Source organism: Euprymna scolopes, chromosome 14 (assembly GCF_053919585.1).
Source record: "Euprymna scolopes isolate OS-2025 chromosome 14, ASM5391958v1, whole genome shotgun sequence".
In the NCBI taxonomy this organism is placed as follows: Eukaryota; Metazoa; Mollusca; class Cephalopoda; order Sepiida; family Sepiolidae; genus Euprymna; species Euprymna scolopes.
In genome coordinates, this window is record NC_136495.1 from 35,623,793 (window position 1) to 35,695,881 (window position 72,089).

Genomic DNA, 72,089 nt, shown 5'->3' on the forward strand with positions numbered 1-72,089 from the left:
TGTAGTTCCAAGTAAATTAACAGGTAAACTCTTTGATATACTTACACATCAGGCAAAAATAGGTACGCACACTAAAAATAAAGAAAAAAGTATCAAATAGAATTTTAATTTAAAATAAAAATCAACTTTATTGTATTTTGCCAATCCGCCATGGATAAAAGTGGAGATCTTGTAAAGCAGGGGGAGGTAAGCCAGTGTGTCATTTCACCAAATAATGAACACCGGATCATCAGCAAAAAAACAAAAACTGATTTTTATCTTTAATAAAATTGTACTCGATAATTTTTCCTATTTTTTTTTTTTTTTTTTTTTTTTTTGTGAAGATATTTATTTTTGCATGATACATAAATATATCAAAGTATTTTTGTTTGAAATGTGATTTTTCACTTGTGCCCCATACTGTATAAGCACCAAAATATATTATGCTCTTACAAATGCAGTTGAGCACTCTGTCTTTATTTCTTCATATATATCATACTATATATATATATATATATATATATATATATATATATTAAAATTGTTTGATTTTGTTGTTGTTCCTTCTTATGAAACGGATTTTTAATTTAATTAAAATTTGATTTTTAAATTTTAAATTATCAATCACATTACTTAATATATATATATATATATATATATATATATATATATATATAAAGAATGAAAAGGAAAACCTAAAATAAATAAATGATATTTACATGATTATCATTTATCTATTTTAAGTTTTCATAAATGGTAATCATATAAATACCATTTATTTATTTTAGGTCTTATATATATATATAAAAAAAAATTGAATTGCATGTATTTAGGCACCATTTTTAAATTTAAACATTGTTAAAAAATAACAGAAAGCTTTATCCCTTTAGGAGAAAGTAACTCCCATAATAATATTAAAGCTAATAGCTACATTGATTTTACAACTATGACCATATTTTGCTGCTTCACCATGCATCTTGTAAATTCTACCTCAATTTACCAACATCTACACAAACATAACTGTCCCCACCTCTGGTTTAAGACATAACTGTTCCCTTCTGGTTTAAGATAAATCCTAGTTAATAACACTAAAAGAATACATTTTGAAAGCAATTTTAAAAAATGTTTAAATATTCAAATCTATCTACATCAAAACTCAACAACCTATAATTAATCATATTCCTTATGAAACTAGTGAAAATATTTTAAAATGCTTAATGTAATACAATTTTATCCTGTAACACTAATTCTAACATCACGGAATTTAAAAAGATGATGCCTCTCTTGGAACAGTGTGAAAACGTTCTCCTGGTGTCTAAGTAATTTCAAACATCCGTTTCACAGCTACCTTTTAAAATTATCTTCTTTTCTCCAGCTTTTTTTTTCTTTTTCATTTGCTTTTTCGCTTGATAATGATTCAATGAAGAATCGAAAACCTTTGTGATATTTTATTTTTTGTTTATTTTAACACAAAAAAGATCATAAGAAAAATTTTAAAAGTAAAAAAAAAAGTTATAATTTAGCAGAGGCTTTCTGTCATTTTTAACAATATTTACTTAATGTAATTTGTAGACAATCTCTTGAAAAAATAAACCAAATTGGAGAATTGCAATAAGAAATCTAAAAAAATGCTCAATATATGCAAATATAAAATTATGCAGAGCTGATGTGCACCCTTACTATATTGTTATATTTGAGGGGTTTTGTTGTTGTTGTTGTTGTTGTTGAATAATACATTCTACATAAAAATAGATTCAAATGATTGAAAAAAAAAATTTTAGATGTTGGTCTATCATATGTCTTAGTGAGTAAAACTTTAGAAATTGAAAAAAAAAACAAACAAAAAAACAGAATTATCTATTAAAAAAAAAAAAAAAAAGTTTTTAGAAAATTGTTTAATAATGGATCAATTAGACTTTGAGGGTCCCAGAAAATAAGCAAAATAAAAAAAGACAATTTAGGGTCTTTCTTTCTGTTGACCTATGCTGGAAACGAAGCTTCAATTATATTGTTTTTCATTGATTTTTTTAATATAGGGGCATATTTATTTTGAGAAATAAAAGGGCAATATTTATTTTTTGGGCACGTTTTTAACAAAAAGAAAAACAAAAAAAATGAATCATCCCTTTCTGTCAGAACTGAAGGTTTTTGTGCTTTAAGAGAATCAAATAATTTGAAAAAGAGAATTTAAGACGTTTAAAGCATACACAAGCTGAAAAACAAAAGATTTGTTTGTTTATTTAGCAGAAAACGCTATCACTAATTTCCCCCACTCTTTATCTGTGCCTAAACCTAAACATAGATTCAATGAGCAAAGCTTCTTTCTTAGAACTGCACGCCTATGGAATTGTCTTCCGTTTTTCTGCTTTCCAGCTGACTACAATATGGTTGTCTTCAAGTCTAATGTAAACAAGTTTTTGATGAGCCGTTCCATATAAGTTAACAAATTTACCGAATCTCCATTACTAACGGATACTATATTGTCCAATTTCTACTGTACACTCTTTAACCCTTATTCTCGAGTGGCTTCTGGGCCTTGATAAGTGGTGATGCCGATGTAAAAAAAAAAAAAAATGCATGAAAAATAAATATTTAGTATCCTGACCCATTCTTTTTCTCAAGATAAGGTTTTGCCTTTATTAAATATCAAACTTGTGATGAAAAACAAAACAGCAGAGGTTTAATATCCATTTGTTTATAATGTATGCAACTCAGCGAGAAGAAACTAGTATAGATCCGAAGTCATCTCTACCATTTTACTCATTTACCTTGAAATCTAATTGATCCAAAAAATCTACAAATGGTGTATAAAAATTTAAAAAGAAAATATTTTCAAGGTTGGGGAATGTAATTATTTTTTCTGTTCTGTTATTGTTTTTAACACAGGGAAATATTTATTTTATATATTTGTTTAACTACTTGGCACGTTTCTTCCAAGTTAATTGTTTTGAATTTTTTCCGTATAGAAATTCACTAAAAACAATGATCTCATAACTCAAAAATTTTTAAATTTTGAATTTATATATATATATTGTATGTTGTCTGAATAATGTCAATTATTCATTTTTATGTTTTTTTTAAAAATCTTTTCTACTTTTAAGATTTTTAAAATTTATTTCTAATAAATATTTGTTTTTACAAATTCAATCGTTTCCAGTCTACATTGTATATATTTCGGAAACTAGTAGGGTCTAATTCCCTAACAAATAATCTAAGGGCAATAATTCCTGAAACTGATTGACTCGAGTTATTCCCTTTGCACATGAAAAGTTTATCTCCTCCAGGGATCAGAGAAAGATTAAAAAAAAACAAACAGAAGAAAAAAAAGCGATCTGACAACAGAGACATATGTATTTTTTTTTGTTGGACATTAGGTCCATGTGAATTCTTTCAAATCACTTATTTCTTAGTTGTTATATGTTCAATTTTCAATGTTGGTGGGTTTTTTTTTTCTACTTTATTTAATCTGGTTTATACTACACTAGTTGTATATGCCGGAATTGCACGAGATGCAATAATATTCTCTTTTTTTTCTGCACATTTTTAAATTAATAAACAATAAAATGAATAAAAGATAAAATAAAGCAAGTAGCGACGAATTTAAAACAATTTTTTTAGCAAATTTTTTTTCGCCTTTTAAAGAATTGGTTTAAAAATTTTAGATTTTTTTCAATGAAAATTCAACACACAACATATTGTTTTGTTTTTCTGAATAATTTTTTATATAAATTATAAATGAACAGATGTCAATTCACTTACACATTTGTATTTTTTTTGTTTTTTTTTAAATTTTAAAAAGAATTTATAATCCACAAAAAAAATGTCTCCTCAACATAACTCTTTTTTTTATTATTTATAAAATAAAATAGCTAATTTGAAATTGTAAACAGACAGCCATGTTTTTTTTTGTTTTGAAAATGTTTGGAGAGGAAATGGTTTTGATGATTTTTAACTGATAAAGAGTGACTATAAAGAGAGGTAATTCGTTTCTCATTAATGTTTGCAATGATGGTGTTTTTTTGTTTTGTTGGACAAGTAAATTAATATTTAAATGAAAGTGAAGTAATGATTAAGTCTTTGCGTGAAAGATGGTATAAATAAAGTTATGTGTATGCGTGACGGAAAATCTATATCCATATGCTACGCAGGAAAAATCAATGCCTTTGCCAACGTGTGTGACGATGGAAATTAAAGCGAATTACAATTTTTCTTCTTAATAACATGGACCAATACTAAATAAAAAGCAAAGGCATAATCTATTTAGGTGTAAAGTCAAAAATCCGTCTAATATCTAACAGATAAAATTAAATTAAATTTTATCTATTAGATTATAAATATTCATGCAGATACTCAACCACAAGTAATCTTACAAATATTTGATGATTCTTATGGCAGTGGTTCAAAATATTGCATATCACATCAACTGTCACAATAGAAATTATGAACCTGAGAGCTAATCGTTCAAACTCCTTGGCTTAACATTCACAGGCAACACGAATTAAAGCAAATATATTGAGGACATTGCCAAAGTTACTGCAATAATTGGGCTCCCTATACCTGTACAGTGTTCATAGGACGTGTTGAGCAAGAGTGGTGAAAGGCGGAGGTTGAGATTGACAAACTAATGATGCAACGATCATGTGCCTCTCCCCATCTTTCTCTTTGTGTTTGTCGGACCTCTTGCTTTTATTGAAAATTTCTTTCTTTGTTCCATCAGAGGTCAATATGTGTGTACAAAGTCTGCCCTGGTTTTTCTTTGTTCTCTGTTAACCTGGAATATGCCTTGCATTGGTTGAAAAAGAGTAAAGCAATGAAATTCAGCACTAAACCTCATCAGGAGTTAAAGTATAGCATAGAAATGGGATGCACTTCGATATACTAGTATTATATCATTCATAAACAATGTCTTTATTTATTCATTGAATTCCCGAAAAAAATGCAATGAGAATAATGGTGACTATGTAGAGAAATAAATTCTGAAGCATAAAAGGTCACTAGTTTTAATGGTACCACTCCTGTCTTTGTTGTTCTTAACTTTTTGAGTTAAAAAAAAAAAAGAAAGAAAGAAGGCTTTACTTTTGGAATGACCTTCGTATGACAAAGCGCACTCTGGATGCTCATGCACAGCCATCGTTCATCGCTGGCAAAAGTGCATTGAGAATGGTGTTGACTATGTAGTAAAACTAAATTCTGGTGCATAAAAGGTCGCTCGTTTTAATAGTATCACTCTCATCTTCATAGCTCTTCAACGTTTTGAGTCAAAAATAAAGAGGCTTTACTTTTTGGAATGACCCTTGTATATTATAGTATAAAATTTGTCTTTTCCCTTAAATAGCTGTTAGCCATCACTAACCAATAATGATGATGATGATTATGCAGCAGCAGCAGCAGCATGGCACAGATAAAGTAAGAGAGATAACCCATTAGTATGTAATGAAAATTGTTGCATGAAAGGAAAAAACAAGACCTTTTATAATAATAACGAAAGTGTTTATTCAATACTAGCAGGGAGACCCGGCGTTGCCCAAGATTGAATGATGATTAACGAATATTTCAAACTCCTATATTTTTATTGCCATCAAAATCCGTGAAATCGCCTGGGAGGAAGCTTCACATGCCTCCATGCAGTAACTTAGTCCAAAATATGTTATTCTACATTGCACTCTAGAGAACCTACTGTTTCTTTTATAAAATTATTTTGTATAAACTTCTTTCCAGTTAACAAAAAAAAGACATTAAGAAATTTATGTGTGGTGTTTGAGTCTACAGACAACGTCATGCAAAAAAAAAAAAAAAACACTATCAATTTACCCACAGTAGAATTTTCACAGCCCGTTGTTCTATCATTGTTGTTGAGCAATGGCATGGAAAAATGGCTTTATCAATGATAGATAAATTAAAATAATGGTTTTAATTATCGGGGAGTATTCTGCGACAAAACTTAACTAAGATCACTCCCAGATTTATATACTAAAGTTTTGTTTATTTTAAAGAAAATCTGTTGAGCCGTTTTGGAGTCTATAAGTAACGAAATCACACACACACACACACACACACACACAAAGTTGCATTTATATAATTGTAGAGATAATGTTACCTACACCGTTTTGTATAAGTAGCAGAAAGCTGGACAGTATCCGAGTGGTGAAAATGAAGAGTAGAAACTTCTTTGGGCTGTCAAAGGTATGTCATCAGTTATCTTCAGACGAAGATAGTCGATGCTGGAGCATCAAGTGTTCAGGGACAGAACATAGATAGAGAAAGGAGATCTTCCATCGTTGCTTTCCATGTTCTTTGCTGACCAACTGTGATTCCCATATGGATTGAAGTAGTTCTAAATAGCTGATTGGTCAGTGTGCAACCAAATCACCTAGCAGGGACATTTCTCTATGAGAGATAATAAGTCTTTATTTATGACTGCTACAATGCCACATCGGATAATGTACAATTGTCAGGGAAATGAACTGTGTATTAGTCGTGATATACACGTGTGCATGTGTATGGATGGAGCGCATCAGGTGTAGTTTTAGCAAACATTAGAAAGCACGAGGGTTTTAAAGAATGCATTGTTTAAGCAGCGAACGACTGATGCAGCTTGTTTAATGCTTCAGCGATTCTAAGTGCGGAAAAAATGTATTTTGCTGCACACACGCGTCTTTATTTTTTTATTTCCTTTTGTTGTTACTTTCATCACACATCAAAGCTCATTGTACATGGAATCATCGGCTGACAGGCCGCTATGCATAAACAATAAAATCCCATTACTTTCTCCTCTCCTTCCTCGTTTTTTAATCCTCCTTTCCTCTTACTTAGCTTTTGTTAAGTTACTACTACTGCATTCAAGCAAATATGCACTTCCGCAGGCTGTAATTAGATCACCTGTGACCTGTTTGGTCATTCATATATATATATATATATATATATATATATATATATATATATAAGAACCCCGGGATACGGTGGCCCTAGGATACAGGTTTTTCAGGTTACGATGTGGAATACAATGGTTTTCCGGCCCCTGATTACAGTATTTGCTCCACCTTATGGTGTTATTTATAATGTTATTTGATTATATACATATTATATACAGTATTATATACTGTACTGTATTTTGTTACTCATTTTTAATATGTACTGTATAAAAATGTGATTAGGCCATGCCATATGGCGATTTCACCTTACAATCCCAACCCCAGAATGGATTAATGCTATATCTTGAGGTTCTACTGTATACACATATATATATATATATTACTAGCAAGGCTACCTAGCATTGCCCAGCGCAAAAGTGTAACATAACATCTATCCTTTTCTCGTTCTCCCTCTTTCTTCTTTGCCCAGCCTATTCCTTTCTCTGGAAATACACACACACATGACTCAAGTCAGCATAAAGGAAATAACACTGTGAAAGAAATCAGAATTACTTCCCTTTGCATCATAACATAAAAAATCGTGTTTACTTCTTGATTAAATTATTTAAATGGCCATTTGAACACGACAGAGTGAATTTTTTTTTTTCTTCAAAGTTTTATATATTATTTTTGCAAAGTTATGGTGATTTAAAAAAAAATTTATAGGAGTTTGTTGAATATTTTTCTAGTTTTAGCAAGACATTCATATGTTTGTCATTTATATTATAGATTAAATATTTATGAAATTTCAAGATATTTTTATGAATACTTAGGAAATATAAAACTGGCCATGTTGAAATGCACAGTGCATATTCACCTAGTCATGATTGTCTCCCCTGTTGTGCCGGGCTAAGGTTGTTTGTGACGGTCAGCACTGTAATGAAAAGTCCTCATACCAACCAAAATCAGAAGCCCAGTTAATAAACAAATGATAGATATTTATTATTGTTTTTGAATTTACAACTAGTATCTGTCTACTTAATACGGCATAATCACGTTGACACACCGGTTCCTGTCAGATCGCCGAAGTTAAGCAACATTGAGCCTGGTCATTACTAAAATGGGTGACCAATTTGGGAAGTCTAGGTGCTGTATGTAGGAGGATGTCGACACCTCCCTGCAAAAAGTTGCAAAAACCTAACGTCGTCATCTTCCCTAATGGGGATATACATGCGACTGGGGACCGCTTGTGAATTTCATACTCCCATGAAACTTCCTCCTTCGAAGGAAGCCAGTTAAACCCTGAATAGGGTTGGTGCTGACTGCACACACATCTGTCTACTTAGATGAGCCTGAACTTTCTTAGTAACTCTCCCCAGAACGAATTTTCAATTCCAACTCTTCCTCTTGCTCCCTTTCTGGGGTTTTTTCACACCTACTTGACTCTGGCCTTTTCTTGGAGGTCATTGTTCAGCCGCCCAGATTCACTAAAGATAAGATCCAACTAGTCTCTGGACATTGTTTCTCTCACAAAGCTGATCCTAGTTGGACTTCCCTCAAATGAGGCACTTACTTTTTTAAATAAAGAGAATATCTCTTGGATGGTCTGATTCTGACCAGAGATATTTTCAGCTTTCTGCACCCCTCCCACCCCCCTCCATATCTTCTTCTGGTCATATGCACCAGTAAGACGTGCGTGCGGCACAACACATATTTACAACATTGTGATTTCTTAATGAGCTCCTCTTTCTTTCTTCTTTCACTCCGTCTTCCCACTCTCTCTTTTGCTCCCCCTCTCCTCCTTACCCTCTCTTTTACTTATTTATATCCATTCCTCTCACTACTTCTCTCATCATTTGACCTTTATTTATGCCATTTACCCTTCCTCCTGCTATTTAAAACATTCCTATACAAACAAAAAGGGTGCACAATGAGAAGCAAAGTAAATACATCAGAATGATTGATATATAAAAAAAATGATTTCTTTTTTGTCTCTTTTAGTGCACCATCGTACGTCAACTGTAAATTACATTTTTTTGTATTTAAAAAAGAATCCTTTTTTGCTCATGCACATTTAATTTGCTCAAAATGAAAAAAAAACAACATTCCATTGGCAATATTTCTTACAATTACTGTGTTTTTTTTAATGCTTGATTAGAATTTACATTAAATCTTGAAGTAAATTTATAAATTTATTGTTTGTTGTTGTTGTTTTTCTTTAATAAAACAAAATTAAACTTCCACATTTATCTCCCTTGCTTCGTATCTTATAAACTTGAATCTTCCAAAATATGAGGGAGGGTAGGTTTAAAAAAAAAAATGGTACTTGTACAGTTTAATCAAGACATTAAAAACTAAAAATATCGAATAAAAGGTTATATTGTACGTATCCGTTATGGAATGAAGTTCTCCCCTCCAAAATTTCACTTAATTTCATCAAGTAGTTTTTTTTTTTTTTTTTTTTTTCAACGAAAAAACAATTTGTTATGATACCGAGCAAAAGGTTCGATTTTTAGGAAGAAAAGCTAGTATTAAAGATGGGGAGGGAGTGTCGGCGCTTTAAATTGAGTTATCTCCCTGTGGTGTGTTCAAAAAATTCCAAGACGTCTACCTTCAATACGCTGTCATAAAGACGTGTTTTTCCGCTCTAAAAAAAAAAAAGAAAACTACTCGATCAAATTAAGTAAAAAAAATTTTTTCTGAGATCTTTAGTTTAAAACAGATACATACAATATAACCATTTTTTTAATATTTTCATTTTTTAATGCCTTGATTAAACTGTACAAGTGCCAAATAAATAAATAAAATAAAAATTGGCTCAGTCCATTGAACTTAATGATGTTTGAAATCTACTTTAAAAAGTTATTACTTATGCAGAATACGGAAATGCTATACTTTTAGATAGAATCTTCTAGTAAAATTCAATTTTTATGGTATCTTCTGATTATTAAATTGTTAGGTGAAAGCACAAAATAGTTATAAAGATAAAAAGCCCCCCCCACCCACCCACCTCCTCATGTTTAGAATAGGTTTCTTAATAATAGCGTTATTTCAGCACGGTCCATATTCTGCATAAGTACTAAAAAAAACAATTTGTTGGCTATATTGAAGTGGTTTGCTTTCAAAATGACTGCCAAATCTTATCTACTATTTTTGTCTGTTTCTCACAGTAGTGACAAGACAAATTAATCAATGTATTAATTTGTTGTCTGATTTTTTGTGGATTTCTTTCTTATTTTTTTCTTTTTAATTTTTTTATTATTATTATTTATTTGCAAATATTAATTCCTCTGGTGCCATCACATCCAAGGCAATATTTTTGGCAATATTCTATAACAGATACACTGTTATTATGATGTTTAAGTTGTATTAAATTTCATTTTTTTAATAAACTTTTTTTGATTTTATTATTTGTTTCTTACAAAACAAGACATACCATTCACTAACCCTATCAATAACCTAAGTACGTGTTGCAACAAATTAATATTTATTTGCAAAATCAGAAGAATTCATATTTGCAAAATAAAAAACAAAAAAATTTGAAAAATCAGAAATAAACAAATATTTGTACAATGAAAATTAAAAAAAAAAAGAAAGCTATGAAAATTAAAAAAAAAAAAACAGAAACCTATATTAAAAAAAAAAAGAAATCTATTAAAATGAAAATGAGCATATACAAAATAAAAATAAAATATAATACTTCTGCAGCTTACAGTTTTTTAAAATAAAGTTTTTATGTTAAATTCAATTTTTACGGTATTCTTTTTTATTAAATTGTTAGCTGAAAGTATAGAATAGTTAACAAAGTCACCCTTCCTATGTTAAAAATGAGTTTCCAAATGATAACATTATTATTTATATTTATATTTATATAATAATAATGTTATCATTTGGAAACCCATTTTTACAGAAATACTTAAAGAAAAAAAAAATCCACAAAAATCTGAAAATAAATTAGTGTTTGCAAAATTAAAAACAATCAAAGGAAAAATAAATCTGCAGAAATCGGACAATAAATTGATATTTGCACAGCAGATTAATTTGTCCTATCATGTGAGGAAAACTGACAAAACAAGACAATAAAATTTGTAGCCATTTTGGAAAATAACGGTTTCGATACCCAATTTGTTATTTTTCAAAATAACAAAATAATCCAAAATACTTTTAAAACTTGTATTGCTTTCAAAAAAAATAAAATAAAAATAAAAAAAGAGAAACTGATCTCAATTTTTTACTCGTGAATGTTTAAAATTGCATCAACATTCCATGACATGCCTTTTTTTTATGTTTCCTCTTTTATTTTTATATTTTTAATGTTTCACGGTTCCACAACCGGATTGCTTAAATGTCATGAAATTGAAAATGAGTTTTATGACCGAATGTACGAAATGGGCAGACTATTTTGGTGATTTCTTCCCCAAAAAATGTTAATAAAAAATTCTTTAAAAACAATTTACAAAATGTTTTTTCTTCTTATTTCTTTCTTTGATCATGTTCTTTCCAGAAATGTCATCATCATCTTTGACTTAACATCTTTTTGAAATTCATTTCCAAATTAATTTATCTCTGACCAGGCCTTTATTCCTTTTTTTTTTTTTTTCTAAACTACATAACTTTTAAAATGTAACCAATTTTCTTTGGGAATCATTTTCTTAATAGAAGTCAGATTTTATATGTCAGATCCCGTTTCCTGGTGCTAACCCAATGAATTGATGAGACTAGTGATTTTATTGAAGTACCATCCTCAGTTAAAGAGCATCATCATCATTTTGGACAGCTGAGAAAAAGCTTGGTGCTTGTAAAGATATAGTCAACAGATCGATTAAAAAAAAATGTTGTTCTAAGCAAAAACGATATTACATAATTATTATGCTGGAAAATAGTTATATATCCAAAAAATCATCAAAAAGTTATTTATAGTTAAAAGTAATGTTTATGGAAAATTGGGTAAAATCGCATTTTATTAGACATTATAAAGTAGGCTGTATATGTAAGGGACATAACTCTGAAACGAATATTTTAGATTCTAAGATTATTTGTTCATGGCGTCTAATATTTGTTGTCTATAGCAATAGACTCTTTTTTTTTTTTTTACTAAAAACACAATAGCAGTTGTTTTACTCACTGAATTTTCATAATTTTTGGATATATTACTATTTTCAGCATGACAATTAAGTATGTAATCTTGTTTTTGCTTAAAAATGATATATTTAAGATTTGTCAACTATATCTTAACAGGTACCGAAAGTATTGATGTTGGAAATTTGTCTGCATTTTAAAGAGTTTCTTTTAAAGTTTGGAATTTTACTTATCATCATCATTGAACAGATAAAAAAACGATTTGTAAAAGAGATTTATTAGTTATCATCATTGGTTTGTTCATTTTATTTATCTCTCTTGACCGTTTTTATCATTTCCTTCCATGTTTTACTTGACCTTCACTTGTGAACTAATTTCAACTAACCCAAGAGTTCTCATCAGTTCATTCAATGTGGCCATACCATCACAGTCTCCTTTTCTGCATACATCTCCTTATACTGTTCAGATGTACAGAACTAAACACTTTGATCGTACGGCCAAGTAGAAAGAATGGATGATAGATCTTAAGTTAAGATGTAGAACAGTTGAGGTAGCTGGTTCAGTTCATAGAGGAAAGCAAAGAAAAAAAATAAGAATTGATAACAGATTAGAGGGATAAATACAGACCTGACGAGAGATAGACCTATTTGAAAGTTAATTTCTGAAAGCCATCTAATGCATAATTTAAAACGGAATTCCAACCAAATATGATGATTGTATTATTTGGATTAATCGGGCAATTATTTTCATCTTGAGTGTTATCGACACAATGTTTTGGTTGATGTAACCGCTAAACTTCTTCACATGTAAAAGAACACACCAACCGAAACGTTGTAGATAACATTCAAGATGAGAATTGTCTAAATAATACAAACATTCATACCACATCTCAAAAAGTCAGAACTGCAAATATGATGGTGATGAAATGGATATTGTTTTTTGTTTTTTATTCATTTTGTTATTTGTTTTTTTTTTTTATTTTCTTCTTTGAAGATTGTAACGCTGGGTATGGGGCAGCCAAACCAACTGCTAACATTGCCCTGCTTTTTATTGAAACCAACCGAGAGCTCTTTTTAGTATCCTCGTTGTTCCCTTAAGTGCAATTGTCTGGATCTCTTTTGCATTTGGTTCACCAGGAATATTAGTTAGGTAGGACTTCAGGTTCTTCTTCATAAGCTCTGTAGCACATATAACTAGTATGATTGATATCTCCCTAAGATTCCAGTTTCTTTTCATATAAATGAGACCTTGATATTTGGTTTGTTTCTCCCTTTCAGCTTTATTCAGACCGCCATCATTAGGAACACTCATTTCAACAAAGGTTGCAACTCTCCCTGACTTATTCCATACTAGCGAGGGGTACCCGGCGTTGCCCGGATGTTTGTAGGGGTGTGTGAAAAAAAACGCGCATAGTAAAAAAACAGGTGCCCGTGAAAAAAAACGAAGCCTTGACGACGTGCAGTTGGAAAATAGTAAAGTGTGAAAAGAAAAACAGGTGCACGTTTTTGATTGACGTGACGGCGATAGCTATTCAGCAGTTACGATTTTGTGCGGGACAGTTTTTAAATAAATAAATCGGTTTGTTTGTTTTTAACTAAGTTCGGGGAAAACCAGCTCCCTGTTTATTAGGGAGAGTGTCTCGTCTCGAAATGAAAGCTACCATCTGATATGATGAAGTCGACATTGAACAAACGTTACTTAGCTCTCTAGAGACCACTGGCTTTTGGCCAGTGATTAGAGTCGAGTTTTGCTTTTTATTTATACCAAAAACCGAATGTAACGCGTGCCGATGCGGGAAATGTGGAATAATTAACGTTTGAAAGTCAATAAAATTAAATAGACAGGCGAGCTCCGTGGTTAAGTGTGAGATATTACAATTTATAGATGATATAAAAAGTTTTAAGAAGTTGCGAAGCGAGCGAGCGCTTCTCTGAAAGAAGCCTTTTGTGGACATCGAGGAAAAGCGTACATACATACATACATACATTTTCGCTTTTATATATATAGATAACTATGTCAGGTTTCACAGCAGTATTTTCAAGGTAGATGGCTGTAGGGATTACATGATCATAATGTATGGTATATAAGTCATTTCCAACTGTTCTTTCAGGTTGATGTTCCCAAGATTTGCTGCTACATTGGATGTTTAATTTTTTACAGATGGTCCAGTGGATGTACTTACATACTCCATCATGTCTTGTTGTATAGTAGCCATCCCCTAAAAGAACTTTGCAACTTGATACTAGATGACTCACACTTTCCAATTCCGTGTGGCAGAATCTACATTTGTTGTCATGAGTGAGACCTGCCATCTTCTTGAATGCATTAGTCGTGTGTATGTGTGTGGTGAAGGTGGTGATGATCCTAAAAGAAACCATCTATTATATGTTCAACTGAGTGTTGTTCGTAATCAATAAATGTGAATTACGATGTAATGTTTTAACTTCCTTGGACTATTTTCATTATTAACATAATTTCTCTTCATATAATTGTGAAAGCGAATGGAGGAATTCAAGAATGTCAGTGTTTTTTTTGTTTGGGGGGGGAGTCACTTATTCTTACAACTTTTTATATACTCCCTAGATTATAATATCTCCGATTTACGAAAGGGCGTCGTGTCTATCTTTTATTTGAGCGACATTTACACTCTATTTTCACAGTATTTCCTCCTCTCCGCGTGTTTGTTTGGATTTTCTGTATAAAAAAAATAAAACTGAATCCAGAGCAAATGCCAGGGACATCCAGAAAGCAATGAGTTTTGATCAATGCGGGGAAACCCCATCGTATCAGACAATTGCTATTCATTTGGACACTTCCCTTTTTATGGGGAGCTGGTTTTCCCCCAACATCTTGGGGAAACAAACAAATATGCAGAAACTGGCTTGCAGCCAAAGTTAAGTGCGTGATTTCATTCCCCTATGGCATAACGTTTGACCTCGTTAAATTTCCGCACCTGTCACTTAACTTTTTAATCGTTTAATTTCAAGCATTCTCACTTTGTCTGCCACTTGGCGTTGCGGTAAGTTATCACATTATCACTCTTTTTTGCCCTTGTCTCAAGGCTTTGGGTTCAAGCCTACCTGCCTACCAACATTTTTTTTTCCTATACACACATACCGACAAACACTCAGGCAATGGCGGGCACCCCACTAGTCTATTATATAAAAGGCAGTCTTCTGTGTTTGTATGTCCAGCTAAAACTTCAAAAATACATAGCAAACCCCTACAAAGTTGGTATTTCTTTAATCAGTGTAACCCTGAAAAAAAAAATTAAAAAGAAAAAAAGATTCATTCTTTAAGCGTCAAATAACCATTTGTATCATTGAATGCTATCAAGTGTTACTCTAAGTTAACAATATTCGTAAACTACTTAGATAATTATATATAACCCATTAAATGCCAACAAATAATTTCTTTTAAAAATCTATAAAATAATCTCTCATATAAATCTCACCTGTCTGTTTAAATGTATGTATGTATGTTTGTATGTCTACCTAAAACTTTCGGCAGAAGCGACTGATTTTCACGAAATCGGTATCGTTTTGAAGCTCGTCCCTTCGGACGATAAATATTGATAAATTGGCTAAAAACATTAATTCCTTCAACTGGTCGGGTTTTTTTTGCATTGCCATTTTTGCAAGTCATCGTATCGGTTGGAATTACTTTAATTTCACTGTTCCGAACTTCCGGTCGCGCCATGGAGTAGGGGTCAGATGTCAGGTTTTCTTTTACTTTCTTTTCCGTCTTCGTATCATGGGTTTGAGCCTGCCTGCCTACTAACATTTTTTTTTTTTTGGCTCAACACACCCCTCCAAACACCCGGACATTGGCGGGCACCCAGGCTAGTCTAATATATAAAAAGCTATATGTTTGTCTGTCTGTCTCCATATTTTCAAACTCTATCTCTTCCAAAACTAAAAGTCACTGAGGGATCTCAAGTGATCGGATTTTTTATGAACCGTCTTTTATGGGTCTTTAGCAGGTTAAAATACTTTTAAGGGGTCAAAAATGGGTCAAAGTTGAAAAAATCGTAATACATTTTGTACATTCATCTTAATTTGTTTTTAATTTTTAATCAGATCATGTGCGTGTCATGTTGATACCGTGGTAAAGTCATCAGTTTTGAATGCTACAGTTCCGGTTTCAATTCTAACTGATGGCGCCAAATTACTTCTTTTTTACTTAGGAAATCACAACTCTTTTAATAATATATATGAAATCTGGACAAATCAAAATATCATATTTAAGCAGTATATAATAATACCGCTTACTGTATAATTACTTTGAAGAAAGGATAAAAATTCATCTAAACTCATCAACTTCCCACTGAGAGTGGTTGGAAATCTGTTAAAATTCTATTTGTTTGATGATGTAAATATACAATTTACAATAGTAAGCCACTAACTTATTGTCAAAAGTGCAATGTGACTCTTTGTGTGAACCATAATGTGTGAATTTTATTTTGAACTAGCGGCTGCGCTGCATCGGCTAACATAATACTGAGTTGAACACAAAATTGAGTACACTCAACATCGTCTTACCATCAACGCTTACCTTGTGAACTTGGAGTATGGGAAATTCCCATATGCACAAAACAAAATCACTGAAAAAACAAAAATACCCTAACTAAGGATGTTAGAGAATGGATGGAGAAAGAGGGAGAGGTGTGTAAATTATATTATAGACACGTTTACAGGAAGTGAGGGTCAGCTGATCGGATGCGTGTGAATCACGTGATCAGGTTAGCTGAATCGAGGAGATTGGTTTTAGGCACAGAAGGTGATGGACGACTTAACAGTTGTTCCCTCCCCTTCACTGGGGGGGGGTGCTTACGTGTAGCACACAAGCCAGAGATTCACTTCCTTCTGCAGTCGACATCTGGAAGGTGAATAAAAAACTATAAAACCAATTCATCGTTTGGAGTGAATAAATCTTCATCTCAAAACAGGTACCAGTCTCCTTCCAAGACACGAGATGAATTCAGGTGGACCAACATTGACGACGCATGAAGGTATGTCTCAAAAATACATGTACCACACACACCCACAACGGCATATGAACAAATAGACTGGACCACTAGACAATCACATGACGTTCCCCCTTATTAGATTAATATACAACAAGGGTAAGGATAATGAGTAAACGTTGGATAAAATGATGATTAAAATTATTACGAACTTGCCAGGATTTGAACCTGGAATCTTCTGATCCATAGTCAGATGCGTTATCTATTGCGCCACAAGTCCTGTCCGTGTGCCAAAAGATGTTACCGCAATTGTACACAGACAGTGCTAAATTCCGTTGACATGGGCAGGTAACTTTTTCGAAAATTGTATGAAATGGCCCAAAAACCCTTATTTCGTTAAAAGCCATATATAGATGAGGACAATCTAGGGACTCACACCTTTCAGGGAAACAAAGAATTTCCAATTCAGTGCATCCGTTCGAAAGTTTTATTGGTATATATACTCACACACATAAATAAATAAACATATCGTATATACCCAGTGTCCTATTTATGGAGAGTCAATATTTCGCTTTTTAAATAAAATAAATTTCAATTTGTGTATTCTAACCGATTTTTAATCATTAGTTTCAACTCAATAGTAAAAAATTTAGATATCCTTGCACTTAATGGGTTAATTTTAATCAACGAGATTACAATAGAATTGTGGAGTCCAAATTTGCATCACATTAAAAAGGAAATATGCCATAAACTCCTCTTATGATTTTAGAAATCGATTGCCATAATTCTATTTATTATGTCAGTTTATAGATAATTTCCATTCTATTTACTACGTCAGTTTATAAATAATTTCCATTTTATTTATTATGTCAGTTTATAAATAATTTCCATTCTATTTATGTCAGTTTATAAATAATTTCCATTTTATTTATTATGTCAGTTTATAAATAATTTCCATTTTATTTATAATGTCAGTTTATAAATAATTTCCATTTTATTTATTATGTCAGTTTATAAATAATTTCCATTTTATTTATTATGTCAGTTTATAAATAATTTCCATTTTATTTATGTCAGTTTATAAATAATTTCCATTCTATTTATTATGTCAGTTTATAAATAATTTCCATTTTATTTATTATGTCAGTTTATAAATAATTTCCATTCTATTTATTATTTCAGTTTATAATTTCCATTTTATTTAGTATGTCAGTTTATAAATAATTTCCATTCTATTTATTATGTCAGTTTATAAATAATTTCCATTTTATTTATTATGTCAGTTTATAAATAATTTCCATTTTATTTATTATGTCAGTTTATAAATAATTTCCATTTTATTTAGTATGTCAGTTTATAAATAATTTCCATTCTATTTATGTCAGTTTATAAATAATTTCCATTTTATTTATTGTCAGTTTATAAATAATTTCCATTCTATTTATTATGTCAGTTTATAAATAATTTCCATTCTATTTATTATGTCAGTTTATAAATAATTTCCATTTTATTTATTATGTCAGTTTATAAATAATTTCCATTTTATTTAGTATGTCAGTTTATAAATAATTTCCATTCTATTTATGTCAGTTTATAAATAATTTCCATTCTATTTATTATGTCAGTTTATAAATAATTTCCATTCTATTTATTATGTCAGTTTATAAATAATTTCCATTCTATTATGTCAGTTTATAAATAATTTCCATTTTATTTATTATGTCAGTTTATAAATAATTTCCATTCTATTTATTATGTCAGTTTATAATTTTCATTCTATTTATTATGTTAGTTTATAAATAATTTCCATTTTATTTATGTCAGTTTATAAATAGTTTCTATTCTATTTATTATGTCAGTTTATAAATAATTTCCATTTTATTTATTATGTCAGTTTATAAATAATTTCCATTCTATTTATTATGTCAGTTTATAAATAATTTCCATTTTATTTATTATGTCAGTTTATAAATAATTTCCATTTTATGATCTTTAATTCAATATGTAATACAAACCAAATGAAGAAATTTTAATCAATTATATATTCGCCATTGTTTTCAATGACATTTTCCAATTTACCAATTAACTTCTTAATGCCCCCTCCCTAAGACAATGAAGACGATTTTGATTCCAAAAGCTTTGGATGTGCTTTTTCACTTGTTTGTTTTCAGTAGATTTTCTGCTTTGAAGCGCATTTTGTAAAGATCTAAAGAGGTGAAAATCAGTTGGGGCGGAGTTAAGGGAATCTTGTAAATAGGGTAGAACAAATCAGCTAATTTGCAAAATTTTTTTCTGTGTTACTTTTGCAGTGTATGGGTTTTCATCCACATGTGTCAATTTTTCAACAAGTTTGAATTTAGTGTTTGGTTTGAAGTACATTCTGTAAAGGTGAAAATCAGTTGGAGCAAGGTTAAGGAATATGGTGAATGAGGTAGAAGAGAGACAATTTGCACATTTTTTCTTGTGTTACTTTTGCAATGTCATAGTAGATGACAACCTTTTTCTATTAACAAGTATCGGACATTTTTTCCAGATTTTTATTCAATTTATGAGCAATTGCTCAACATACAAGTTTGCATGTAGTGTTTGGTTATGGCGTAGAAATTCATGATGGATAATGCTACAAGTATTCTACCAAACACACATTAAAATCTTTTTTTCCATCAATATCAGGTTTTGGAGTTAGGGTTAAGACAGATTTACAGGTAAGCTTTAAGATTGATGACATGAACAGAATTTCATTAAATATTGTGTATACACGATGCAAATGGGTTTATGTTGTTTTTTTTTTAAATATTGTTAAATGAGGAACCATTTGGAGTTTAAATCTATTTTAGGATTTTGCATGTAATCGGAAGAAAAACATTTTTGCAATATGTAAATATGCTAGAAAAATCAAGATTATAACAAAATGGGAGTCAATGCCATGTTTTTTGTTTTTTTTTTGCTCAAAATAAAAGTATTAAAACATGTTTTCCATATTAATAAATTTACCAAATTCATTTTAACTTCAAAACGTTTTTAATGTCAATCTTTAAAAACAGTATATATATATATATATATATATATATGATCACCTATACACTATAATCTTATTTGAATTTTTGAAGAGATTATGTCATCAATGTTAATGTTTACTGATTTACCTTTATCAGCCCAACACCTTTTACGTTAAATACTAATATAGGAAACTCATTTTTAATCACCTATTGAGCAAAAAAAGGCGAATTCCGCTGCCTGGAAAGAGGACTTGTTGTGACATAAAAATCATCTGCCTTATTTTCTCACTGAAGGAATGAGTAATTCATACGCCTGCCAACTATATCCATCTTTTCTAAGTGGCATTTGTGAAGTATTGAGTTCTTCTGCCAATTCACGAGTGCTAGGACTGGATTTATTTGCTTCCCCACTGAGAAAATTAGGCACAAGGCCGTTTTTTAATGTGGGGAGAGGGGAGGGGGGAGGGAAAAGGGGACCAGCTCCCGAGAGGTGGGAAATGGAAGCTTTTGGTATATAGTCCATTTGGTATATAGGGTTGCCCCTACATTGACCAAAAGATTGCCACAAGGACAATGGTCTTTGATTGCAGAATCTGCCGGAACAGATACTACACTTTGATCTTGGCCCGAAGGCCACAAAAGTCCTTCCCAAGGGAGAGGTGATTCACGAGTGCTTAGACAAGGATTATTCTCTACTAAGGTGTTTTAAACATCTTCATCAATGTCGTGAGAGGCACCCAGTAATAGTCTTATCTTCCAAATCTCTGAAACAAAACTTTGTAAACCAATATTTTTACTTGTCGATCTGTTATGACAGTTTGGCTATATATGCTGCATATTTTCATTATAGTCTCTGCAAGATTTTCTTGTTTAAACGTCCACAACATCACAATCAGTTGAAGCTGTTACATGTGTTCATCTTGTTGCTCTTTTCATATGCATGTAGAAGATGGATATTAACAGCAGAATTGTAAAGAAAAACCAAAGCATTCGACACGAGATGTTTTAAAAAAAGTACTCCATGTCTCCAACATGGATCCTAGTGTGTACGATTGTCAAGATACATTCTGTGTATGATAACCTAGTCCTCACGATCATCTTCCTCGTTGTGTTAGGCCAATCCATCTGCTTAGCAGAATGCATATGAGCACATGGGAAAACAAGCCGCGCATGCGTGGTCCCCCTCTGGTGCTGCATGTGAGATGATACCACACAAAAAATTGTGAAGAAATGATGACTGTGAGAAGTATGAAGGGCCAAAGTTGCCTTCACATTTTCGCCAAGTTTCAGAAAAATCTAATGGATGGGGTAAAAGTTATGAAGTAAAAAGTGTCATTTTTTACAATTTTGGAGCATTTGGGACCCCTTTTGAGCTCCGAATCCCAGTGAAAAATGGACAAACGGTGCACTTTCACGCCTTAAGACATATATATTTGAATTCAGCACCATGGAAAACCCCTATATACATGTTAAGTTTTTGAGTAATATGAAAAAAGCTCCAAAAAGGTATGAATCGGGGGACCAACATCAGCAACAGCTGGCTTGCAAGGATATGAGCAGCAGCAGCTGAAAAAAAAATGCACATATGTAAATTAGGAAGTGTGCGTGAGTGGATGAAAAAGGATAAAAAAGACACCACGAAGTCGGGAGGGGGGGGGGAGAGAGAAAGAGTGCGGTCAAAAAGGATAGATATGTAAAATCGAAGATGAGAAATGGGTGCCTGTGGCTGGCGTGTAGTGGAGCAGAAAGAAAAAGGGGAGATAGACATCTGGCCCCGCAGTGGCAGAGAAGGAGACTCTTTAAGCTGGTGTCGAGATGGGAAGAAAAAAAAACGGTAATAAATAACTTGTGTTAAAAAAGAAAGAAAAGTCAACTTCGATTTTATTTTTGTTTGTTTGTTCCTTTTCAATGGTGCCGGACGGTGTGTGTGTGTGTGTGTGTGTGTGGGGGGGGGGTCCAACAGAAGTTTGAATTGTAATGAATATTGTTTGAGCGTAATGGCCATGTTACTGCAATGAAGAATTCTCCATCTAAAACTAAAGAACACAAGTCCAATTCGTAAACAAATAATGCTTATTATTTTGGATAATCAGCATTCACTTCCTCAAGGCTGAATTGCAGATTTGCAGATCTTAACTACGGTGGTGACTTGACCTGGCACAATGAAAGAAATGGTCACGGAAGGTGAGTGCACCTTCACACCTGACCATGGGAAATAAGATAATTAAATGGATATGGTACTTATGTAGCATTGGTCACAAGTGAAAATTGCATTCCAAGTTTGATATAGATATGCATCATGCAGAAACAAGTATCCTCACCAAAAATTACGAAAAAATGATTGAGTAGAAAATTGACTGAAACTTTTTTTTATTAAAAACTAGCGGGGGTACCCGGCGTTGCCCGAGTGTTTGGTGGGGAGTTTTAAAAAATGTTATGGTAGGTAAGTAGGAAGGATCAAACCCGAGTCATGAGTAAAAGTAGGAAAATAAAGTGTGAAAAAAAAAAAAAAACCAAACATCTGCAACGTTAACAGTTCGGCCACCAAGAAAAGTCCATTCCAGTTGTTTAGGAAAAAAAAAAAAAAAAAAAAACGACTACGGTAGGTCGGCGCGAACGTGAAAATATAATGTGAATTGTCCAGCACGCTAACCACTACGCCACAGAGCACTGCAGCTTAGTTTAGTGATTTTAAATAACTTCACATGAAAGAACTACAAAGCCAAACCGGTGTTCTCTTCTCAACTGTTCCTTGTGAACGATCCCCAAACGGTGTTAAGTGGTGGCAGGGGGAGGAGGAATTTATTAGAGAGAAAATATTTTACCACTTCCATTGATCTTAACCGATTTTGGCCGTGACTTCTCAGCAGAAAAAGTATAGAAATCTAAGATTATCGAGGAATTTGAGAAATAATAAGCCTATAACACACCTCAGATATGGTTCTGCCGTTTGTGCATATTATATTTGCATGAAATATCTTGATTTTTAATCCTATTAATGTCAAAATCAGATGGGAAAAAATGAGTTCATTTTATTTATATAGAGATAAAGATAAGTCGTACTTTGTTGATCCACCATTTATATAAGTGGAAGTACTCTTTTACTTGTTTGATTCATAAACAAATAAATGTTTGTTTATTTTTTTAAAAACAAAATCTGAGTTCAATTAGTTTATTCAACCTACTTTTTCAATTTTAAATTGAGTATATTATTACCTCCCCTGTTCTCATATTAATCTTTATATTACTTAAAAAAAATTTTTTTTATTGCATTTTCACTCCAAACAAGATGCCACTTTCATGGCACATAATTTGCAGGGATACGATGTAGTTGAGCAGCAAGATGTCTGTTTACATTATAGCTAACAGAAGGGAATTTCAAAGTCTAGCAGTCCAAGGGAAGATTTATTCATTTTATTTATATTACGTAATACGATAAAATTGCAATTTATGATAAAAACGATTTTTACTTGTAATTAAACTTTTATTTCCAAAATTTTTAGTGAGGATACTTATTTCTGCATGATATGTAAACATAACAAAGAATTTTTATTTGTGACTAATACTATATAAGCACCGTGTATATGCAACTATGTATTCATGCATGTAGCCAGCCTCAAAGATAAGGTTTAAATTTTTTTTAATATTAATGAACACAAAATGATTATATCACTAATTTTATTTATTTTTATCTTCGCAGAATACACACAAACCAAATGTTATAAAATATGATATATTTATTATACATAAAAAAATCTATAAAAATAATTAAGAAAAAAAAGATTCCAAACTTTTCTCCAAATTTAAAAAAATCTCAAAGATGTCTCCTCAGCTGTACACATCTTCCTCCTCATCAGCAATCGCTTCTTTTAAGTATTTCTTTGTTAAATTAATTATGTCATCTAAAATAAAAAGAAAGAAAGAAAATAAAAGAAAACTATTAAATATATAAAATTAAAACTAATGTGTAGGCTGGATTTTAAAAGTTAGACCTAAATAGCATTTAAATTAATCAGTTCATTTTCATTTAGAATTGTTGTACCATGACTACAATTTATTTTTAAAAAGTTAACCTAATTGACACTTAAGCTCATAAGCAAATTTTTATTTGTTATTGTTAGCTTATTGGAAATTAGGTATATATTATTTAAAAAAAAAAAAATTTAGACCTAAACAGCATTTATGCTGTTTAGGTCTAAATTAAAAAAAATATATATATAGCTGTCAAGCTAGTTTTCATTTGATATTGTTGTATGTTTGTTATTGTTAGCTTATTGGAAATTAGATATATATTATTAAAAAAACATAAATGCTGTTTAGGCCAAAATTATTTTTTTAAATAATATAGCTGTCAAGCTAATTTTCATTTGATATTGTTGTATGTTTGTTATTGTTAGCTTATTGGAAATTAGGTATATATTATTAAAAAAACATATAAATGCTGTTTAGGTCTAAATTCTTTTTTAAAAATAATATAGATGTCAAGCTAATTTTCATTTGATATTGTTGTATGTTTGTTATTGTTAGCTTATTGGCAATTAGGTATATATTATTAAAAAAACATAAATGCTGTTTAGGTCTAAATTTTTTTTTTTAAATAATATAGCTGTCAAGCTAATTTTAATTTGATATTGTTATATCATGTTTATGACAAGTTGAACCTAAATAGCATGTATGGGTTATTTACATCTGATAATTTTATGATAAAAGTTAGTGTTAAGATGATTAATCGAAATTGGCAATAAAAAAGTCTGAACATTTTGGTGAATCAGAATATCAGAAAAATCTCATCCTAAAATGATTCATACTGATTCCTAAAAACGATTTTTACTGATTTCACAAACAACTCTTAAAAAATAATGTAAAACTTAATTTTCCGTTGCTGGTACTAATGATAAAATGATAAAAATTGTTTTTAACCTACCAGTAACATAAAAATTTATACATATAATTTTCTTGGCCTTCGGGTCAAGATTACTGTGTAGTATCTGTTCTGTAGTATCTTCATCTTTTTTGTCCTCGGACAGTGGAGGAGAGATCCTTCATGTCTGAGGCAATTTTTATGTTTGTCCTCTCCAGAGTGTGCCATTTTGGGGAGCTAGTTTTTCCCCACATTAAAAACTGACCTTGTGTCTCTGCCCTCGTGGGGAGGCAAGTAAATAGTAACACAAAAATCTATAGATTATAATAGCAAAAAATAAATATGATGTAAATTTATTTTGTGTAAAAAAAGACAAAAACAAGAAAAAAAAATGTGAACTTTTGGTCAGTTATTCAGCATTGGTAAAACTAACAAAAGGTGACTAAAAAGTGTGAAAAAATATTTGAACATCTTCAAAAATTTGGATTAATCTATATATCTATAAAAGTGAAATTGTGTGTGTCTGTGTCTGTACATTTCCATACCAAACTACTCTGTCAATTGCTAGTCAAGGTCGCTGGGAGGATGGTGGTATCCTTCTACCGCTCCAGAAGATATCTCACTACTGATGCAATTTTCTATCTGTATAAAAGCCAAGTACGTCCCAAGATGGAGTACTGCTGCCACATCTGGGCAGGAGCTGCTAAAAACAGCCTACCCTGCCTTGACAGAGTACAAAATAGACTTTGTGGCTTAGTGGGGGATGTCCTTTTCTCTTCCCTGCAACCTCTCTACCACAGAAGAGATTTTGCGAGCCTGTCGTTGTTTTATCGTTATTTCCATGGCAAGTGCTCGTCTGAGCTCCAATCTCTGGTCCCCCCTCGCCAATCTTTCACGATAAACACCTGTCTAGCTGAAACCACTGTCATTAATTTTCCCCACTTTTATCTGTGCCTAAATTAAAGCATAGATTCGATGAGCAAAGCTTCTTTCTTAGAAGTGAACAACTGTGGAACTCTCTTCCGTTTGCCTGTTTCCCATCTGACTACAACTTGGATATCTTCAAGTCCAACATAAACAAATTCCTGATGAACCGCCCCCTTAAGTAAAACACTTTATAAAATCTCCAATACCAACGATTACTATGATACTATCCCATTGATTACTGCACACAAAATAACCCTTATCCCCGAGTGGCTTGATAAGTGGTGACCTTCATGGGAAGAAAAAAAAAAAAAAATTTTCAGTCTACAGACTTAAAATTTGACATAAGGGGTATTGAGATTTGAGATGGATTAAATTTTTTAATTTGATTTGAGCCCAAAATAATATTAAGGGATCAAAATTGGGGTCAAAGTTTAAATATATTTGTCCTCTGCGTTCTCTACCAAATTATTCAGCCATTTTTACTCTAAACATTTGAAAGTGTATTCTGATATAGGACAAGCTTTTTAATCAGTTTTTGTCCAAAATTTTGGCTGCCAAGGGGTCAAAGTTCAAAAGATTTGAACTTTGCGGTCTCTAGCAAACTATTTAGCCAATTTTGGATCTAAACATTTGAAATTTTACATAAAGGGTATTCAGACATGCAGCAAGCTTTTTAATCAGTTTTTGGGCGAAAATTTGGCTGCCAAGAGATCAAAGTTGAAAGAATTGACCTTTGCAGACTCTATCAAACTTCTCCGCCAATTTTGGATCTAAACATTTGAAATTTTAGATGTAGGTTACCTGGACAGGAGTCAAACTTTTTAACATATATATATATATATATATATATATATATATGCACATCAAGTTATGAACAGTACATAGGGCCCGAGCAAAGCCGGGCTGAACTGCTGGTTGGGTATAAATGAATAAGTGAATATTTTCATAGTTTTACACTTTGATTTTGATTCTCCTGTTTGTTTACTGGTTATATAAAAATATTTCTAAATATATAACAGGTGGAGATAGAAAGCAATAAAATCAAAGACTAATAATGAAAATGAATCTTGATTATTAATGTTATTGAAAAAGTTTAGACAGTTCAGTTGATTGTCCATCCACTAACAAGACACAAATACACAGACTACGTGAAAGACAGTGAAAATTTGCCCGCCAACATAAAAATGTTAAGCACCTATTAAAAAAATTTATTTGAAAGAAAATTAAATGTTAATTTCTTGAAATTTATAAAACATTTATACAATTAAAAAAATCCTTTAATTTTACACAATATTCAAATATGAGTACTGACATCATAAAAACTAATGCCTTAGTAACATGTACTCTGCCTATTCCTTTTTTTGTCAACCAATCACATGTTTAGACAGCTAAATTTTGGGATTCAATTCAAGTCAATTTCTTGAATTCATCCGACGCATACTAGCATGTAAAATAAATGTTAAATTGAATATGATAATGATAAAAACAAAAATGCAGAGAAAAATAAGAAAATTAGTTTTTGCCCAGAATCCATCCTCATATTAAAAAAAAAAAAAAAAAAAAAAATCTATATGATGTACATAACCATGATGAAACAAAAAAAAAATCATATTCTGAAAATCACATAAACTCATCAAGTAGTTTTATTTTTAAATAAGAAAATCAAATTTTATGAGTATCTATGGAGTGACTATGTCGCCCACTATTTTGAAAAAATAAATGTAAAGAAACAAGCCAAGCATGTATGGTTCCCCTCTACAAGTGAAAAATTTACTTTCATCATGGCTAATACATGCAAAAATTTTTTTTTTAAATCCAAGGCGTGGTTATTGAGAAAAGTGCGAACAAACAGTACTAGGTTCAATCCCTCTTTTTTCGGGGGCACACACACACACAAAGGGAGATAACTCAACAATAATTCATACTTACAAATTCCCATTAATCACTTAAAACTGTTTTTCTTTATAAAACTAAAACTACTTGATCAATTTATGTGAATTTTGGAATATGATATTTTTGCTTCATCACAGGTAAGTATATCATACAGATTTTTTTTTTTTAATATAGGGGGAATTCTGGACAAGCACGAATAATACTCACTGGCAATAATTGTAGTAGACTTTTGTAACATGTTTCCAGAATCCCAATATTCATTGTATTGAAGTGTGCCGGTCACAAAGATGCGGTCTCTGTTTTAATAGCAAATAAAAATGCTTTGTATCATTTATGGCTTATTCTTTTTCTTGAATTTTACTTCAGAAATCAAGGGGCCCCTTCCTAGGAGCTAACACTTGATCTCTATGTGGATATTCGAATATTCCATTAAAGCTCTCCTTTATCTTACAAACACGGAGTTAGTAAAGGTTTGGTTTGGTTGTTTTATTTTATGGCATATCATACATTTTGGATTATTTAATGTCGAATCCAGTTATTTTGGAAATAGTACTCATGTTGCATCCAGTTATTTTGAAGAAGGTTTTATTCTTCAAAATCTTTGTATTTTCAATCGCTAGTCTATATTGTTTGGTTCGGTTGTTTTATAGTGGATTTTATCGTTTTTGTTCCCTACCCTGCAGAACATGAATGAGCTTTGCATTGGGAGAGGGGAAAAGGGTTACAGTATTAATATTTGCTACATTTTAAGTTAAGAAACCAGTCAGGAAGTGGGGGGGTAGAAAGAGAAAGAGAAAGGGGAAATGAGAGAAGAAAAAGGTGGGTTGTTGTTTTTGGTTTTGCAGAACATAATGAAGTTTTGCAAAAGGAAGTAGAAAAATAAAAAGCATCGATGTTAGGTGCATTTCGTCTCAGGAAGCCAATATCTTCAGACAAGGAGTTGGTAAAGAAGATGGAACATAATTTTCCTCTTCCCAATTGACCATTTAAATATGTTACAATATATGTTTTTTGTAATTTTTGGGTCTTACTGGATTCCAGGATAAGAATTCCTTTTGTATGGTGAAGTACGCAGATCGTGCTGTTACTTATCACTTGCAGAAGGTGCACCATTCCTCATAAAAGCCAGTGTGAATTAGCCATACTGAGAATATCTTATTTAGGCTGCGAATACGAAATGTAATTTTGAATATTTAGTCATATGTTACTTCTAGGGAAAAGTATCCTCATGTTAGGTTGTCCTGACAAACCCGTGTATAGGATAGTGTCTAATAGGTATTTAAGTTCTCTCTTATTCACAAAACTATAGTTAAGTGTTCAATTAAGCCAAATGTATTATCAAATTTTTTTGGAGTTTATATATTAGGTATCCATTGCTCTTTCTGCTTCTCGTAAAATTAGTTCTCTCTATCGCTCTAAACATTTTCTCACAACACTATTCTTTATCTCTACAAATCAATTAAGCCAAATGTATGCAAGCAGGAAAAATATTCCAAAGAAAGATTCTTATTTTTTACTAAAAGTAATTACTTGTCTCATATACTTGTTCAACACTTTTCTAAGGAATATTTTTCATGCTTGCACATTTCAATATCATCCATGATTTATTTTCAGGCATTGCTATTAAGGTAATCGATAATGTTGGGAGATAGCAAAAGAGAGCTAGGGTGCCCTAAAAGGATGTTTTCTCTACCAAAGTATCTATTTGTCTATGATCACCAAAGGAACTATAATTCCTCGTAAAGAACTCAGTGAATGAATATCTCAGCCAGAACAACTGCATGTCAAACGTGAACAAGTGTAGCAGTCATAAATCAAGACTTATTTTCTCCCATGGAGAAATGTCCCTGCTAGGTGATTTGGCCACACACTGACTAATCAGCTTGTCAAATGCATTAATTTCCATGAAGAACTATTTAAGCCCCTTTGGGAATTATGGTTGGCCAGCAGAGAGAACCTTGGAAGCAATGCATCCGTTCTCTCCCTCTCTTGTTCTTGTCCACTCAAACATTGACGACCTTTGCCTGAGGATAACTATACAGAGACTTTCTGGAGTCCAAAGAACTTCCTACCTTTCCTTTGAAATTTCACACAAAGATACTTAATGTGTCTGAGAGTGTTCTCACATAGGTTTTGTACTTTCTTCTATGCAATAGTTTCAACATACTTTGTTTCAGTTAATACTGAGTTTGTGTCTTTCTTCCAGACCACAACACTGGTGATAAAGAACATTAAAGAACTTTTATTTGAGAACCTTAAAAAGGATGAACATCGAGAAACCAATGATGAAATTATCCAACCTCCAAATAACAGAGTTTATCAGTACCATTTTTTTTTTAAAGGGATGACTTACTTCCCTTTATATCAAAGAGAAATATGTTAAAAAAAAAAAAAAAAAAAAAAATTTATTTAATGCTGTCTTATACATTACAAATTCACCGTGTTTAAATTTGAAAAATAATATTAGGTTGGGAAGAAAGTTTTTACAGAATTTTTAATTTGGATTTCAAATGATGCATTTTCAAATAAGTTTTCGTTATAATACCTTTACTTTATATTTCATTTGAAAAAGCGTTTTCCGTTCTATCTAATCATTTAAATTACAATATTTTAAAAAGAATTATGTTTTCTTTTCAGAACATTAAATACAAGACAGAAAAAAAAGCAAATTCGCACAATTTTCTTATTTCAATTCAAGCTAGGTTGAAACAGCTCATGAAATAAATGAACCATTTGGCCCAGAAACAACTACTGAACACACAGCAAAATGGTGGTTTAAGAAATTTTGTGGCAGCGACAAGAATCTTGAAGATGATGAGTGTAGTGGTCGGCTATTGGATGTTGACAATGATCAATTAAGAACCTTAGCTGAAGCCAATTCAGGCACAACTGTTCGCAAACTTGCTTCTGAATTAGATGTAAAATATATGATTTCCAACCACTTGAGAGAGAGATTATAAAGGCAAAAAAATTTGATAAATGGATGCCTCAAAAATTTAACGACAACCAAAAGAAACACTGTTATGAAGTGTCATCTTGCCATCTTTTATGCAACAGTTTCTCAATTGGGTTATGACTTGTGATGAAAAGTGGATTCTTCACACCAACAAGCGATGCTCAGCTCAATGGTTAGATGCCGACGAAGCTCCATGGCACTTCCCGAAGCCAGAGTTGCACCAAAAAAAGTTCATGCTGTTTGGTGGTCTCATTCATTAGTTTTTTGAATGCAAGCGGAAAAGTACTGTCACCAAATGGATTAAATTCATCAGAAAATTCAACAACACCAAGCATTAATCAACAGAAAAGGCCCAATTCTCCTCCACAACATTGCCCGACCGCACGTTGCTAAACTTACCCTGCAGAAGTTGAACGAATTGGGCTACATAACTGCCTCATCCATCATACTTTCCAGACCTCTCACCTACCTTTTTCAAACATCTCGACAACTTTCTGCATTAAAAATGAAATGCTTCAAAAACACTTGCTTTGCGTTGGCAAAAGTATGTTGATTCTGATGGTGCTTATTTTTATCAATATATTATGGTTTGTGCTGAGATATGTTCATCTGAATTTAAAAGTTTAAAACCACAAGTTTTTTCTTGTCAACCTGATATTAAAAAGATCCTTTATTTCTCCTACACTATATATATAAATATCGTTTGCCTGAGAGAGTTGGACAGAATAAGCAGAAAACCTGGGTCAGTGATAATGCGATTCTTACAAAGAGCAGATATGGGTCAAAAAGAAAGATCTCTTTCTCTTTGCTTGACATAGTAGGAACAATTTAATATAGGATGAGCAATGATGTAATTCACAGAAACACATAACATTTTCTTAGAAAATTTTTAATGATTTTCTAGGATTTGGTTGAATTTTTAAAAAATAATTTGTTGAGATAATAAAAAAAAATTCTTTCAATACAAACCCCTTTTTGATATTCGATGCTACTTTTTCTCGAAGTCCTTCTTTAAAAACACTGATTCTGTGCCAATCCGTTCGGGATACGGTCTCACCTATAAAAGCAACAGCAATAAAAATACAAAATAAATAAAGGTGGGATCCTTTTACTGTGCTAGAAATTTACTGTCAGCATCAAGTAACCATTTGCCCAAGCATGGAGTATTGTTGCCACGTTTGGGTTCTTGGATCTACCACTAGTTTCTCTCTATAGAGTCCAAAAAAGAATCTGCAATCTAATTGGTCCCACACTGTCAACCAAGTTTCAACCCCTGTCTCATCACCGCAATGTAGTATCCCTGTGCCTGTTTTACAAGTACTTTAATGGAATGTGCTCCAATGAACTCATAACATTGGCATTCTCAGAAGGTACATACCCCCAACCAACCAGACAAAAATTACATCTTTTCACTGTAAAGATCCTTACATGCTGGAGAGTTTTTCTACTGTAATAATTTCTTCTCTCAAACTGCTAACTTTGGAATTCCCTACCTGTACTAACATACAAAAATCTAAATGTAATGCCGACATCTCGCTGCTCAACTCCCAACTTCGAGTGTCCCTATTCCAGTAGCCTCTAATGTCTTATTGGCAATGTGCCTTGTTTGGGGTGAATATGAATCTTTAAAACATTGTGCAGATTCATAGAAACTTTTTTATAATTACTTTCATTTTTCGGTGTCGTGTCACAAGAACCTTAAGATTAGACGTTTCATGAATAACTTCCAATTTTCCCTGTCTGTTGCCATTTCACTTATGCTGCCTGCCAGGACCAATTGTCATCAATTGATCTTCTTCATGTCTTAAGCAGCCTATCACATGGCTTTGGACTATAGACATTAATGTAGAACACGTGACTTTAGAGAATTTCAGATAACTGACAGTAGGCGATGTGGTTGAGATGTTTTGTGAAGTACTTTCTTTTGGAAGCTGCTAGAGTGAGACTGGCAATTTTCTCTGTCTGATGTGCTGCAGCATAAATAAAAATACTTGTAGGAAATATGGTGAAAATAAAAAGGCAACACACAAAATGTCTAACGAGAAGAACACGATAAACATTGTTTTTTTTTTTTTTTTTTTTTTTTTAAATATTTGCTATATTTCACACTGTAGTTTCATTCACATTTTTGTCTTGAATGTACTCCTTTGATTATATTAATTGCTTTGGGTGCAAGTTAATACCCCTCCCTCCCAAAAAAAAACAAAAATAAAGAAAAATGAGTTCTTGTCCAGAATTCACCCTATATATCATGTTCCAAAAAATCACATAAATGGATCAAATAGTTTTATTTTTATAAATAAAATAATTTTAAGCGATTAATGAGAATTCCTCGGCATTACAGTATTGTTGCATAGGAAATGGACAACGCCTGAAGATATTGGATCCAGGCAAAACCAGATGGTAATCGGATTGCTGAACGATGGCATCAACCCTACATTTCGATCGAAGAATTGAGATCATGAAACAAGGAGAGAAAATATTTTAACTGGATTGGAATTGCTAAAAGTTCAGAACAATAAAACAAGCGAAATTTCAAATTGAATGTCAAAATAAGCGAAGAATCAGATTCCGATCAAGAAATGTGGGTGATGTAAATATAAGAAAGAAACAGAGAGGAGAGTGAAAACCAGCCGACACACTTCTATCATCACCAACCCACGTCCCAACCCAAACTCTCTCTGGTCAGGCTATCATTGTATCGTAAATAAAACTTGCTGTTGATTTAACAAGTGTCTGTTCATTTGATTACAAAAAGAACAGTTATCAGCATGTATGTACTATTGGCACGCATTTTGTTAAAAGTGTAAACCATAAATTATATAGACAATAATATTACAATTATAAATTATTTCTCTTGTTACATTTTTTTTAGATAGATTGTTTTCAAAATGGTCACTCATCAGATATTCATAAAATTTGATTTTATTTAAAAATAAGACTAATTGATCAATTTACATGATTTTTGGAATATACGTTTGTTTCATCATGGGTACATACATCATACACATTTTTCTTTTTTTTTAATTTTTTTAATATAATGGAAATTGTGGATAAAAACTGAAAAATTTTTATGTTGTTGTACGAACCTGTGACAGAAAATATCACACACCAAAAACATAACTGTTCCCAAATTACCAGAGATAATCCATTTCAAGTTTTTATGCTAAGAATACAGTAACTATGTCCCCGTTCCAACAACAATTGCTGACTCCTAACACTGTGTGCCATGGTTTTCGTCTCCTTTATTTTTTTCCTTCTTATCTAAATATTAATTTACTTGTCTACACATCCAGTGTCACAAAACACCATCATCATTACAAATATTAATGAGAAACGAATTACCTCCCTTTATAGTCACTCTTTGTCAGTTAAAAATCATTAAAACCATTTTCTCTCCAAAAATTAAACAAAAAAAAGATGGCTGCCTGTTTATGGTTTCAGAATAGAAAATATCCACAAAATGTACATTTTGAAAAATGGATAAATAGATGGATATAGAGGGAGTGTGTGCGTGAGGATTTAGGCGGCATGTTTTCATTTAAAAGTTATAATATAGCACCTAGCGTTTCCGTTTAATTATTCTTTTTGAAAGTTAATTCTACTTTTCGTATAATCATTCTTGTCTGTTACATTGCTCTATATAGGATCTGTTGCTGTCTTTTTGTTCCTTTTTTTTGTGAGTACATTCAACTGGCTATTTTATTTTATAATAATAAAAAAATTGTCATGCTGAGAGGAGACCGTAAGTTTTTTTTATTATGGCTGTTTTTAACATTTTAAAAAAAATGCGCAAGTGAATTGACATATGTTTCTTTATAATTTATATAAAAAATTATTCAGAAAAACAAAACAATGTGTTGTGTGCTGAATTTTCATTGAAAAAAATCTGAATTTTTAAAATTAATTCATTTTTAGCTTTAAAAGGTTAAAAATGAATTTGCTAAAAATTGTTTGAAATTCATCGATATTATTTTAATTTTTATTAATTTATTCATGTGTCTTACAAATTTTCAATTACCATGGAATTTCCACAGGTTCTGCTAGTTATTATTCTATCCGTGTCGTTGTCTCTCAATTGGCAATTATCAAGGGGGTGAGCATTGGCTTACAAGTATAAAATAAACAAACATAAAAGTATAAAATAAAACAATTCAAATCCACAAAAAAAAACGGACTCTGACACATTAACATCCACATCTTAGTTATCTGTTACGGCCATCACTGTTGATTGTTGGTCAGTTCATCTCATTTGCTAAAATTCTCCTGATCTACTCCGAACCACAATCTGCCGTCAACAGTTGCAAACTGAAAACTGTCCAAAACTAACTCTGGATCCTAAATTTATTGACTCAGGATCAGACATCCTAAGAATCTTGTCTTTATCTAAGAGTAACTGATGAGCGGAAACAACTCGGCCACTCAACCACGCTGAGCTAATTACCCATCTTATTTCCAATCGGCTTTGTGTACCAGTGTGAATCACTTCTTCCTATTATCCTGGGTTATTTCAAATAAATTTTCCTATTTTTTTTCATGAGTTACTTCCTAACAACTCCACTGGAGAGGGGGAAGGGGCGTCCATAGTATCGCACAAGAATTAAGTTTCTTTATCGAATTATTAAGATCATCAGAAATGCTTCCACTTTTAAAGTTAAAATATTTTTTGTATTAAACTGAAATATCCAAATGCATTTTCCTTCCCTACCTGACATTTTTGTGTAGACAAAACTCGTAGCAAGTGACAAGATGGCGACCGGGTGACTTTCTGTTCCCCTCATTTCAGCATCGCGTCCAATTCGTCCGAGAAGATTGACCTGGTTTAAACCTGGAAGAATTTTAAGAGCAGAATAAATAAATAATTAAAGTTCAACACACAAAGAAAATAAAACACAAAAAGAAGGGTATTATTTAAGTTGATCCTTAAAAAAAATTAACCTATTTAATCCTTCATCATAGGGACTAAGTTTGAATCTCAAACCCTAATTATTGTTAGCTGAAAGAAACAGTTTTAGCACAACATCCTATAAGATATAGCATTTGGATTCTTTGGACTACTGTTTTCACAACGTTTCAGCCGTGTAACCCCTGATCTTCTTCAGGTGTATCTTGTCAAACTCAGGGAATCTGCACAGCATAACGGACAAAGTACTAGGTAAAATTCAGTTCTAAGTGATACTCTTCTGGAGGTTGAAGGTTCAATCCTCAGTGTGGACGATACTAAGAATACAACTGCGAATTACTTAACACTTATACCAGGTCACGGCTGATAGAACAAGAGCATACTACCCCTGTGAATTAAATAAATGGTTATGTTTGAAATTCTGTGCAAATTCCCTGCATTTGACAGAAAGATTCCAGAGTTTGACAAGATACACCTGAAGAAGATCAGAGGTTACATTAGTCGAAACATTGTGCGAATAATACTCAAGATGAGAACAGTAGTCAGAATAATACAAATTATCAATCCTCACCGAAAGGCTTAAGAAACATGATATACTATCTGATGCCGGTCAAATATTACACCTTCAAAAAGACTGACCAATAAGCAAGAATCGAAATATTAATTTACTTGTCCAACATCCGGTATCACAAAAAAAAAAAAACCATCATCATCACAAACATTAATTAATGAGAAATGAATTACCTCACTTTATAGTGACTCTTTATCAGTTAAAAATTATTAAAACCATTTCCTCTCCAATAATTTTCAAAAAAAAAAAAAAAAAAAAAAACCATCATCATCACAAACATTAATTAATGAGAAATGAATTACCTCACTTTATAGTGACTCTTTATCAGTTAAAAATTATTAAAACCATTTCCTCTCCAATAATTTTCAAAAAAAAAAAAAAAAAAAAAAAACCATCATCATCACAAACATTAATTAATGAGAAATGAATTACCTCACTTTATAGTGACTCTTTATCAGTTAAAAATTATTAAAACCATTTCCTCTCCAATAATTTTCAAAAAAAAAAAAAAAAAAAAAAAAAACCCATCATCATCACAAACATTAATTAATGAGAAATGAATTACCTCACTTTATAGTGACTCTTTATCAGTTAAAAATTATTAAAACCATTTCCTCTACAATAATTTTCAAAAAAAAAAAAAAAAAAAAACCCATCATCATCACAAACATTAATTAATGAGAAATGAATTACCTCACTTTATAGTGACTCTTTATCAGTTAAAAATTATTAAAACCATTTCCTCTACAATAATTTTCAAAAAAAAAAAAAAAAAAAAAAAACCCATCATCATCACAAACATTAATTAATGAGAAATGAATTACCTCACTTTATAGTGACTCTTTATCAGTTAAAAATTATTAAAACCATTTCCTCTCCAATAATTTTCAAAAAAAAAAAAAAAAAAAAAAAAACCCATCATCATCACAAACATTAATTAAAGTGAGAAATGAATTACCTCACTTTATAGTGACTCTTTATCAGTTAAAAATTATTAAAACCATTTCCTCTCCAATAATTTTCAAAAAAAAAAAAAAAAGGCTGTCTGTTTATGGTTTCAAATTTACTATTTTATTTTATAATTTAAAAAAAAAAAAGTCATGTTGAGAGAAGACCGTAAGAATTATTTTTGATTATAAATTCTTTTTAAAATTAAAAAAAAAAAAATGTTCAAGTGAATTGACATCTGTTCCTTTATAATTTATATGAAAAAAAAAAAAAAAAAAATGTTGTGTGTTGAATTTTCATTGAAAAAAAAAAAATTCTTTTTAGCGTTTACAGGGTTAGAAAAGAATTTACTAAAAAAATTGTTTTGAATTTGTCATTTTTATTATTTCAATTATTCATATCCTGGTTGTTGTTTTCACATTTCGACTGGTGTAACCTCAAACCTACCACAGACGCATATTTTTGAATTTGAGAATCTAGTGCTTATGCATTAGGGTAGGTCAATTTTGATAGCAAAGCTCGGTATGGGAAAATTGCAAATTACCATAAAGAATCACCACACAAAATATTTTTTTCCAAAATTTTGTTGTTATTTGAGTAAATGAATTTAAATTTTAAAATACTGTTAAGATAATAGCCTTATTTAACAATGACAGCCGGTAAAAGTGAAACTAGATATTAAACAAATAAATTCAAGAGTATATTTTTCATGTGTAATATTAACACTGTTCTCAATAAACCGAATAATACTTAACAAAACAATGAAATACTGTCAAATATTTAATATAAAATACAAATTACAATTTAAGAATCCAGTCAAATTATTTCCCTGGAAGTCATAATAAATTGTCGCTCTTTAATATGTTTACATTTTTTGAGAAACATTATTCGATAATACAAAACAAATTGTAATTTTCTTTTATGTAAAAACGTTCCGCTTTTCATTCACACAAATGGAATATTTTAGATAACTTGTGTCATGGCTGTAATACTTGTTGTCTATAGCGATAGATGTTATTTTACTAAAAACATAATAGAAGTTGTTCTATTCGATAAATTTTTGTAACTTTTGGATATATTACTATTTTCGACATGACAATTAAATATACAATATTGTTTTTGCTTAAAACGACATATTTAAAAACTCAATTTGTCAACTATCTTAACAAGCACCACATGCCCTTGTCTTCTAAAATAGCTCCATTTGATTGGCCAGTACAATTCTTATTAACCAAACACAAAGTTTTTAATGGGTTAAAGGCTTAAAGTCTGACTTTCATTCTTTTTGAATTCACCTTCATTCCCAGGGGATGCATTTACAGAACCATCTTTGTGGCATTAAAATAAAATTTCTTTCGCAAATACCATTCAACTTAATCAGATATTATCAGATAAGTTGGTCTCTAAACTTAGCTGCTAACACACTTTGTTTGCAAAACATTTCTTAAATATCATAAAGTTGTGAATTGTGTATCTTCTTCACTTTCAAATATTTAACCTCAATTCTGCAAGCAAGAACAAAATTTTATCATAGGCGGACATCCTCACTCTCGCTAGATATTAAAATGGAGTTGCAAAATCAGTCATAGTGTTGCAATATTTTTTTAATATATTTTTTTAAATATGTTGTTTTAAGCAAAAACAATATTGTCATGCCGAAAATAGAAATATATCCAAAAAATATGAAAAATCATTAAGTAAAAATTTATTTCTACTTAAAATAATTTCTACAGAAAATTGGGTAAAATCGCATTTTACAAAGTAGGCAGTAGGAGGTTAAACGCAGGGGACATAACTCTGCAAAGAATATTTTAGATTATTTATGTCATGGCTGCAATATTTGTTGCCTATAGTGATAGACTTTTTTTTTCTTTTTTTTTTCATTTTTAACTAAAAACACATTAGCAGTTGTTCTACTCGATTAATTTTCGTAATTTTTGGATATATTATTATTTCCGACATGACAATTAAGTACGTCATTTTGTTTTTGCTTAAAACAATACATTTTAAAAAACGATTTGCCAACTATATCTTAACAAGCACCATTTAGTATTATGAGTATGCTCATTAAATTGTTTTCTCAAGTAATCGACAAAATGTTGCATCCCTCTGCCTGTTCTACAAGTACTTTAATCGAGAATGCTCTGACGAACTGCAAGCACTTGTGCCTCCACGACGTAAACACCCTCGACAAACCTGACAGGCAGCTAAATCTCACCCCCACACAGTAGAGATCCCTAGATGTAAAAGATCTTTCTACTCCAATAGTTTCTTCCCCAGAACTGCTAGACTTTGGAATTCCATTCCAGGTCCCTGCTTCCCCAACTGTACTGACATGCAGAAGTTCAAGTGTAACGTGAACAGACATCTTGCTACCCAAATTCCCACATAGTACCCCAATAGATGTTACCCCTGATAGTAGCCCCCTACACCAAAGTAGCAATGTGCCTTGTTTGAGGTGAAAATGTAATAAAAATTTTTTTTAAAAAGTCAGTCAAAAGATTGAGATATAAGGAGCTAAGAGGCCAAATGTTAGGAGTCATGAAAATGATGGTAGATTTTTATATTTTTTTAGGGTCTACCAAAATGATTGGATTTGACGTTAAATAATCTGAAAAGGGTTAAGGTGATGATTGTTGATGAGCATCTTTCATTTAATTTGTGTGAATATGATTATTGTTGGCATTCATTTCTCCCGTTATCTTTCTAGTTAGAATTCTTTCTAGAAAGACATTGGGTACTTGAGGGATGGACCACATGAAGGTTGCCAACATCCCTAAGTGAAAGTGGAACAGACTGGCTGGGGACTTGACACAATCATGTTGTCAGTGTGTGTTGTTAACCACTTAGTCACCATCACCCATCCTCCTCCTCCTCTAATGATGAGTATAATAACAGGGCTCTATGGACAAATTTATCTTTAGTTGATCTTTTACAAGTAAATATTTTTGTTTACCAGCCAAATAGAAAAGTTACTAGCCAAACCCATATCATTTTTGGAATATGACATCTTCGTTTCATGACGAGTATGTACATAAAGATTTTTCTGTATATTTTTAAATAAGTGTAATTCTAAATATACAACAAATTTTATGTTGATACTTGAAGGTATAAACATTGTTTTCTTGAAATGTTTTTTTAAACAGCCTTTATAAAATAAAAAAAGAAAAGAGTATACTGTTTTATCAAACTTTTAAATAATTTAACTTTGTTTTATTAAAAAAAATTTGAAAAGATAGTTTTCACTTAGTAGTGAGCCTTGGAAGATTGTCAGTGAAACAAATACATTCGTCAAAAGATAAGCGCTTCATTATTTCTAGTCGCCACTTTGAAAAAATCACTCGCAATTATGACTGGACTGTTTCACTTGCAATGTAGATGCCGATAATGATGACTGATGAAGTGATTTTCCTTCTGTTAACTCTAATGATATAAAATAACTGACCAATCACATAAGACTTGTATCTCACGTCTTTGTGAACAACATTTCAAATTGTTTCTTCTGACAATCAACCTCATTAATGTTCTCACCACCATCACCACCATCATCATCGGTTTAATGTCTGTTTTTCATGCTGGCACATGCTGGACAGCTTTAGGAATGTAACTTTCAAACTAACCTATCTCTGGCCAAGTCTTTATTGATCCCTCTTTCTTTCAACTCTATTTTTATCACTTCCTGTTGAATGCTTTCCTTGGTGTTCCCCTGTGAACTGACCCTGCTACCTCAACTGTTCTACATCTACTAACCAAAAAAACTCTCAACCATTCTTTCAATATATGTTGCACTTAATAAATGAATTCAAGTGACGCAATCATTGTGTGTTTAAAATGTCTCTTACCGTTTTGCTGATGATACTTTTGCATTTCAAACTTTGTAAACGAACGATTACGCAACTTTTGAAAACAGTTCTATTTCTAAATTGCTAGTGTCTTTATAATTATGAGAAATGTATGCCTATGTATTTGTAGTGTGATTATATTCTATTACTATTTTTATGTAGGATTTAATATTAGAATTATTTTAAATTTTAGAAACAATACTTGATATATAGTTATGTAATTCGTTTTGTTTATTTTCTTTTTTTACTTTTAATTTATTGATTGGAATACTGAATTACTTCCCTTCACTTGTATTTTGGTTTTGATATCTTCATTTAAAATATTTCTCCTTCAAAAATTCTTTTTGTAGAAATAATGCTTATATTTCACTTTCTTTCTTTTTATATTTCATTTTATTTATTGTAAGCTGATAGTCATTAATGATTAGATGTGCTGTAAATGGAAAGATCAGCAGGGATTAAAGGATTAACTTTGCTGTGCTGTGAAAAAAAGAAGTCAATGATATGATCAGCAGGAAGTGGTGGTCGAAGTATCGTCAAACAGCACATATTTATTGTTATGACAAAACAATGACATAATTAAGCTAGGTTCTTAAAACAATTAACTCTCTCTTCTCACATATGAACTTTCAACCACTTTCAGTGAAATTTGGTTGAATAAATTCTTCATCTACTAATAACTTAGTGTTCAAATTAATTTCATAATTAATATAAGAAATATGTCTGTGAAATATATTTGAAGACAGCAACACATGCCTGCATGAATTTAATTTTATTAAAACAATTAAGCCTATAAAATGAATGCCAAGGGTTATATTGCTGACACCCTCTACTTCTAAAGCAAAATGACAAAAATGATAAAGATTGCCATTTTTTCTATTGACTTGTCAGAACTAGTATGTAGATCCACTAAAGTACCCACATGCACAGTACTTGAGGAGAAAGGAAAGAGTTGGCACGTATTGGGCCAATCATGCTTACCCTGCCTTTTTTTTTTTTTTTAACAATAAAGTAGAAAAAAAAACTAAACTCACATTTTTCAAACCTTGGTAGATTTGCAGCATCACAGTAACGGACATGTTGTGATTGAAAACATTTCATCTGTTTTAAAGTCTGGAAATATAACATAAAATGAAAACGAGCCACAAGAAATAGAAACTAAAAAAACACTTACTGGTTTATTAACGTTGTTGCATACACAACAAAACACAGTCAACTTAAGTGGGATGGGGAACAATTTCAAATAAGCACTCCCAAAACTACCCACCTCAGTCACAGTAGAAGTAAGCATGATGCCTGGAACTTATGCAAGACTTGAATTTGTACTGAGAAAAATGGTAAGCCAGTGTAATCATTTCATCTCTACCTTTGCAGACACAGGGATGCAGAAGTGTTCGAGTTAACTCACCATTCAGAAACTCCTTAGATACCAAAAAGGATACCTCATGTCAACTATTCAATAAATATAGAGCATAATGAAAAAAAAAAAAAATGCATAAAAATGGGAGCAAAAGACACATGACAACACATCCGAGTTTTGTCGCAAACGACCTTGAAGGAACTAGATTTATTACCTTCCTAATGTCCCAACCTCACTATCATAGAATACTTCCTTGAGAAACAGAAAAGAAATGGCCCTAAATGTAACACCAACAGAAATTCACATTCTGATACCTGTTCCTCATCACTGGAAGAAGAAAGTGAAGGAGAACATAGAAATGTTGCACTGGAGATAGAACTGGTAGGCACATCAACTACTTGGTGTTCAAGGATTGTGGTCATGGCGAAAAAGAACAGATCTCCAAGGCACACGATGTACCTAGAAAAGTTGAATCACATCACACTTCATTCCCATTCAATCAGGTTTCGACGATACCAACACATAATAGAAAAACGGTATTTGACGCATGGAAGTGATACCATAGTCTACCGCTATCCCCAGTCACATGGAATGCTACTACATTCATTAGAGAGTGGAACCAAAATAGGTACACGAATCAGGGGATGGATATACCCGTCAATAAAACCCAATGCATAGAGTGTTCGTTATGGCACATGATTGACTCCATAAGTCACTATGCAAATAAGGGGATCATATTTAATACAGACAAGTTTCACTTTGCTGAAATCAAGGCGGAGTTCGCAGGATTTTTGGTTACTGCAAATGGTGTTAAGCCTACAAAACGAAAGATCCTTCACTTCCCTACCTGAACAAATATCAATGGAGTTTGACTCATGAATCAGGTGACATATGTCTTTTCACAAGCAGAAATTATGGCTTCCTTCTGAGAACTATTGAGGACAAAGAACAGAAAGTTCTATTAGGATAAAAAACTTGAGCTCCTATTCCAAAAATCAAACAGCATAGTAGTAAAGAGGATTGAGAAAGGTATCCAAATGTTCGAACTAACAGGACTGGCGACAGATTACAGCAAAACAGGAATATCATACTTCCTATTTCAGAAACATTGCAGATGTGAGGGTGAATTGAACACAAGTTGTGAGGATGGTCACTTTTTTTCTTTTTTTTTTTTTACATGGTGGTCACCACTTATCAAGACCTGGAAGCCACTCGGGGATAAGGGTTATTGCGTGTACAGAAATCAATGGGATTGTATCGTAGTAATCGTCAGCATTGGAAATTCGACAAAGTGTCTTACTTAAGGGGGCGGTTTGTCAGGAATTTGTTTATGTTGGACTTTAAGACATCAAAGTTGTAGTCAGGTGGGAAACAGGCAATCGGAAGAGAGTTCCACAGTCATGCATTTCTAAGAAAGAAGCTCTGCTCATGGAATCTACGCTTGGGGAAGTTGTGAGAAAAAGGTCTAGAAGGCTTGCATACTGACCGGTAGTATCGGTCACATGGGTGGGTTCTGGAAGCTCATTCTGTCTGGATACCGTTTTACCTCTGATGCAAAATCATGATATGTACCAGTGGAAAAACAAGCTTTAGCTCTGGTCAACGGGATGAACTCCTGCTGGATGTTAATATCTAAATGCCCAGATTGCTAGTAACAGTGGATCACTTCTCACTAATAAAAATATTTTCAAATCAAGCCCTTGAAAATATTAAAAAGGCCCGCCTGTTAAATTTCAAGGGAAAGACAGATGTATAAATTCCAGATAAAACATCATCCTGGAGTGCCTGATCTTGTATCCCGATACCGAACAGGTACTCCACTAAAAAACTATGACCAAATGATTGACAATGCAGTTAAAACTGAAAAGGATCGTAGCCGTGATAGTCACAGATGAAGAACGCACAACTTTAAGAGATCTAATTTAAAATGGCTTCCCTCAGCCATGTAATGACTAGGGCTGTGACAACAGAATATTCTTTTCATTCTTTTGACTCTCAGGTATATATCCGACACAGTCAATCAACTGAGAACCACATCAGTCTATATAAAAACATAAGATATTAACAGAATGTGTAGAGAAATCTGGTTAGTGACCAAATAAAAGAAAGGCATTTCTTTAACACAAACATATATTGAATATATTTAAAAGTGAAAAGTTTTATGAAGAACCTTAGTATTGTGTAGAGAAGCCTGATTAGTGACCAAATAAAAAAAAGAGTCAAAACAATGAAAAGAATATGCTGTTGTCACAGCCCTAGTAATCATCTACCACACATAGCTTAGGTTTTCTGGTCTATATATAAAGAATTATACTGCTTGGAAGGAGTTATTATCAAAGGCAATAAAATCCTGATACTCTGAAAACTTTGTGCCGGTCTAGAAGTGTAAGCCATGTTTAATTTCAGAACAGTTTCCGATGGTTCGTTGTTACACACAAGTCCTGAGAGGTAACTGGTTTGCAGTAGACAGTTCCACAGAGCAAAATATTCTTACCATGTCGAGACGGAAAAAAAAACATACGGAATTGCTACAGAAAAGGTTTAATATTTATGGAGCAATTCTGGTTTCTGATTGGTTGGTAGCAGAACGTGAATTAATTTGATTCGTCAGTTCCTAGCAGCATCGTTTATAAATAGAATCACCCGACTGTGTGGGATCATACCCCATTCTGTGTCCAAAATATCGCAACACCGGGGTATTGGAATCCCTTGATTCCGCACATCAAAGTTTAAATGGCATGTTGACAAATGCAAGACAATGATTGTTCTGGCCAAGTCTGGATGTTATTTCTATTTGAACATGTGGTGGTTGACTTTTTGTTGATATATAGGACAGGAACTTTATGGCGTATGCCGATCAATATACTGGATGGATGTAAGTGGCCCTAATGACATCGGGAAGGGCAAAAACCGTATGTGACACCTTGAGGACAACCATTTGAGTACCAGAAGTACGACTTCTTTTTTGAGAAGCTGGGGTATATGGAAACATACCTCGTCAGCCCATTATGCTTAAAACAACAGCTGCTCGGAGTTAGCCATGAAGACAAAAAAATGGACAACGATGGACGCCTGTGCCATGATCAGACTGCTCAGGTATTACTCTCATCGCAATACTCCTGTCCAAGACCTTGCATGTCCTCAGCCATAATGCTACAAAGTCATTAAAGACCATGTTTCTGTCGTATGGGATAAATATCAAACATGAAAATCATGGAATGAAGTAGGTGAACTAAGAGAGGTGGTAATGGCCAAGAGGCATATATGAAATAAACAGTTCTACAACCAGATCTAGAACCAGGATGGTAACTACCTACATCAATGGATGAAGACAGGAAGGATCATGGAGACACATGGGAATCAACAGTACCAAGTGAAAGTAGACAGGAGCAATCGAGTAATAATGTGCAACCATTGATTTCTCCGTAAAATATACTCAGTTGTGAATGGCCCATATTATGTTACTCCTAGAATCTTGAATTTGTTCACAAACTCTGAGCCCTCACAGGAACAGCCCTCTGAAGAAGCACTGGAGGTTGAACAGTACTTCAATAATGTCAGGTCGCCCAGTGAGTATTGTTACATCCTTAGTAACATGGACTTAGGGTTAATGCATGCACCCGACTTAAAGAAGGGTAAGAGAATTTACCACCAGCAACGGCTACCTGGCTGGTTCCCAATCCAGTTGAGTGCAAGTAAATTTAATCGGTTATTGAATTTTTCTGAGTCTCTAATCAAAACAGTGAGAAGCAAGCATGCAAAAAGGCAGCAAAAAAAATTCAATATGTAATAATAAGGAGGTCGGAAGTAGAAATATAGTTTTTATATAGGCTTTATTTATCTTTTTGGTGCTAATGCACTTACTGATCCATGCTATTTTTTTAAATCATATTTCCAAGTTTATATGTTTTTTTATTCAATTGTAAGGTTAAAGTACAGACTAGGTACAAAACACCCTCCCCTCCCCATGTTAAGAATGGCTTTTTAAATAATAACACTATTTCAGAACAGATCAATAAGTGCATGAGTACCATCTTTTTTTATGTATAAAAACAAATAAATAAACAAACAAAAAATAACCCAGAACTGAAAGTGGGAAAAGGAAAGAATTCATTAATGGCATAAAAGAAAGAACGGTCGCTATTAATTCCAGAGGAAAAAAAAAAGGGTGAAGGGTAGTTCCAAGATGGAGTCAATAGTTTGTTTAACGGCCAATCCGAACAATAAACTCTGGCCGAGTATCTGCCGGATTGCAATAACACAAAAGTCTTTTTGGTGGGGGATAGAGGAGAAGAAATTCACAAACCTGTTTCTCAAACGAGTCCAAATCGACGATCCTTCTTTCTATTTCGAGGTAATCTGTTACCGCATATAACATTTCTTTTTTTTTTTAAAGCTTCATTACCTTCTCCGTTCTTTTTCTTTTTAGAGCCCAGTAAAAAAAAAGGGAGAAACATTTGTCGCTCTTCATGGCTAACTCAGACTCAACCGTATAACATTTTTTCCTTTTTTAGGTATCATTTCGTTTTATAGTCTCTCATTCTATGAGCCAAGAAAACAAAGACATCCCTTTCCCTTGCCGACACGCAAATCCTGTCTGCCCTTCTTTCTTTTTTCCTCTCTCCCACTTTTCGGCTGCTGTTAGTGTTCACTACAACCTCGGCATGACCTCACATTGATTCCCCGGCAGCATTGCAGTTGTTTCCGCTCTGCCATAGACTCATGTCCCTTGTTTGACTTGCGGCCACTCCAGGGTTTCAGTTTTCTTCGCATCGTTTTTGAACCATGACAGTATGATGAAGATGAAATGGAAATTGACGATATCACAGGGATGGTAGAGCATAACACAGGAAGATATACACGTCCGATCAGTCATCTACTGTTAAGACAAGCTTCATGGCACAGAACAAGAGTGCCAAGAAACTTGGGTTTGTATTACTGTACACATAGATTCGAAAAAGTTGTCAAAAAACAAATATATAACAAATAAATGTTATCAAAGGCAAGATAAGTTACTTTTCTGCCAAACTGGATATATTTTTTGTGTTTTTATTCAATGTAACATATTTATTCAGCTCGAAAAACAGTATTTACTGATGTATTCGAAAATTCAAGATGGCGTCTCACACCCTCTTTAACACCGTAAGTATGGAAAAAGGTGTTATAAATAAAAAACTATACAAAATACTATTAAAAACCCGCTGAATATATGTCAACCTATGTCACGGTAACATATATTGAGCGAGTTTTTAACAGTATTTTATCCGTTTTTTTTATTTATAACATCTTATCCCACACTTACCGTGTTAAAGAGAGAATTAGACGCCATCTTGAATGTTCCAATACATCGGTAAACACTGTATGGTTTTCGAGCTGAATAAACATGTTACATTGAATAAAAACACGAAAAATATATCCAGTTTGGTAGAAAAGTAACCCAGAAACTTATCGCCACAAATGCATGGAAAATTGCATGAGTTCTCTGATGCACAACACAGAGGAAAGGGGTATGTAGTTATCTGTTCCTGATACGGGAAGTATGCGGGGAGTTATCTCCCCTGATCCCAGGAATATCCGGGGAGTTATATGTCCTGAGAACTATATATAAAGGACAGAAAAGAGCATTGGTTTTTAAATGGATCTTAGCAACGAGCTGGAGTACACGTTCTTCCTTCCTTACAATTCAAATTGACATGCAGAAGAGAAAACTTTGAGAAGCGCTTAAGTACTTAGGTTGATTAGATGCTAAAACAACTATTTCAAATTTTTAGGAAAATAACTAAACAAAATGCAACAATTTATAAAAAAAAACAAAATAAAATGCAACAAAAATCAGTGTTCTTTTTTTTTTTTTGTTCATTTTCGATTTCTTGAAATTAAAAAAAAAATTTTATGCCATGTCCTTTCAGCTTTTCATTATATACAGGCTGATTTGTACATCAAAATATTTTTTTTTTAATATTTTTTAAAAAGTATTTTTCGTGTAAGGAAAACAAAAGTGGCTGCCAACAATTAAAACGTTGAAGTTATCTACAATTTAGTTTAGACTTTTAGGGTTAGTCTTAATGGAAGGCATATTTTAAGGTGAACAATAAAAAAGGTGCAATGCCATTTCCCCGCCCGGAAAAATGATTAATTAAACTGCATAAGCACCTGTTAAACTACACAAGTACTATAATTGAATAGCCCCCCCCCAAAAAAAAGGACGAAAAACATGTTTTTGTAAACCGTTCGTTAAAACTTAATTTTTTAGATCAATTAAAAAGCATTAAGAACTACGTAATACACACACAAAATGAACCACATTTTTTTGGTACTCATGCAGAGAGTGATTCGTGCTGAAATAATAACGTTATTATTTAAAAAGCCATTCTTAACATGAGGAGGGGAGGATGTTTTGTACCTATTCAATCTTACAATTGAATAAAAAAACATAAAACTTTAAACGTGGAAATACGATTTAAAAAATAGCTCGGATCACTCTCTGCATTAGCATCTTTTTTTTTTAATGAAAAATATTTATTGTCATTTAAAATGTCCGCCATGTATTCATGCGCCTTGTGAAAGGTCAAGTAACTACGCATGAACATACATTTCAGTAAGAAACCGATCGCGCGCGTTTGAAGGCGATGAAATAGGGCAAAGTAGTCCCAGGGTCCAGGGTTCATACCATGCAAACGGTAAATTTGCGACGGGTTTGATTATCAGATTCGTTGTCAGCGGCATCGAATACCACTAGAAAACCAAATTAGTGTGGTCGGTGTTCTGTTGTAGCGTAAGGTAATATTTACCTGGGTGACAATATGAATTAAAAGGGGAAGGAAAACGGAAATGGGGCTTGCATAGTAGATTTATAGTCTTAAGTAGCTGTTAAAAACATTTTCGCTGTTCATGGCATTGTTTTTGATTTTTTATAACGGTAGCAATTGTCATTATTATTATTATTATTTTATAGTCGAGTTTTCATTTCGACATTAACTACTTACGCTCAAACTCGCTAATGTTATTTTGGATTTTTTATTTTCATTTTAAATTATTAAAATTAATACAAAAATATGCTTTGATTGAGATTGTCGGACTGACTTCCTCATCTTGGTTGTTACTGTCACAACGTTTCGGCCGTTTTGCCCTCCGGCCTTCGTCAGGTGTTTTGTATCGAACTGGGGAACCGTTTGTTAGGAGTCTCGAACCCAACCCTTTATTATCATTACGGGGGTACCGTGTTCGAACTCCAGCTAGGCTTTGGGACATAGTTGCTGATTCTCTGTTTTTTATGTTACTTTTTCACTGCCTTCGTTCAGGATTGAACTCAGCCAGCACCTTTTGGGTAACTGTAAACTTTGATACAACGTCTAGGAAAAAGTAACATAAAAAAACAGAGAATCAGCAACTATGTCCCAAAGCCTAGCTGGAGTCCGAACACGGTACCCCCGTAATAATAATAAAGGGTTTGGTTCGAGACTCCTAACAAACGGTTCCCCAGTTCGATACAAAACACCTGACGAAGGCCGGAGGGCAAAACGGCCGAAACGTTGTGACAATAACAACCAAGATGAGGAAGTCAGTCCGACAATCTCAATCAATAAAAACACCTCATCTCAAAAATACAGACAAAAATATGCTTTGTTAACTATTCTGCACTTTCACCTAACAAATCAATAAATAAAAGAATCTTTTATTTATTGATACAAATCCAAATTTTCCAATACATAAACAGTTTTTCGAGCTGAATAAACACGTTACATTAAATAAAAACACTAAAAAGTATCCAGTTAGGTAGAAAAGTAACTTGCCTTTGATAACATTTATTTGTTATATATTTGTTTTTTTTTACAACTTTTTCGAACCCCTCTCTCTCTCTCTCTCTATATATATATATATATATATAGTAATACAAACCCAAAGATGCTCATAAACATTGGATTTAACTTGAAAATTCTAATAGCAAGATTTATAAACAGCAGAAATAACCCAAAATAAGTTTAACTCTAAATAATTTGGGTGACTGAAATAGGATTTAATCAGAGTACATAGTTATCAACCCACCCTAACCCTGACGAATGTAAATTTTAACACAGCTCGATTTTTAAATGCAGCGAAAAATGTCAAAACAAAATTTGAAAATTCTTTTCTTTTTCCAATTAAAAACGAAACAAAAGACTCAGTGTAGACGATAAATTAGTTTTATGAAAGTTATCGTTATATACAAACCTGAAGAAAAGTTCGAGAAAACATGTTTTAAGTTTTTTTTACGGAATTGACAAGGAATCAAGAATTCAAAAGGTCAGAAGTTTCGCATTGAACGCACGTGTTCTTTAGAAGAAGAAGCGCGGAAAAGTACTCAAAGGGAGATAATCACGAAACGAAGACGCGTTAAAATTGCCTAAAAAAAAAAACAAAAAAACTGTACTATCTGTGATAGATATTTACTTCGTTCCAACAGCAGGAAGATGTGACACATGGTCAGGAAGGTGGGGAAAGTCAACCAGTGACCATGAAGAATAAGCACTGGACTTTTAAGCACTAGCTGGACCGCACGGTCGGTAGTCCCCGGTAAGGGCACTTAGTTCAAACAAAAAACTTACTCCAGCCGAAAGACGGGAGGCAACAACCTAGGAGGATGGACCTCCTAGGACTATCCAAAACCATATCTCAGCCCGTCAGATACAAGGTCATTCCCAATTCAAAATTGGCCAAGCCTGTGTCAAGGGCGTGTCCATAAGTTATGGACTCCATAACTAGCATGTTATAATTATGGTAACCTACTTATGCTGTGGCAAGTAAATTACGTCATTGGAAGATTATAGGAAACAAATGTCTATATCTGGGTTTAGTATGGTATTGCTATCATAGTAAATTAACGTCCTCAAGTAATTAACCCTCCCCAACAGGATTCCACTTTTTTTAGGCAATTACGTCTGAGCATCCTGAAAAACTTGACTGAAAATAATAATGATAAAGAACAAAACAATAATTTTAGAATTTAAAGTGGGGATCAATTTCGCATATAAATTTCACTGTAATTTATATTGATCGCAGACATGAAAGAATGCGAGAAAAAAATCTGTTTAGGTATTAAAAGCAGTTTTATGTTGTTGTTTTCGTTAAATATTATTAATTTATATTCTTATTAAATATTAATTTCCAAGCGTGCTTTTCTCAATTTTAAATGCATAATAATAACTGGATGTTTAATGAAAATTAGTCCTCATTTAGTAATATTGTGAAAAATTCCTTATTCAACCGCCATGCTTCTTTTAGGCCACCTACATGGTTTGCTAGCCAGTCTATAATTGGTTTAAATTTGAATGCGTCAGGTGATTTTGACTTGGCGCTCTTTTTGTATTCATGCTTATTTTTCAGCCTAAGAAAAAACACGGAATGGGACAGATTCAAGCAGCGGCACCTCTGTCGAGGGAGCCAAGATAATTCCTTCATGGATACCAAACAGTCGGTGAACGAAGGACTTAACTCTACAAACAGAGACAACCTATTTGCTGAACCTATTCAAACCAAGGAGGACATTCTACTACCGTTCGGCGTGTTATTATCTGATTATTGGAACTTATCTTATTTCTTCATGAGTCCTATGGGACTCACTTTATGCCTGAATATAGGCGGCATCATTCCCGCTGTGTTCTCCATGTACAACATGGATCCTTCCAAAGGAACAATGAACTAACATTCCAACAAAAGGAATTCTAAGTAAAGGCTCCATGCATATGGAAGCAAATTCGGCCACTGTTTTTGCAAAGGACTTACCAGAACCAAAGAATTTTCATTGCTGTTACATTTTGAATAAAATTTGAGTTTAAAGGTATAGCTTTGTTTGTGGAATTCATTTGCTTCTGTAGGGAGGAAAATTGAGCGGGTAGGAAAGAAATTTCTTACAATATATAATGAAAACAAGAACATAAAACTTGTGGGAGCCTTTTCTAGTCTCACACAAAAACACATGTTCACATCTCAAGCTATATTACTTGTCATATACATACGCGCACACAAACATAAGCGCGCACGTCCACACGTACATATATTCACGTTCACGTATATACACTCACATTCACGTGTATATACACACACACGCTAACGTACACACATGTACTCACATACGCGCACACGTACGCACACATGGACAACGTCACTTCCCCTTTCAAAGGAAATCCACACATGCGCAAAAGACCACCGGAAACAATTATAAAAGCAAGAGCAATAAGCAGCATCTTCCTTTTTCGGACCAGCTTCTGAGGTGAGTGGCTGGCGCACCAGCCACCGCTGTTTCGGCAGGCGTGCGCACGCACGTGCCTCACGCCACTTGCTACTATGTATGGGGCATGAACTAACAGACAGTACGTACACTTTATACGTTTTCTATCTCCATGGGCTGGATTGACTTTTTCTCTTTCTCTCTCTATACTACAATAGACTTTCCTTCTCATCAGTTAACAGCGAGAGACGCACGCTAAACTAAACACATGTAGTACCCTTTTCTTTCATTTGTTTCTTCACAAAATAAATCCTAGTTCATTTAATTCAAGTAAACGCGTTGTTCGTTCCTTCCTTAAAGCAATTCATTTTGCCTTTCTCAATGCAATTCATTTTTCCTATTTTGTACGACTGGGGGATATGTATAATATATCCACCAGTCCGCTACAAACTACTTTTAATACCTAAACAGCATAAATTCAATGCGGGCACAAAAACAACATGGCCACCAGTGAAAACAATACATTGGGTAATAAAGGTCTTAATATCATGAAAACTATTTGTTAGCGACAATTTTAGATGTGATATTTGTTCTAAACAGAACTGAATACTCTTAAAAATTAACTTTTTAAAAATAAGTCTTTAGTTGATCCTCTAGTAGATATTGACTGAATTTTTTTCTCACGTGCTTTCGTGGCTGCGATCTTTATAAATTACCAATTTAACGGAAAACGATCCCTCATTCCCAGCTATTCTAGTATTTAAGCGGGATTAATTAATATGTTTGATATAGGAAATAAATACCTTGCATACTTTTTTAGAGATGGTGTCTCTATTTTTTTTAGGCAATTATGTGTGACGTTACGACCTTGCCAGTCGGACTTAAAATTAGTGGTAAAAATATTCAGTTAACTATCTTAAAAAATTAAAATGGCCCGCAAATGGGAGATCATTTTACATTTATACATGAAACTTACTCTGGTTCCTTAGTCGTTTGGCTATCAGTAAAGTGAAATAGCTGTTCTGATACTAAACTTCATTTCTTCAGTTCTTGGCCAATGAAGAAGTAATTCTTCTAGACTGAAAAGTTTTTTTTTGTTGGGGGGGGGGAGGTAGATTTTCTCCACATTAAAAATGGACTGTGTATCTAATTCTGCCCTCATGATGGTGGTGGTGGTGGTGGGGGGGCAAGTAAATAGAAACTGATTCTCCCACTTTAAATTCTAAATTAATTGACATTTTTATTTTTCTTCTTCTCGACAAATATTTTTTAGGGTATTCATACGTAATGACTCAAAAAAGGTAGAATCTCATTTAAAGAGGAGGAGGAGGGGGAAGCTAGCTGAGGATGTTAATCTACAAATTCATGCTGAGTTTATCAATGTTTGTTTTCCTAAGGGTTTTTTCCTGATATATTTTAATTGTACAAAATACATGCTAAAATATTTGGTAAATTCAAGATTGAGCTATTTTTGAAAAAAAAAACAAAAAAAAAAAAACTTCCATTTTAATTTGTCTGATTAGTTGTAATTTGCAATTAACTGATCAAGTGACTTAATTTCCTAACTATCACTTTCACCCTCTGTCATTGTATATTGTTTGGCCTACTTGCTCTTATTTTATATTCTCTCTCTCTCTCTCTCTCTCTCTCTCTCTCTCTCTCTCTCTCTCTCCCCTCTCTCTCTCTGTAGAATAGAAAGACAAAGTTACATTCTTACATTAAAAATAACTTTACTGGGTCATTTTTCGTTAACTTGTAAATAAAAAGAAATGAAAGAGAAGGTTGTTAGTAAATGAATACATCCATGACTATGGACGAAAACAAAAGGTAAGAAAGTCCACATAGTGTTAAATAAATGTCACTGTTGTAGTGACTGAATCGCGAAACGATTTGGATGGATGCTAAAAGGCAAATGTCTCTGACTGCTACCCTCTTTCTTTCTCTGCTATATTTAGATTCACTTTCCTCTTCACTTCTAAAGGCAAGTTAGTTTTAACAGGAACACATTAACTCAAAGTATTTTCAACCAATGAAAATGGTTTGAAACCCCAGAAGAAAAAAGTTTGTGTTAAATTAACCAAGCCTAGAAAACCTACTTAAGAAAAACAGATTTTCTACAGAATTCTCTCCCCCACCCCTGGCTTTGGCTGGAGGAGGCTTATCAGAAAGGAATCTTCAATGACTCACATATAATCTTTATAATAATATGTTTGCATACGCCTACACATGCATTAACAAGAACGAGGTAAACCAACACATATACACAGTGCCACGCTTCCAAATACTCACATACATGTATCACTTACACACTATGAACATTTTTGACTTGTGAATCATTTACTCAATTTTCCTTATAAAACACAAATTTGCATGAATGAACATTTACTGACTGATAATATATATTTTTAATATGCTTATAAAATTGTAGATATAAAAATGTCTTGTTATAAAATTTTGTTTCCTCCCAATTTCTCATTTACAAAACTCTGTTTATTCTTTAGTTTGCACTTATAAAAGCAAGAGCAATAAGCAGCATCTTCCTTTTTCGGACCAGCTTCTGAGGTGAGTGGCTGGCGCACCAGCCACCGCTGTTTCGGCAGGCGTGCGCACGCACGTGCCTCACGCCACTTGCTACTATGTATGGGGCATGAACTAACAGACAGTACGTACACTTTATACGTTTTCTATCTCCATGGGCTGGATTGACTTTTTCTCTTTCTCTCTCTATACTACAATAGACTTTCCTTCTCATCAGTTAACAGCGAGAGACGCACGCTAAACTAAACACATGTAGTACCCTTTTCTTTCATTTGTTTCTTCACAAAATAAATCCTAGTTCATTTAATTCAAGTAAACGCGTTGTTCGTTCCTTCCTTAAAGCAATTCATTTTGCCTTTCTCAATGCAATTCATTTTTCCTATTTTGTACGACTGGGGGATATGTATAATATATCCACCAGTCCGCTACAAACTACTTTTAATACCTAAACAGCATAAATTCAATGCGGGCACAAAAACAACATGGCCACCAGTGAAAACAATACATTGGGTAATAAAGGTCTTAATATCATGAAAACTATTTGTTAGCGACAATTTTAGATGTGATATTTGTTCTAAACAGAACTGAATACTCTTAAAAATTAACTTTTTAAAAATAAGTCTTTAGTTGATCCTCTAGTAGATATTGACTGAATTTTTTTCTCACGTGCTTTCGTGGCTGCGATCTTTATAAATTACCAATTTAACGGAAAACGATCCCTCATTCCCAGCTATTCTAGTATTTAAGCGGGATTAATTAATATGTTTGATATAGGAAATAAATACCTTGCATACTTTTTTAGAGATGGTGTCTCTATTTTTTTTAGGCAATTATGTGTGACGTTACGACCTTGCCAGTCGGACTTAAAATTAGTGGTAAAAATATTCAGTTAACTATCTTAAAAAATTAAAATGGCCCGCAAATGGGAGATCATTTTACATTTATACATGAAACTTACTCTGGTTCCTTAGTCGTTTGGCTATCAGTAAAGTGAAATAGCTGTTCTGATACTAAACTTCATTTCTTCAGTTCTTGGCCAATGAAGAAGTAATTCTTCTAGACTGAAAAGTTTTTTTTTGTTGGGGGGGGGGAGGTAGATTTTCTCCACATTAAAAATGGACTGTGTATCTAATTCTGCCCTCATGATGGTGGTGGTGGTGGGGGGGGGGGCAAGTAAATAGAAACTGATTCTCCCACTTTAAATTCTAAATTAATTGACATTTTTATTTTTCTTCTTCTCGACAAATATTTTTTAGGGTATTCATACGTAATGACTCAAAAAAGGTAGAATCTCATTTAAAGAGGAGGAGGAGGGGGAAGCTAGCTGAGGATGTTAATCTACAAATTCATGCTGAGTTTATCAATGTTTGTTTTCCTAAGGGTTTTTTCCTGATATATTTTAATTGTACAAAATACATGCTAAAATATTTGGTAAATTCAAGATTGAGCTATTTTTGAAAAAAAAAACAAAAAAAAAAAAACTTCCATTTTAATTTGTCTGATTAGTTGTAATTTGCAATTAACTGATCAAGTGACTTAATTTCCTAACTATCACTTTCACCCTCTGTCATTGTATATTGTTTGGCCTACTTGCTCTTATTTTATATTCTCTCTCTCTCTCTCTCTCTCTCTCTCTCTCTCTCTCTCTCTCTCTCCCCTCTCTCTCTCTGTAGAATAGAAAGACAAAGTTACATTCTTACATTAAAAATAACTTTACTGGGTCATTTTTCGTTAACTTGTAAATAAAAAGAAATGAAAGAGAAGGTTGTTAGTAAATGAATACATCCATGACTATGGACGAAAACAAAAGGTAAGAAAGTCCACATAGTGTTAAATAAATGTCACTGTTGTAGTGACTGAATCGCGAAACGATTTGGATGGATGCTAAAAGGCAAATGTCTCTGACTGCTACCCTCTTTCTTTCTCTGCTATATTTAGATTCACTTTCCTCTTCACTTCTAAAGGCAAGTTAGTTTTAACAGGAACACATTAACTCAAAGTATTTTCAACCAATGAAAATGGTTTGAAACCCCAGAAGAAAAAAGTTTGTGTTAAATTAACCAAGCCTAGAAAACCTACTTAAGAAAAACAGATTTTCTACAGAATTCTCTCCCCCACCCCTGGCTTTGGCTGGAGGAGGCTTATCAGAAAGGAATCTTCAATGACTCACATATAATCTTTATAATAATATGTTTGCATACGCCTACACATGCATTAACAAGAACGAGGTAAACCAACACATATACACAGTGCCACGCTTCCAAATACTCACATACATGTATCACTTACACACTATGAACATTTTTGACTTGTGAATCATTTACTCAATTTTCCTTATAAAACACAAATTTGCATGAATGAACATTTACTGACTGATAATATATATTTTTAATATGCTTATAAAATTGTAGATATAAAAATGTCTTGTTATAAAATTTTGTTTCCTCCCAATTTCTCATTTACAAAACTCTGTTTATTCTTTAGTTTGCACTTGCTAACTGGTGACCCTTCTATTCTCACAAAGTTTGATTTATTTCCATTTTAATATGCATGCACGTCTGTATATGTCTTTCATATGGCGCATGCTACCACGAGATGTCTATCTTTCTGTCTTTACTAACCTCTTACTGCAAGAAGATGTGGTACACTACTGGAAAGTGGAGAGAATAAACCAGTGCACATTCTGATCCCTTAAAAATTGCCTGAACAGCCCTGGCGGTATTCCCAAATGTGTGTACCTTAGTGAATTAGCTCTAAATTACTCTTAGAGATGAACAGAACGAATAATACAGTCAACAACAAAAAAAAAAAAGAAAAAAATGCTGTCAAAATAGCTCAGTCTGTCAGATTGATTATTGTGGAGAGATCCTCAACTGATATGCGAGGCATGAAGGAGGAAACAGTTTTCTTAGACTCCCTCTTCGTCTTTTTCGCACCAAAAAAACTTACAATGTCTGGCAGACAGTTTGAACTAAACACAATAAGTGAGTTGTGAAATGAATCAACCGTCTAAGCAAGGATTTATGCATATCTGAACTTTCCTACCCTCAAGGTCGTAGTGTTTTTGCAAGCTATGGGTTTTGCTTGATTAAGTTTTGTGAGCGGTGGAATTGACTTAACTAAATAAGGCGTAAGGCCTTAAGTCTTGCGAGTCATGGATATCCTTATTTTTTAAAGAAAAAAAAAGAATAACCAGAAAAAATAAAAAAGAAAGAAAAAAGAGAGAATTAATAAGATAAGAAAAAGGAAATGGCATGATGTCATCATATGTGAAATAATGTTCTTTGTATGATTTAACACCAATGGAAAGGTTAGTGACGAGTCCATTTTTATTCTCTAATAGCAAGGGTACCCGGCGTTGCTCGGATGTGGAGAGGTGGTGTAGTAAGGAGTCAATACAACCAGAAAAAAAAAATAGATGCTGCCTGGGTGGAGAGAGGTGTAAAAGAAAACAAAAAAAGTTTAAGCAAACAATAAAATAATTCAGTTTTTGTTTTAAAAGAAAAAAAATCCCATTGCATAAGCCTCGAAAAAAAAAAAAAAAGAAAGAAAGGGGAGTAGACTGGCAGGCAGGCAAGCTCGAACCTGTAACGCAAAGGAGGAAAAAAAGGTGAAAAAAAAAAACACGACCACATAGGACTTCGCTGCTGTTCAAATTAAGGCTAGTCCTTGCAAGCGTATATGATGACTTTGCAAAAATGTTGGCAAAAAAGTGACCTTTCCTTGTACAAAACTGCCCAGTTGAGGGTGAAGGAGCGAATGTTTTTGTCCAATTTTTCGATATTTGTCGTCCAAGACATCGAGCTTCAAAACGATACTGATCTGGTCAGAATCCGTCGAAAGTTTTTGTGAGACACACACACACACACACACACACACACACACACACACACACACATTTTGCCTTTTATGTATATAGATTTCTGACATGATTTTTCTTTTCCTAAATATCTTTTGTGGTTTTCTTGTTCTTTTGTTTAATAGCTGCCGGCTCGAACTATAATGACTTTGGAATTGACGCATTCATGCATGTTGGCCAATTTGAACTTTGCTTTACTTTCGTCTTCATGTTCTGACTCGATGAGTAATCCCCCAGACTGAGAAATTTATTGGACTGCCGATTTCTAATGCTCTGAGAAGTTTAACCGTGTCGTGCTACCCTGCAATTGAGAATTTTAAAGACTTTCATTTTCACCTTTGCTTTTCTTTTTAGTTCTGTTGTTGATTTTATAAAAATAAAAACAAACTAAAAAAAGTGATAAAATTTAATTCTCTGGATTTGTGTCCTTTCCATTTTTGCCTTTTTTGAGCGTTTATGCTTTCTTACTTACCTGCCCAAACAACCTGCCCATTTCATGCCTTTATTTATCTAAGGCATAGAAAAGTGTAACCTATTGACTCTAGGGGGATACAAGTATATTAGCCCATACCCAGGCTTGGTATCATTTTTCAAAAATCCCCCCCCCCCGTGTTTTTTTTTTAACTTATTGGAATAAAGCTGGGTGGCGCATTTTCGATGGTGAACTCCCCTGTCCTTGACTAAGCCAGAACAGAGCAGATCTACACGCTAATCTTCGTACAAAAAATGAGGATAATCAGAGTACTTGAGACTGGATCAGAAATGTAACAATAACCTGTGGGAACATGATGAGAATTAGCAGCGAACCGGATGTTAATGCATCCACCATGAGAGACAAAATGAAAAATCGTCTTTTGCACATGGCTCCACACATCGCTTCCGCTTGGGAAGAAAAAATAAGATAACCACAAAATAATTATCGACCAATGGCAAAGCTCCGCACCTAAAATAAACACCTCAAATCTCACAGTCACTGGGAGCCGGTGTGCGACTATAAAACGAGGGATTTGAGGGAACCAAAAAGGTGGGAAGAGGAGATTTCGCCCTGCTGCGTCAGTGAACGCATGGATAGATTCTCCCACCCGACCTAAAGAGATGAAGAAGAAAAAGAAATAAGGCACCAGTGAACTGAAGCCGACCTACACTCTCATGTTATGGGCCAAACGCCTTCAATTCTAAACAATGCCTAATTCACACAAACCAAAGAAGAGAGGAGGAAAAAGAAGACGAAGATGCTGGGCCGCTAGCTGCTGATGAAGAAGTCACTCGCTTTCCAGTTACAAACCAGGACACGCATCACCGACAGCAGGATGACCGGCCTACCCTAACCCTCTCCATCGTCCAAAAGATAAGTTACATTTTACAAACATTCATTCCTCGCCAATTCATACATGCCTACAAACAGTTCACGAACATTCATTCCTTGTCAATTCATACATACCTACAAACATTTTACGAACATTCATTCTTTGTCAATTCATACATACCTACAAACATTTCACGAACATTCATCTCCTTTGTTAAATCACATTCCATCCTACGAACACTTTACCTCTCCTAATACTAATTGTTGGTAGTAAATAAAGTCGGTTCTCAACCTTCAATATTCGTCTGTCTTTAATTATATGGAGTCAGAATCTACACATTTCCAACGTTGTTCATTTCATGTATTCTTTGTTGCGACCTCTATGGCATCCCTTTCCCACCCCTAATCCTTTTTATAAAACCCAAGAGGCCATAAACCACATAGCTAACTTGATCAATAGTTGACCACATCATATTCACGTAATCTTGGACTCCACACGTTAGAAAAAAACAACCCCAAGTACAATAAAGCTAGTGAAAGTGGATAATAAACTTTAAATTAATTACTTTAAACCAGTTCCACTTTTGGCCTTGTGCCACATTTTATGTTTTATTTTTAAAAATCACAAATAAACATGACCGTTAAACAAATTAGTTCAAGATTACGCACATACATGATTTTGACTGTGTCAACTTTGATACCTAATTGGATTAATATTTATTTTCGTTGCCGCCGACATCTAGATTACAAAAACATCTATTTTGCTTTCTTTTCTTTTTTGCCAACCGTGGCAGTCAACTCGACAATAAAAATGCTATTTCTAACTGAAGCATAACACACCAACACTTTTACTCCAAATTTTGACTTTACAAACTGCATCCTCCTTAAATATGAATTCTATCTTCCACACCTCAAATGCATCAAAAGTACTGTAATCCTTGTTTCATCACTAGCCCTGTCGGTGGGGCATTAGAATACACCGACTGCCCCCTTGCAGAGGGTAAAAGTCCCTCAATGGGGGTCCTGGATATGACCTTAAACTATATCCAGTGGTGAGGCCCCAGCTTGTGGGCATTGGGGAGTGTGGAGCCACCCTTTAATTACCATTGCTCCCAGGTCCACTCTGACCCGGAGTGGTAGTACCTGTTAGGGTCCCAACTATGGGTTAAATAGAAACCGACGTGAAAACAACAAATATATTCTATTAAAAAAATTTTTCTTCAAAATCTTTGGATTCCGCATTAAATAATCCGAAAAAGGGTTGATATGCCGTAAAACAAAAACAACCAACAAACCTTGTCTCATCACAATCTAAATTTCTTAAACCACCATTGTGCTTTATGTTCAGTAGTGGTTCATAAGCCAAACACTTCATTGATATCGTGAGCTGTTTCAGCAGCTTTTTGGCCTTGTTTGAATTGAAATAAGAAAATCGTGCGAATTTGCTTTTATTCCGTCTTGTATTCGACGTTCTGTAAAGACAACATAAATGTTTTAAAACGATTGTAATTTAGACAAATTAGAGCGAAAAAATGCAAATGAAATATAAAGTAAAGATATTATAACAAAAACTTATTTGGAAATACATAATTTGAAATCAAAATTAAAAATTCTGCAAGAACTTTCTTCTCAACCTAATATCATTGTTTGCTCCTCTTAATAGTGTTGAGTTTTTCTTATCTTGATAAGTTTTGCTTTGTTAAAGATTAACTTTGCTAAAGTTTTACTTTGTTAAAGATATATATATATATATATATATATATATATATATATATATATATATATATATATAATTTAAAGGAGATTAGAATAATAGTCTAAAGAGCTAAGTGTATTTTAATGTAATAGTGAAATTACTAGTTTAATTAAAATACAGGAAATGCTCGTTGTAATTTAGATATATAATAAGCTCGATAGTTAAATGTCCTAGAGCTAATTCAATATTAAGTAATGTGATTTATAATTTAAAAGTTTTAAAATTTTTTAAATTTAACAATCAAAATTTAATTAAATTAAAAATCAGTTTCATAAGAAGGAACAACAACAAAGTCAATTATCTGTACGATCGTTTCGGAAATCCGTGCTTTTTATTTGTGGTATACATGAAGTCACGTAGAATAATTATACATAGTTTTTTTGGTAAGCACGGTCTCCTCATCAGCAAATTTAGGAGGATTTCTATTGAATTGAAAAGACACCAAAAATAAACCTAGCATTAAAAGTAAGGCAGATGAATCTGAAAAATTGAAGTAAAAGGTTTGGATATAAAATTTATAAGAAAATTAATAAGAAAATTTGTATAGGTTAGAGATAGAAATGAGTAGAAAAAAAATATATATTTTTGAATTTACATAATAAATTTGATTTAAAAATATATAGATATATAATTACCTTTTGGTTTTTCTTTTTTTGAAATCAGGAACTGTATTTAAAGTAGTCATTTAGATGTTTGCTATAGCTTTTTATTTTATTGAATGATGAATTTTAAAAGGGCGACGCTCGTGCAGTAAATTGTTTCCGTTAGCGTATTTTGATTTAGAGACGCTACAGTTAATATCTATAGAGAGAGAGTTTTTTTTTTTTTTTTTTTTTTTTTGCAAGTTTTTAAGGGGAGATAATTGTCATGGCTTTATTTATTATTTGATTTATGAGTCTAAGGGCGGTAATTGGTTTAACTTAATTTATTAAAAAAAAAAAAAAAAAAAAAAAAATCTATTTTTACTAATGAGTAATTTTTAATAATTTAAGGTGGTTTATATTTATTAAATTTAAACCAACGTTTATGATTACACGATAGAAGCTCGTGTCTTGAATTTACTAGTTTGGTTGTGCTTTTTATATCTTCATATTTTAAAATTTTTAGGGTTTCTTTTGTACATAATGTACAAAATTTATCTCCTGGTTTATATGATTTGCAAGTCTCAATTATTTGCCATTTTAAGTTGAAAGAAATATTGCTATTTTTTAGTTGCCAAATATAGTTGGATAGAGTAGTTTGGTTTGATAGAGAGTTATTTTTAAAAGAATGTTTGTGCGTTGAAATTCTATGTTTTATTGGGCCAGATGTGGAACCAATATATATTACCTCTTGATTATTATGATTATTTTCCGTTAGGTCTATTGTTGGATTATAATGTGGTGGGTTGGTTAATAATTGATCGGTAGATTGATTTAAGTTGGTGTTATTATTTAATCTGGTAGTTGAGTTATGGCTGTTGATAGGTTCTTGTATATTTGGAGTTTTTGATACTGTGCAGCTATAGATAACATTTTTAATTTTACATGAGCCTTGTAGGGGACATTTATTTTTTCTTCTACAGTTACAGTCTGATGTATTTTGTATAGTTGCATTTTGTAGTTTATTAATTTTATTATTATTAGAGCTAATTATTTTCTGATGAAGGTTAGGCATAGTAAAGTAAGAGACTTTAATTGTGTTCTTATTGAAAATCTTATTATATCTATGGGGGGCTTTAAAGTTCTTATCTAATATTTTAAAAAATTCTCTAGCTATGTTTGTTTCTAGGTTTTTGGAATACGGGGGGTTGAACCATAGGATCTCCTTGTGTCTATTCTTACGTTTGCGGGTTTTAGTTTGTTGTTTATTTATATTATTATCTAATATTTGTAGTTTGGTTTTATCTTTTTTTGTCTCCTGGTTATTTTTCTTAACTCGTATACGGGAAGACATTGCCATATTATATGTTATTACGCTCTTAATAGGTTTATTTTTAATGCAGTTTATGTTTATATCATTTTCATTTATGAATTTAATTTGTGAATTATATCCAGAGTTTTTAAGGGCTTCATTATAGTATTTTTCATTTTTGGTAAATATTGATTTAGTAGAAGACAGTCTAGAAATTCTTAGAGCGATATTGGGAACTATTGATTTTAATATTGATTTAGGGTGGTTTGATTGATTGTGGACATATAGAAGTGATTGGTTAGGTTTATGGTATGGTTCAAAGGTAGAATTTTCAAGATTTAAGGTTATGTCTAAGAAATTAACAATTTTTTTATTAGGGTCGATTTTTATACTAAGTCCATAATTTTTAAATAATTTATGTAGAGCTTTAATTGCATTTTCATAATTTTTATTAGTAGAATTCGTTATGAAAAGTGCATCATCTCTATATAGCCCTCCTTCAAGTTTGAATTGTTTATGGAGTATACAATGTATTTCATTTAAAAGGAAAAGGCCAACTAGATCAGTGACCTGAGTCGAGTCCGTCGATCCCATTAAAATGTTGAAGTGGTTAGGGGTATTTTTCCTGGTCCAATATTTATTATCAAATGTTATTAAAGACTGTCTAGCTATAAGTATTAGTTTAGTTTCGTCTTGAGTTATATTAGTTAATTTTCGTGCCATTAATAGAGATTTATTAAGTAGGATAGTTGATATAGATTGGTAATATGATTCAATGTCAAAAGAAAGAAATTTAATATTATTTTTATTTTGAATATTAGAAAACCAATCTCCTTTAAATTATTAGCTCCCTATAACAGGTTGAGTTTATATACGTAATTGTAGATATGTTTCATAAGAAGGACATACAATTATCAACTAAATGCATCCCCATACCCCCTAAAGACACCTTTATAACCAGCTTAATTACAAGTATAAATACATTTATAAGGAACTTGAGATGGAAAGCCTACCATTTTGATAATTACCAAAGTGAAACCACAGAACCAATACACCACCAACCTGGAGAAATAAAAGAAACCATCCTCAGACAAGACAATGAAGAAAGAAAAGCAGCGAAATACTACAGACTAAAAACATACAAAAACCCTAAGAGAAACATAGACACTGAAAATTTTGAAAATGACTTAATCAACCTGATTAAAAATATTAAATTTAAGAAAAATAAAAAATATATCACTCCAACACTTAAAAAAATAAATAAATTTTCAAAATCTATTTCTACAAGCCACCAAAATAAACTCATAGTACCGGCAGATAAAACTGGAAATTTCTACACAATGGACTATATACAATATAAAAATCTAATATATAAAGAACTTAATAAAAATTATAAAACTACTAATAAATCAGCACTAAATAAAATAAATAATGATGCAAAAAACATTTTAACTAAACTTAAAATAGATAAATACACAGAAATAACGGTACCAGGTACCCCGAGATTTACTTTAAAAGACCACAAACACAGCTTCAATATCAACCCTACTATTAGACTCATTTGCCCCTCGAAATCAGATATAGGACTGGTTAGTAAAAACATATTAGATAGAATTATCCCCAAAATTAAATCCATAATAAAATACCCACTATGGCAATCTTCAAACCAAGTAATCGACTGGTTTTCTAATATTCAAAATAAAAATAATATTAAATTTCTTTCTTTTGACATTGAATCATATTACCAATCTATATCACCTATCCTACTTAATAAATCTCTATTAATGGCACGAAAATTAACTAATATAACTCAAGACGAAACTAAACTAATACTTATAGCTAGACAGTCTTTAATAACATTTGATAATAAATATTGGACCAGGAAAAATACCCCTAACCACTTCAACATTTTAATGGGATCGACGGACTCGACTCAGGTCACTGATCTAGTTGGCCTTTTCCTTTTAAATGAAATACATTGTATACTCCATAAACAATTCAAACTTGAAGGAGGGCTATATAGAGATGATGCACTTTTCATAACGAATTCTACTAATAAAAATTATGAAAATGCAATTAAAGCTCTACATAAATTATTTAAAAATTATGGACTTAGTATAAAAATCGACCCTAATAAAAAAATTGTTAATTTCTTAGACATAACCTTAAATCTTGAAAATTCTACCTTTGAACCATACCATAAACCTAACCAATCACTTCTATATGTCCACAATCAATCAAACCACCCTAAATCAATATTAAAATCAATAGTTCCCAATATCGCTCTAAGAATTTCTAGACTGTCTTCTACTAAATCAATATTTACCAAAAATGAAAAATACTATAATGAAGCCCTTAAAAACTCTGGATATAATTCACAAATTAAATTCATAAATGAAAATGATATAAACATAAACTGCATTAAAAATAAACCTATTAAGAGCGTAATAACATATAATATGGCAATGTCTTCCCGTATACGAGTTAAGAAAAATAACCAGGAGACAAAAAAAGATAAAACCAAACTACAAATATTAGATAATAATATAAATAAACAACAAACTAAAACCCGCAAACGTAAGAATAGACACAAGGAGATCCTATGGTTCAACCCCCCGTATTCCAAAAACCTAGAAACAAACATAGCTAGAGAATTTTTTAAAATATTAGATAAGAACTTTAAAGCCCCCCATAGATATAATAAGATTTTCAATAAGAACACAATTAAAGTCTCTTACTTTACTATGCCTAACCTTCATCAGAAAATAATTAGCTCTAATAATAATAAAATTAATAAACTACAAAATGCAACTATACAAAATACATCAGACTGTAACTGTAGAAGAAAAAATAAATGTCCCCTACAAGGCTCATGTAAAATTAAAAATGTTATCTATAGCTGCACAGTATCAAAAACTCCAAATATACAAGAACCTATCAACAGCCATAACTCAACTACCAGATTAAATAATAACACCAACTTAAATCAATCTACCGATCAATTATTAACCAACCCACCACATTATAATCCAACAATAGACCTAACGGAAAATAATCATAATAACCAAGAGGTAATATATATTGGTTCCACATCTGGCCCAATAAAACATAGAATTTCAACGCACAAACATTCTTTTAAAAATAACTCTCTATCAAACCAAACTACTCTATCCAACTATATTTGGCAACTAAAAAATAGCAATATTTCTTTCAACTTAAAATGGCAAATAATTGAGACTTGCAAATCATATAAACCAGGAGATAAATTTTGTACATTATGTACAAAAGAAACCCTAAAAATTTTAAAATATGAAGATATAAAAAGCACAACCAAACTAGTAAATTCAAGACACGAGCTTCTATCGTGTAATCATAAACGTTGGTTTAAATTTAATAAATATAAACCACCTTAAATTATTAAAAATTACTCATTAGTAAAAATAGATTTTTTTTTTTTTTTTTTTTTTTTTAATAAATTAAGTTAAACCAATTACCGCCCTTAGACTCATAAATCAAATAATAAATAAAGCCATGACAATTATCTCCCCTTAAAAACTTGCAAAAAAAAAAAAAAAAAAAAAACTCTCTCTCTATAGATATTAACTGTAGCGTCTCTAAATCAAAATACGCTAACGGAAACAATTTACTGCACGAGCGTCGCCCTTTTAAAATTCATCATTCAATAAAATAAAAAGCTATAGCAAACATCTAAATGACTACTTTAAATACAGTTCCTGATTTCAAAAAAAGAAAAACCAAAAGGTAATTATATATCTATATATTTTTAAATCAAATTTATTATGTAAATTCAAAAATATATTTTTTTTTCTACTCATTTCTATCTCTAACCTATACAAATTTTCTTATTAATTTTCTTATAAATTTTATATCCAAACCTTTTACTTCAATTTTTCAGATTCATCTGCCTTACTTTTAATGCTAGGTTTATTTTTGGTGTCTTTTCAATTCAATAGAAATCCTCCTAAATTTGCTGATGAGGAGACCGTGCTTACCAAAAAAACTATGTATAATTATTCTACGTGACTTCATGTATACCACAAATAAAAAGCACGGATTTCCGAAACGATCGTACAGATAATTGACTTTGTTGTTGTTCCTTCTTATGAAACTGATTTTTAATTTAATTAAATTTTGATTGTTAAATTTAAAAAATTTTAAAACTTTTAAATTATAAATCACATTACTTAATATATATATATATATATATATATATATATATATATATATATATATATATATATATATATATATAGCGCTCCACAGACAGCTGCTTGGTTGTCTACAACTCATGAATGTAGCTAGACGTCATAAATGTATCAATGCTAAGATTCAAAAACGCAAACAGCTAGTCACATCTAAATACGATCAGCAGCCAAGTATCATGTCTGTTGCCGGAACAACCCATCATTAACAGTAGTAAAAATTATATGATTATTTTTGTTTACATATAAGAAGTATGGCGTGGTTTGCTCGACGCATTGTTAAAGAATAAAAGATATTTTTGAAGGCTTACAATGCAGGAATGCACAGTCATTACGAGCAGATAAATAAATAAATGAATAAATAATTCAATAATTTTTTTTTTTTATATATTATTTTTTTATTTATATTTATTTATTTATTTATTTATGTATATACCTGCATTTTTTTTTCAACTATGGAAGGTACTTATTCCAAAGGTCCTTTCGGGTAATAAATACCATCCACAGGTGAAAAAAAAAAAAAAATTCAGGTAGATAAATAAATAAATATAAATTTAAAAAAAAATAATAAATAAAAAAAAATTATTGAATTCTTTATCATTTATTTATTTATTTATCTATCTGCTCATCATGACTGTACATTCCTGCATTGTAAGTCTTCAAAAATACCTTTTGTTTACATATGTTTTACTATGCTACCAGTAAGCAAAAGAAACGCATTCTTTATTGCTTTCCACAAAGTGAAAAACATTATTTCCTCTACCAGTGAATTTAAATTGTAAACAGAAGGTTCTTCCTTGGATAGAGCACTGTTTTACATGTATCTCATCTGCTGCTAAATTGGCTTTGATGTGCGGCTTGCTGTTCATTTGTTTGTAGATAAACAAGCAGCTCAAGCATTGTAAAAGCGGTGGGCGAGTGTCTATTTAAATGGACATTTGATGAGGTCGTTTGCGAGCACCGATCCAATGGGTCGGAAGTTAAAATTGCCGACTATCAACTCGATGGATGTAGGTTCAATCCCTGGTCAGGGAAAGATGCTGGTCTAGCCACACTGATAACTGTAGTACAGCGAAACAGTACTGTATGTGGATGACTATATATATATATATATATATATATATATATATATATATAAAATGGGTTAAGAAATTCCAACGAAAGAAAGATGTATATTTAAATAAGGGAGTAGTCACCAACAATGTGTATTTTTTAACATTATTTTATTATTCCGTGTCTTGGTTTTTCATTGAGAATTATGTTTGGATCATTGTAATAATGTTTTTAAGTCATTGAAATCGTTTTTACGCGCGTTTCAGACGTTCTGTGAAGCGTCCTCGTCAGAAATTATTTTCAAATATGTTGGAGATGTAAAAATGGCATTTTCGTAGTTAATTTGAAGTTTTTCCAAGGGGTGGAGGCTTGTAAGTGTTTATTATTCATTATTATTCAATGAATAATAAAGTGTTTATTATTCATTATTATTCAATGAATAATAAACATATATATATATACATATATATATATATATGGAGGAGTTAAAGGAATAGAATAAGATCAATTCTTTAAGAGTAGACATATTGGGATAATACAAGGCTCAACAAATTGTTTTGGAGCTTATATATAAATCAATAAAAGAAGAAAATGAAGATATAAAACTATATACTAATATATATATATATATATATATATATATATATATATATATATATATATATATATATATATATATATATAACTACTTCATTTATTCAGATAAATTTAATATACGAAAGTATAGATTTATGCGTAAACTTTAAGTATTTACTTCAAAAGTGCTCAATACATAGGTAGAGCTAGTTAATAATTTATAAAATATATATGGCGATTAAGCTACACTGAATATTCTGCGTTTATTATATATGTGCATTATTGTGTACACATAGGTATATTTATATGTATAAAAAAAAAAAAGAAAAGGAGAACGGCCACCTAAAACCACTAACCTAGTTCTAAAACAGATCCTTTGTTTGATAAAATGCATGCCCATTGGCTGATAGGAAGGGGCGCGGTGGATACTAGAAAGCTGATTGGCCAACTAGAAATCCTCAACATATATAGAAACAAGAAACAACGACAGAATTCGCGCATAAGCCTGACGAATCCTATAGTTGGATGAAACGCAGAATATTCAGTGTAGCTTAATCGCCATATATATTTTATAAATTACTATATATATATATACATATAGATTGGTATATTTATTAATTTATTCAACAGTATTTGAAAGAAACATAGTACTGTTATAATCTCAGATACCCCTTCTAAAATATACCGACATAGTATAAACACCCCAAGTCATGTAAACCCCTTCCATAGCTACAAACCATATACACAGATGATTAAATAAGCACCTCCTTACCCTATATTCTCTCCGAGAGTTTAATCACACATATTATCCACATACATTAAATCCACTATGACAAATATGCTATATACCTACCTGCATTATATAATAAAAACTATACTCCTCCTATATCACAGAGATGAATATAGTTCCCCTAAACAGCCTCAATATTTTATTTCATTCCTAATATAACTATCGCTAGACGTCACATCCCTATTATGTTAATTAGTATCTTCTCTACTCTTCTAACGAGAAGCATTGGGCTTCGAAATACCATGGTACAAAGAGTTCTCACTTAACCAACACTTGATTGATTGTATACGCTTTTTGAATACCTCCAATAAATAAAGATGGTTAATATATCCTTATTCTGTGGAGTTTCAAATAATGTAAAATGCAAAATTTTTCTCTTCAGACTGCTTTCGTCTGAAGAGAAAAATTGGTTAGCAAATTATATAAATAGCAGAGCTAAAAATTTGCTGGTTTTAGCATTTTATGGATATGGCCAGCCATATATATATATATATATTTGTAGTCATCAACATACAGTCCTGTTTCGTTGTATCACAACTTATCAGTGCTGCTAGACTAGCACCACTCCTAAGCCAAGGATTGAACCTAGAACCGTCGTGTTGACAGTCGGCAGTTCTCCCACTCGACCACGGAAGCGATGCACGCAAATAATCTGTCCGAATGTCTGTTTAAACAAACATCCGTCCACCACTTGTACAGTGCTCAAACCGCCTGTTTGTAAACAAACAAACAGTGAGCTCCTCATTTTTCAGCCAATTAAGTAGCGGGTGAGATTATTTACGACATATATATATATATATATATATATATATATATATATATATATATATATATATATAGCCTTCACAGAAATATATTTTTACAATGTTGATATTAACTATTTATTTCAATTTTTAATTTATATTTGATTTGTTTTATTCAATAATAGATTTTCTCGTCCACGGATGTACTGATGTCTAGCAGAAATAGATTTGACAATTCTATTTTTTTTTCAGTTAGTGAGAGAGTATCTGTCTCCATATTTTCCCTTAAACACTTAAATTGGACTTTTATTAAGTATTTTATCTAATATCATCATTTTTTTTTTATGGAAAGTAGACAATGCATTGTGAATGCATTATTGGCAGCTCCCATTACTCTCGTTTCTCCTAATTTGTCCCTCAGTCCTCATTTGAATGAGTAATTTTTCTGACAAAAGGAGCAAAAAAAAAACTGTATTCTAGGTTGGCAGTATTTTGTTATCGAAAATTTTCTGTTTCTGTGTCTATCCTTATGGCCATGTCACTAGTAAGGGTGCTAGAGGTAAACGTTTTATCTTGGCTGACGTTATCTGCCTGATAGTCAGGGACCCTAACTTGGATTAACCACTAAGGAAGCTGTCCTATCATCAGGTGCAAAGTACTGGGGCTGCTGTATTGCCATTTGGTGAATGGATTCAGGACCATGCAGTAGCTTCTGGTGGGGCCTCTAGATGCCATATTAGTGGGTAATTGTTACAGCTTTACCTTATCATGTGCTACAAAAAAAATATTTATTTCTTCATTTCTTTTTCTCTCTTACTTTCCCTCTCTGCCCTGCTCTAAGCAAGTCTGTCGACCTCTTCCACAAATCCAAAAACACTGTTATGAAAAGTCAAAAAATACATGATTAAACCCGGATATCCAGTATCCAACGTAGACCCCTACTACCATGTCTCCTTCTCCAACATCAGGGGTTTACGTTCCAACAGTCCTGAGGTTGAAACCCAACTACA

At 32.3% G+C, this 72,089-nt stretch overlaps 1 protein-coding gene and 1 non-coding gene across 2 annotated transcripts; both read right to left on the reverse strand.

Annotated features, from left to right (window-relative positions):
- Positions 1-17,082: 17,082 nt before the first annotated feature.
- Positions 17,083-17,155, reverse strand: Trnah-aug (transfer RNA histidin (anticodon AUG)). Its single transcript has one exon. It is a non-coding gene; the product is annotated as a tRNA-His (tRNA).
- Positions 17,156-23,535: 6,380 nt separating this feature from the next.
- Positions 23,536-50,501, reverse strand: LOC145292944 (single-stranded DNA-binding protein, mitochondrial-like). The gene is made up of 6 exons (XM_080139119.1): positions 50,347-50,501; positions 41,810-41,888; positions 35,220-35,339; positions 31,481-31,568; positions 27,763-27,851; positions 23,536-23,776 (listed from the first exon to the last, which is right to left on the reverse strand). The coding sequence occupies exons 1-6, from the start codon at positions 50,368-50,370 to the stop codon at positions 23,703-23,705; spliced, it is 474 nt and encodes a 157-aa protein (XP_079995245.1). The 5' UTR covers positions 50,371-50,501; the 3' UTR covers positions 23,536-23,702.
- Positions 50,502-72,089: the final 21,588 nt, after the last annotated feature.

Bases quoted from the DNA above. Each gene is read 5' to 3' on its own strand.
- LOC145292944 (XM_080139119.1), bottom strand. From the start codon at position 50,370: ATGTTTTCTCGAACTTTTCTTCAG. The intron at 41,889-50,346 runs GTTTGTATATAA...TTATATTTCCAG, and splicing joins TTTCTCGAACTTTTCTTCAG to ACTTTAAAACAGATGAAATG. The intron at 35,340-41,809 runs GTGAGTTTAGTT...AAATTCTTCCAG, and splicing joins TCTACCAAGGTTTGAAAAAT to GTTTAAACCAGGTCAATCTT.